At 36.6% G+C, this 72,089-nt stretch overlaps 2 protein-coding genes across 5 annotated transcripts; both read left to right on the forward strand.

Moving 5' to 3' along the window:
• Positions 1-17,398: 17,398 nt before the first annotated feature.
• LOC140874852 (uncharacterized) lies at positions 17,399-32,402 on the forward strand. 4 transcript variants are annotated; one of them, XM_073278298.1, is made up of 17 exons: positions 17,399-19,677; positions 20,166-20,225; positions 20,606-20,694; positions 21,739-21,788; positions 21,994-22,104; positions 22,334-22,422; positions 27,026-27,413; positions 27,487-27,696; positions 27,788-27,880; positions 27,952-28,068; positions 28,151-28,609; positions 28,700-28,951; positions 29,041-29,285; positions 29,394-29,597; positions 30,134-30,220; positions 30,317-30,392; positions 32,117-32,402. In XM_073278298.1, the coding sequence occupies exons 7-15, from the start codon at positions 27,090-27,092 to the stop codon at positions 30,138-30,140; spliced, it is 1,911 nt and encodes a 636-aa protein (XP_073134399.1). In that variant the 5' UTR covers positions 17,399-19,677; positions 20,166-20,225; positions 20,606-20,694; positions 21,739-21,788; positions 21,994-22,104; positions 22,334-22,422; positions 27,026-27,089; the 3' UTR covers positions 30,141-30,220; positions 30,317-30,392; positions 32,117-32,402. The 4 variants fall into 4 exon arrangements, with proteins under 4 accessions (XP_073134399.1, XP_073134400.1, XP_073134398.1 ...); XM_073278299.1 differs by lacking the exon at positions 21,739-21,788 and having other exon boundaries at positions 20,163-20,225; positions 21,856-22,104; XM_073278297.1 differs by lacking the exon at positions 21,739-21,788 and having other exon boundaries at positions 21,856-22,104.
• Positions 23,528-27,055, forward strand: LOC140861638 (uncharacterized). The gene is made up of 4 exons (XM_073264662.1): positions 23,528-25,989; positions 26,072-26,177; positions 26,248-26,889; positions 27,026-27,055. Exons 1-4 carry the CDS (start codon positions 23,528-23,530, stop codon positions 27,053-27,055), a joined length of 3,240 nt encoding a protein of 1,079 aa, XP_073120763.1.
• Positions 32,403-72,089: the final 39,687 nt, after the last annotated feature.

The raw sequence follows: 72,089 nt of genomic DNA on the forward strand, positions 1-72,089 counted from the left end.
TTTCTCGTTATTTAGTAGCAGGATGTGTTTCCCTGCTTAGGAACAATTGGTTCGCTTTACTTTTGGGTTGGTTGCCCGGTGTGGCACCTTACTATCATGTTGCTAGTTTTGATACTTGTTGAATGTTGGGAGTCGTTATTTAAAATATTTTGAACTGCTGTCTGTGTTTGTTGGTTTGTTCTAAAAACAGACGGGTCATGCCAAAATTTTTAGAAAATTTTAATTATTTATAAAACCCGCGTATTACTTTCTTATATTTACTTGAGTATTAGTAGCTAGTCTTTACAGTTGGTATCAGAGCCTCGGTCTTGGTTGGGTCTGTGCCTACTACCGGTTGCCGAAACTCAAAGGGATCTCGCCTCAAAGTCTGTAAGATTTAAGTGCATTTAATTACTATTTGTTTAAGTTCATTTCCGCTTATCCTTTTAATTTTTGAGCTTGTAAAAGTTTAAAGAAAGGGTTAATTGTCAATCACTCCCTAAACCACTTTATAACTTATTTATAAATCCCTACATAAATAAAACTTACTTTCAACTCCCTGGAGAGAGAAACTTTTGTTTCTAAATACCAATTTTACCTTTATCTTTTAAAAAAAAAGTAAAAAAAAAAAATGAGAGAATGGATAATAAAAACAAAACTAATCCAAATAGTATATATATAAAAATTCAAATTAAAATCAAGGAACATAAACCATATCATATACATGCTTATGTTGATACAGGAGCAAGTATGTGTTTAGGAAGCAAGCCTATACTTTCAAATCATTATTGAAAGAAATATGATAAAGGATTAAAAGTTCGAATAGGAGACGGATCAATAATCATGCTTAATACAGTACCAGAAAAATTAAAAATAGAAATAGAAGAAACAAAATTTGTAATACCCATTATATATCAAATAGAATCAGGAATGGACATTATAATAGGAAATAACTTTTTAAGAGAATATCTTCCCTTTACACAATTTGAAGATCACATAACTTTAAACAAAGGATCATCAATGATTTACATTCCCAAAATACGAACAGCATTTCGCGTAGGAAATGAAGGATTTACAAAGAATTTTCATAAACGAAATACAAATCCAATAGAACTAAAAATAGAAAATATTTTAACGATTAATCCTGAAAAAGAAATCATGAGGAAATTTCATGATATATGTTCTGAAAATCCTTAGGACAAAATTAAGAAAAGAAAACAATTCATTGCTTCAATAAAACTCAAAGACCCTAATATCACAATCCGTGAAGCACCAAGAAGATGTAACATGGATGATGTAAAAATATTTGAAAAAGAAATTCAAGAATTATTAAAACTTAAGATAATCATCCCTAGTAAAAGTCCACACTCTTCACCAGCCTTTTATGTCAGTAAGAAAGATACTGATAAGAAAAGAATGGTAATTGATTATCGAAAGCTGAATAAAGCAACAATTATGGATGGATATTATATCCCAAATAAGAATGATTTACTATCTTATATAGGAGAAATGAAATATTTTTCCAGTTTAGATTGTAAATCAGGATTCTAGCAAATTCAACTAGAACCACAAACACAATTACTTACAGCATTCAGTTGTCCAAAAGGATAGTATCAGTGGACTGTATTACCTTTCGGACTTAAACAAGAACCAGGTATCTTTCAAAGATATATGGATGAATCTTTTAAATCAAATATAGATTTTTGTTGTGTTTATATAGATAACATATTAATTTATTCAAAACACTAGATCAATATTATAAAGATCTCATGACAGTTTTAGATATTTGTCATAAAGATGGAATTATACTTTCTGAAAATAAAGCACAATTATTCAAAACAAAAATAAATTATTTAGGATTACAAATAGAAGATGGAAAACATTGTTTACAACCGCATATACTTAAGAAAATTCATGATTTTCCTATTGAAATCAAGGATAAAGATCAATTAAGAAGATTTTTAGGATTATTAACTTATTCTGGAAATTACATTAAGAAACTTGCAGAAATCAGAAAACCTCTTCAGGTAAAACTTAAACAGGACTATAAGTGGAAATGGTCGAAAGAAGATACTAATTACATAGACACTATTAAAAAAAAATTAATTAGTAATCTTCCTGAATTATATTTTCCTTCAAATAAAGATATAATAATAATTGAAACAGACGCTTCAGATGAATACTGGGGAGCATGTTTAAAAGTTTATACTGGAGAAAGAAATTTAGAAGAACTTACTAAAACAGCTACTAGAAATAATGAAGAATTATGCAACTATACATCAGGAACTTTTCAAAGTGCACAATTAAATTATCATTCGAATGAAAAAAAATTATTAGCTTTAATATTCACAATTAGAACTTATGAAATTTATCTTATTTTTAAACCGTTTTTAGTAAGAACAGATAATATGAATTTAACATATTTCAAGACAAGTAAAATATCAAGAAATGCAGGGAGAAATGCAGCAAGGCTAATTAGATGGCAATTGGAATTGAACCATTATCAGTTCGAGATCCAACATGTCAAAGGAACGGATAATTCATTACCCGAAGCATTAACCAGAGAACTTCATCCAAACTATACTATCCGTAGTAACGGAATAACAAAGGAGATCCTAAGTGATCCAGAAAATGACTGTGAGTCATCCGAACATGCCTCAGAAAGCATGGGAAATATAAATTGATGAAATGAGATTTATATTCAGAAACATGAATTATTTTATGACTTTCAGTCATCCGAACATGCCTCAGAAAGCATGAGGAATATAAATTAATGAAATGAGATTTATATTCAAAAACATAAATTACTCTTTGAGTAAAATAATCAATTTAAGATTGATTCAATTCTTTCAAAAGAATTTATAAATGCAATGATACGCATAATAAAACTATTCGAATTACTCACGAAAAGAGTTATTTTACTAACCATTATATATATAAATATGTTTTCTTGTGCAGAGTATAATCAAGATGGATCAATTAAGTCAATTAAAAAAACAATTGATTGAATTGCTGGAAGAAATTCAAATTCTTCAACTAAAAGAAAGGAATTTGAGTAGAAAAATTCAAAGCACAGAAGAAAAGATGATAACTTCATCATCATTATCCTCATCCTCACCAAGAACATCAATCAAAATGGCAACTCCATTTGACAAAATAATGGAGATAAAAGAGAAACAGTCAGTGGTCACAGCCAACACTGACAAAGAAAAAAAAAAGAAAAAAGAACCGGTGGACACAGCCAGCACCGAGAAAAATAAAAAAGAAGAAAGGATGTTTAAAAGTGCCCTTGAAAAGAATGAAAGAAAGAAAGAAAGATGGTCAATCTGCGACCATAAAAACCAATTTTTGAAAAAACAAATTTTCCAGAAAAACTCAAGACTGAATTCTTTGAAACACTAAACTATTTGAGAATAGCCAAACCATCTGCAGAATCTTGGCTACAAATTTGTGACACACAAAGCATATCAAGAGAAAGAACACTGCAAGGTGCTCCAGCGCATGAAGTCGCAAGATTCTTTTCAAATGGATTATTAAGTGGATTGGAAGTCAGTCCCAACAATCAAGAAATAGAACTATTTCCATATCAGTTGAGAAATAGTATCATCTAGTTCAAGAAAGCAGTCTTTAAGGACGATCCAGTATTAACATTGAGTATTCACTCAACCCTTCCAGATTGGGATGATAACAAATTCTATCAACCAATGGTATATATTCAATGTCGAAAACAAAAATACAAGTTCTTATTCGAAGGATCAAATGAAGAGAAACCAGTAATGGATATCTCAACACTTCCTGAGATAAGAATAAATACATTGATTGATATGATCTCAAAGACAGGAAAGATTGATGGAAAATCAAAGGTTAAAATAAATTTTGCAATCAGTAAAATTTTATTAACCACTGGACACAAGGAGACAATCCAAAAGAAAGAACAAGCCATGTTAGCTCAATTCGAAGCTCCAATCTATGAAGCAAGAGTTGACATGACCCGAGAAACCCAACAAATGTTATTTCAAAGACTAAGAACAATGATTTCCACACACAAATGTGGACATTGACAACCCATTCAGACAGAAGAAGTAGATGTCAAAGAGGACAAACCAACTGTCAAAGAAGACAACAATAAAGAAATGGTCTGAATGCACCAGTGATTCAGAGAGTGACACAATGTAAAAACAAATGAAATCGTGGACCACACCACATGTTAAAGGCATCCACTCAGATGTAAAATGAGCTGTTTCCATTATGTAGTGTCGGGTGGTCCCCCTATTTTCTTTTATTTTTAATTATGTATGCGTTTCTCCACGCCTATAAAAGGAGATGTTTTGTGCTGTAAAAAAAGAAGTAAAGTTTGAGTATCTCTCTTGTGATGACCCGAGTTCTAATCTCTCATTTAATCAAATCATCATATGTAATAGTCAAGGAATCAAAGACTAAACAAAGTAAAAAAAAAATTTTTTTTTTTTTTTGACAAGTGAGCACCTCGCTCGATCGGTGAAAATCCACCGATCGAGCGAGCCCCTCCGCTCAACTCTTGGTTGCAACAAAATGGTGGCCTCGCTCGATCTGCAACAATTCACCGATCAAGCGAGCCACAATCTTCAAGTTTTATGTCCCTGCAATAATGGCCTCGCTCGATCCGTGATAATTCACCGATCGAGCGAGAGCATTTTCCAAAAAAAGAACAGAAGAACTTTTGCTGTCAAAAACGAGTTCCTTCATGCATTTTTCATCCAATATCAACTCATACAAAACCTATTCAAATATCATAAGCCAACATGCATTCTCACATGATAAAGTTGATAGAATTGAATCATCACAATGCCTTAAAATCATCTCAATATAAACACATGAACCATAGAAGATTCATTATGATAGTAAAAACATTAAGCTACAACAACATGTTGTCTCAAGGATTTACACATCTTTCCAAATCCTATATACATAAATGACCGGCTAAATCGGTTTGATAAAAATCTACTGGCAAGCGCATCAGGTCAAGTAATAGTAAAGTGGGCAGAGAGTCCAAGTATCGATCCCACAGGAACTGCAGTCAATTCTCAAGAATTAATTATGTTACTTAATCTAGACAAAATAATAGAAAATATTTTGAATTAAATAAAATAAGAATATAAAATAAAAACTGCTTAAGAAATACGAAAAAAAATAACTAAAGATAAAAATAATTAAGACAAAGACAACCAAGACACACGTAGGTACCGAACAAATTTTGTAACATGTAGTCGATTCAGGACTCAGATTTAATCTTAATTCATGGGAATTCTCCTAATTTGTTCAAAGGTCTATTTCTAAAACAATCAAACCTATTCAAATATTGATGAACTAATCTTTCGTAATTCTAATCAAATTTGAATGCATTAAATATTTGTGAAAATTCAGTTTACACCTAAACCGCACACTGAAACCGAATTCTATTTCTAGTCGGTTTTACAATATGTTAATTATCAGAGTGATCAAAATCAAAACCTCCTCTGTCGATTTGGAATTGATTAACATGCAAGCAAACAGTTGATCAGACTATTCACAAGATAAATATAAATCTGACAATCAATAAAATAAAATCAACTCTAAAAAATCCCAAACAAACATCCAAGTTTTCTACATGAATTTGTTCGGCCCAATCACGCCGTCTTGGTTGAAAATAAACTACTCAATAATTAAAAACAATAATTCAAAAATAAAAATAAAAAGAAGAAAAGAAAGAAGAAATCTTCTCTCCCAAGCCTTGTAGCCGCCTCCTCTTGCGTTGTCTGCGCTCTGGAGCTTCCGAAACCCTCAAAAATATGTTATATCTTCTATATATATGGTCCGGGACGCCTACCAGTTAATTTCCTCTCAAAATAAGGATTTTTCGGAACACATATGACCTCCGAACATGCGTGCGCGCGCGGAATAGGCCTCGCACGCGCCCAGCACATAAAAACAGAAGGCTGTACGTCGGACTCGCGCGCGCGCGAGCTTGATTCTCGCGCGCGCGCAGTACAAAAAATCTGCACCGAGCGACAATTTTCAAAAATTCATACCTCGAGATCTAGCCGTCGGATTGAGCTGAAATTTGGACAGAAGCTTCAAAACATCTTTAACTGTAATCTGAACAGTGGAGATTGGATTTCAATGTATCTAAAATTAAATATGATTTTTCGATCAAGGCTGCTCCGTAATTCACTCTTCAAAAATCTATTTTCCTACAAAATTAACCCAAGGAGTGAAATACACACACATGCACTAAAACACATAAAAACACATAAAAATAATATTAATGCACACAAAATAGACATAAAAATAACATGAAATAATGCATACAAATTGCACTTATCAACACCCTCATACTTAAACCTTGCTCGCCCTCGAGCAAGACATGCAAAAACAAAATGCAAACAAAAACATAAGTAAGGACGATTCATAAATGTGCAAAGCCTCTGAGAAGTTTAATCACAAAACAAAAAACACAGACATGCTCTCAACTTTTCATAATACACCTTCGGTTTAACGTGAACGTGTGTGTGTGAAATGTCATTCCAGTTTCATACAACTTAGACCGAATTCGTTTCAAAACTGCTTAGCGACCTATGACAAATTAGTGCAAGTTTAACTCTTCAAGTGCTCATTCCTTCCAACGACCTCTAGACAAACCCACCTCCCTTGAGATAATGAATTACACACCTCCGGATTTTGCACCCGCTATTGCATTAGCCCCAATAATTACCCGCTGACTTAGCTATAACTGGCTAGGATACGAAAAATCATTCTATTTTTTCTTTCTAATCCCCTCGTCTATAGCCCGGATGGAGCATCAATCCCATTGAATCCGCATACTTAGCCTTAAATTTGATTTTTTTTTTTTTAGGATTTTAATCCTTTCAAGGCCCGGATGGAATTGTATATAAATTTTTCTAGGTGCGCCCAAGATCATAAGTGTAAACTAGAGCCTCATCAAAATTCATAGAACACAATCAAGATCCACAAACCACCTATTTTCGTTCAATGGTCAAACAGACAGAAACTTCATCAAATCTTTTGCTACAATTCATTGGTCTAACATTAGTGCTTAAAAATATTCACGGTTCAACCTACAGTTTCTCATGTCCAGTCAAGAGCAAAATTTTTTCAAAAATCCATTTTTTTCAAACTTCATCATCATAGGCTACCATGACTTATCCTACCCATGCAGGACAACACAAACAACAACAAAAACACACTATATGCAAACAGACATGAAACGAACTTTATGCAACACAAACACAAAACATAATGAAATAAACTAGTCTACCCCCCTATACTTATCCAAAGCATTGCCCTCAATGCTTCAGACAATGAACAGAATTCAAAACGAACAAAAACACAATGAAAACAAAAATAACACTCCCCTGGTTTTTGTTTCATTCTCTTCCTTCTTGATGGCATCAGCTGGGACAGTAGCATCAGTCTAGATATATCGGCAGGCATGACCAACTGGCATGGGAAAGAAAACAAAATCAAATAAAAACAAAATATAAAAAAAAAACAAAATAAAAACAAAAGCAAAAACACTGGGTTGCCTCCCAGTCAGCGCTAATAGTCTATAGCCCGACTATGCAGAAGCCACCATCAAAGAGCGGCTGCCGCCCATAGTAAAAATCATACGATTCTACGTATGGGTTTTGAATTTCTTCGCCCTCAAGCTTGGCGTGATATTTGCAGTTTAATCTTGTCGGTCCAACAGTACTCGGCATGAAATTTTTCCTTTGGAAAGAGACTCTGATTCTAGGCTGAAGCTCAAAGAGGATGTAATACTGTGGAGGTGGCGTCAATGGCAAAAAAGTATCTTCTAACGGTGTACATAAAACGACCACTGACGAGGTAAAATCTCTCTCCTTGTATGGTTCTTCCTCCTCCACTATCATGTTTGGCTCATCCTCACAAGAAGATTCCTCAAAAATGATTTCTTCATGCTCTGGCTCAGTTACTTCACTCAATTGGCAGATATCCAAAATTGGTTCTCTAATAAGCGCAATCTGTTCATCCAAAAGACTTATGCGGCTTTCTAAAAATTGATTTGACTCTGTCTGCTGTCGCACAAGATTTTCCAACTGAGCCACATAATCTTCGGAACGCCCTATGCAGTCTTCTTGATGCTCCGGTGGCTGGTTCGCAAAATTTTTAGAGTTGATATCTAGAGGATATTGGTGACTCCAACCCTGCAGTGAAGGATCACAATGCCAATGGTAGTCAAAATCTGCCATATCATTTAACAAGTGCATCGCACTGTCTTCATCTCTTCTAAACAATTGACTGCCAGTGGCCAACGCTCCATAATCCACCCAACTTCTTGTAATCTCATCCAAACCACCATAAAAAAATTGAGTGAGGGTGTAGCTCGAAAATTTATGGCATCGAAATCTGTTCGCCAAATCATTGAATCTCCCCCAAACAGCATAGAATGGCTCCAAGTATTGCTGGCCAAATCTTGTGAACACCTGATGATGATCCATCTCCAAGTACCTCACAAGCAAAAGAAAAGAAAAAAAATCAAAATTAAAATAAAATAAAAAAAACAAAAAGATAGAAATAAAAAAAAATGTCTAGCCTCAAGAAAATAATCTATCATAATATCAACTAAACAGTCCCCGGCAACGGCGCCAAAAACTTGACCGGCTAAATCGGTTTGATAAAAATCTACTGGCAAGCGCACCAGGTCAAGTAATAGTAAAGTGGGCAGAGAGTCCAAGTATCGATCCCGCAGGAACTGGAGTCAATTCTCAAGAATTAATTATTTTACTTAATCTAGGCAAAATAATAGAAAATATTTTGAATTAAATAAAATAAGAATATAAAATAAAAACTGCTTAAGAAATACGAAAAAAAATAACTAAAGATAAAAATAATTAAGACAAAGACAACCAAGACACACGTAGGTACCGAACAAATTTGTAACATGTAGTCGATTCAGGACTCAGATTTAATCTTAATTCACGGGAATTCTCCTAATTTGTTCAAAGGTCTATTTCTAGAACAATCAAACCTATTCAAATATTGATGAACTAATCTTTCGTAATTCTAATCAAATTTGAATGCATTAAATATTTGTGAAAATTCAGTTTACACCTAAACCACACACTGAAACCGAATTCTATTTCTAGTCGGTTTTACAATATGTTAATTATCAGAGTGATCAAAATTAAAACCTCCTCTGTCGATTTGGAATTGATTAACATGCAAGCAAACAGTTGATCAGACTATTCACAAGATAAATATAAATCTGACAATCAATAAAATAAAATCAACTCTAAAAAATCCCAAACAAACATCCAAGTTTTCTACATGAGTTTGTTCGGCCCAATCACGCCGTCTTGGTTGAAAATAAACTACTCAATAATTAAAAACAATAATTCAAAAATAAAAATAAAAAGAAGAAAAGAAAGAAGAAATCTTCTCTCCCAAGCCTTGTAGCCGCCTCCTCTTGCGTTGTCTGCGCTCTGGAGCTTCCGAAACCCTCAAAAATATGTTATATCTTCTATATATATGGTCCGGGACGCCTATCAGTTAATTTCCTCTCAAAATAAGGATTTTTCGGAACACATATGACCCCCGAACACGCGCGCGCGCGCGGCATAGGCCTCGCACGCGCGCAGCACATAAAAACAGAAGGCTGTACGTTGAACTCGCGCGCGCGCAGTACAAAAAATCTGCACCGAGCGACAATTTTCAAAAATTCATATCTCGAGATCTAGCCGTCGGATTGAGCTGAAATTTGGACAGAATCTTCAAAACATCTTTAACTTTAATCTGAATGGTGAAGATTGGATTTCAATGTATCTAAAATTAAATATGATTTTTCGATCAAGGCTGCTCCGTAATTCACTCTTCAAAAATCTATTTTCCTACAAAATTAACCCAAGGAGTGAAATACACACACATGCACTAAAACACATAAAAACACATAAAAATAATATTAATGCACACAAAATAGACATAAAAATAACATGAAATAATGCATACAAAATGCACTTATCAATAAACAAGACAACAACTTATTATCAGCAAATCTTGGTACAAGTAGCTATAACATAATCATGTTTATGACATTCAACACTTTCATTGACAGCACACTCAAACCATCTAAACTTGGATCATCACGCTATTCTTCTTATCCCTTATTCTTCAAGTTCGCTTTTGCCCGGTTCCACTCCCGCCTATTGCCATGACACATACAACACAACAATAGCCGGATAACTCCGGTGAGAAATAGATTTCCCAGTAAAAGCAACTAAACATGCATATAAAACATATATCAAACTCATGATATAAATAAAGACAATGAATGTTTTAAAACAAGGTTCATCTCTTATCTCGTCGGTTGGGATCCCGAGAAGAAGATATCATAGCTAAACCACCGACACACCCAATCGAGGTGAGGCTACTTATCTTACTTCTCTAGACTTTGAAGCCACTACATATGCATTTCAGACGCTAGGCTATGTCAACCACCCAGGCCATACATATATAATCCCTCAAATCGTCTATTCGAACGTTTCCGTTCATTTCAAAATCAAAGAATAAGTCTTTCAAGATGAATGCAATATATATCATCACAAGAGCATTCATTAACATCTAATACTTATTCAATAAATCATAGAAGAGCATAGAAAAGCAATTAAGAAAATAAGTATGTGATTTAGGGAACTCGATACAAACTATCTCGAGTTATAATCCCATTCAAGTAGTAGTCTACTTTTACCTTTCAAATGTGAGGGTTATGGTGTCTTCAAGCTTGTCAAAATCTGTACAAGTATAACCATAAGCCTAATCCAAAATCTACTCAATTTTCAACTCAAACGTCAAGGCAAAACGCTACCAACCTTGTGCTTTCTTCTATCGGTTTTGAAGTCAAGATTATCAAGTCGATGCGTCTTGTTTATAAGATGAAACCACAACATAATTGCCAAAGAACATCAGCTTAAGCTCATCTCAATATCAGCCCAAACATAAGATAGCAAAACACTTCAAATCAAAAGTTCGTCGGCATATCGGTATAAACTCGGCAATCCCGAATGCAACTATAACAATATCAGTTGTATAAGCTTCAAAACCAACATAATCCTCAACATATCAGCAGGTATATAAATCAAATCATAGCTGGAAAATCATAAGAACATGATACAACAATCATTCCTCAACCCAACTTCAATAAAACAAGTTTAGAAGCTCATCAACCTCAACTCACAACACAAATCTGATAACTACCATTTCCGAATTCTCAAACCCTGATGAATTAAGAGAAAACTTACATCAAATCGAAGGTCTTCTTGCAAGGATTCCAGAACATCTTTCGGAATAAAAAACGGATACCCGGATCAAAAGATATCTCAATTTGAAGATGAAGAAAATGGTGAAGCTATTCCTTGATCGTTCTCTCGGTTTCTTTTTTTTTTCTGATGAAATATGTGAATCACACGTCCATGCTGAGTATTCACTTCCAAATTCTGATAACTTCAATAATAATTGCACTTTAGCCCCTCAACTATTCAAAAATTGCAATTTCGTCCTTAGCTTCTCATTTCATTCAATTTCAATCCTAATCAATTTAAGAATATTAGAATTTAAATCAAAACTCCAAATATTCCCAAATTAATTATTCTCGAATTAAAATTAAATAATTCCGGGCGTTACAATTCTCCCCCACTAAGACACGATTTCGTCCTCGAAATCTCAAGTAGTATCAACAGATCATATAATAGAAAGAACAGAAAGACTAAAGGAGACTCACATCATTGAAACATCTCTGGAAATCGTTGTCGCATATCTGATTCTGTCTCCCAAGTAGCTTCTTCAATACCATGATGACTCCACTGAACTTTCACAAGCGGAATAGTCTTCGTTCGAAGTTGCTTCTCCTTACGATCAAGAATCTGAATTGGCTTTTCGAAATAACTCAAAGTCTCGTCGAGTTCAGCCTCATCAGATTGAAGTACATGAGATTCATCAGCAAGATATTTTTGAAGCATCGATACATGAAATACATCATGTATTCCAGATAAAGCCGGAGGAAGAGCTATTCGATAGGCAAGATTGCCTATTTTCTCCAGAATTTCATACGGACCAATGTAGCGTGGAGACAATTTCCCTCGCTTGCCAAATCGTACGGTGCCTCTGAATGGAGAAATCTTCAGAAATACATGATCCCCCTGTTCAAAAGACAAAGGTCGACGTCGAATATTGGCATACTTCGCTTGTCTGTCCTGAGCTGTATTCATTCTTTTCTGAATAAGCTTCACCTGTTCTGTCATATCTCAAATCATGTCAGGTCCAACCTCAGGTACTTCAGAGATAAATGTATGGGATGCACCTGTATCTATCAATACATAGGCAGGATAACCATAAAGAGAGCAGTTACCTGCAATAACATCATCCGGTGCTCCTTGTGCCTGTTCCTCTGTCAATGCAAAGACATGAGCCTGTTGTCTCGAAGGCTGGCTACCTGTCTGACTTCCTCCTGGCCTTGGTTGTTGCTGTTGGTGTGGTGGTTGGAAGGAATGGACAGATGAGGCTTGCCTGCCAGGTTGAGCCACTGATCGTGATGACTCTGTACCTCGTGACTGTCCGGAACCTCTCTGAGGACACACTCTCGCAAAATCTCCTGGCTGATGGCATATATGGCAATTCCCAAATACGCCTCGGCACTGATCAGTCGGATGACTTCCACCACAACTATTACAAACCATGCCAGACTTCGGTTTTGACCCACTCAAACTCGAAGAACTGCTCCCAGATATCTTAAAGTGCTTTCCTCGAGCTTGCCAAAATTTCTTCTTGCCACTGCTACTGCCACCACTTTCAAACCGAGGAGGTTGTTGTGAGATTGAAGCTGCAGATTGTGGTTGTCTCGGAGGTTGAACAGAATACAAAGCTCCTCGCTGTTGTATCAAACCAGCTTCTGCTCCTTTGGCACTGTTCAAGGCATCAGCAAATGTATTTGGTCGCCTTGTGTTCACCAAAGTAAATACCTCTGGATTCAGTCCATTAATGAACTGATCAGCCATAGCCTCATCACTGTCAACAACGTGTGGAGCAAAACGTAGCAATGTAGAGAATTTTGCAACATAATCTTCAATATTCAAATTTCCCTGCTTCAAATTATCAAACTCTGCACCCTTATCTTTGCGGTAAGACACCAGAAAGAATCGTTGATAGAATTCAGTTTTGAAGACTGTCCAGGTGAGTACTGTTCCTCTACGCTCCAGAGCCTTCTTAGTCGTGAACCACCAGCTCTTCGCAACCTCATGCAGTTGGTGCCCAATCAGTCTGACTCTCCGCTCATCACCATAGTCAAGTGAATCAAACACCATCTCCATATCATCAAGCCATCCTTCACATTCGACTGCATTCTCAGTACTTTTCAGTGTAGGCGGATGGTATGATTGAAAACGTTTGAGCAGTGTTTCTATCGGAGTAGCTGACATATCAGTCATATCTCGAGAAGTACTTCCCTGTTCATTACTCGGAATTGCAGTAACTTGAGGCACTGTCGGAGGTACCACTGTTTGTTCAGGAAGAGGATGCACTGTCTTCTCTGGCCTAGGAGTAAGAACCTGTGGTCTGAGAGGAGGTCGGCCTGGTCATCGAGACATATCTGATTATCAACAGGGTTAGGATACCAGAATCATCAAATCTATTTCAGTCCTCCTCTGATCATCTTACCTCTGATCAAGACTCGGTTCTGATTCACTCGTAAATAAATAATCGAGGTATTCAGATAGCACATGCTTCCAATCAACTCAGATAATCAGGTAGCATGTCGTAAACAACAGATCACATGCTTGTATCATGTCAGATAGTGCAATAAGCATGCATCTTTAATCATTATCAATCAGACTTTCAAATAAAATAAATACAACATCATGTAATAAAATACTTGAAAGTAAAATATGCTAGCATTTATACCATGTAAGTCAAGCATGTAATAAATCATAGCATAATAAACAAGTAAGGAAGAAGACTCGATCTACCCCACTCGCTATCTATCTTAGTCCAGAACTTTCTTGCTCTGATACCACCTGTTGTGACGACCCGAGTTCTAATCTCTCATTTAATCAAATCATCATAAGTAATAGTCAAGGAATCAAAGACTAAACAAAGTAAAAAAAAAAAATTTTTTTTTTTTTTTGACAAATGAGCACCTCGCTCGATCGGTGAAAATCCACCGATCGAGCGAGCCCCTCCGCTCAACTCTCGGGTGCAAAAAAATGGTGGCCTCGCTCAATCTGCAACAATTCACCGATCGAGCGAGCCACAATCTTCAAGTTTTCTGTCCCTAAAATAATGGCCTCGCTCGATCCTGATAATTCACCGATCGAGCGAGAGCATTTTCCAGAAAAATAACAGAAGAACTTTTGCTGTCAAAAATGAGTTCCTTCATGCATTTTTCATCCAATATCAACTCATACAAAACCTATTCAAATATCATAAGCCAACATGCATTCTCACATGATAAAGTTGATAGAATTGAATCATCACAATGCCTTAAAATCATCTCAATATAAACACATGAACCATAGAAGATTCATTATGATAGTAAAAACATTAAGCTACAACAACATGTTGTCTCAAGGATTTACACATCTTTCCAAATCCTATATACATAAACAAGACAACAACTTATTATCAGCAAATCTTGGTACAAGTAGCTATAACATAATCATGTTTATGACATTCAACACTTTCATTGACAGCTCACTCAAACCATCTAAACTCGGATCATCACGCTATTCTTCTTATCCCTTATTCTTCAAGTTCGCTTTTGCCCGGTTCCACTCCCGCCTATTGCCATGACACATACAACACAACAATAGGCGGATAACTCCGGTGAGAAATAGATTTCCCAGTAAAAGAAACTAAACATGCATATAAAACATATATCAAACTCATGATATAAATAAAGACAATGCATGTTTTAAAACAAGGTTCATCTCTTATCTCGTCGATTGGGATCCCGAGAAGAAGATATCATAGCTAAACCACCGACACACCCAATCGAGGTGAGGCTACTTATCTTACTTCTCTAGACTTTGAAGCCACTACATATGCATTTCAGACGCTAGGCTACGTCAACCACCCAGGTCATACATATATTATCCCTCAAATCGTCTATTCGAACGTTTCCGTTCATTTCAAAATCAAAGAATAATTATTTCAAGATGAATGCAATATATATCATCACAAGAGCATTCATTAACATCTAATACTTATTCAATACATCATAGAAGAGCATAGAAAAGCAATTAAGCAAATAAGTATGTGATTTAGGAAACTCGATACAAACCATCTCGAGTTATAATCCCATTCAAGTAGTAGTCAACTTTTACCTTTCAAATGTGAGGGTTATGGTGTCTTCAAGCTTGTCAAAATCTGTACAAGTATCAACCATAAGCCTAATCCAAAATCTGCTCAATTTTCAACTCAAACGTCAAGGCTACCAACCTTGTGCTTTCTTCTATCGGTTTCGAAATCAAGATTATCAAGTCGATGTGTCCTGTTTATAAGCTGAAACCACAACATAATTGCCAAAGAACATCATCTTAAGCTCATCTCAATATCAGCCCAAACATAAGATAGCAAAAAAATTCAAATCAAAAGTTCGTCGGCATATCGGTATAAACTCGGCAATCCCAAATGCAACTATAACAATATCAGTTGTATAAGCTTCAAAACCAACATAATCCTCAACATATCAGCAGGTATATAAATCAAATCATAGCTGGGAAATCATAAGAACATGATACAACAATCATTCCTCAACCCAACTTCAATAAAACAAGTTTAGAAGCTCATCAACCTCAACTCACAACACAAATTTGATAACTACCATTTCCGAATTCTCAAACCCTGATGAATTAAGAGAAAACTTACATCAAATTGAAGGTCTTCTTGCAAGAATTCCAGAACATCTTTTGGAATCAAAAACGGATACCCGGATCAAAAGATATCTCAATTTGAAGATGAAGAAAATGGTGAAGCTATTCCTTGATCCTTCTCTCGGTTTCTTTTTTTTTTTGATGAAATTTGTGAATCACACGTGCATGCTGAGTATTCACTTCCAAATTTTGATAACTTCAATAATAATTGCACTTTAGCCCCTCAACTATTCAAAAATTGCAATTTAGTCCTCAGCTTCTCATTTCATTCATTTTCAATCCTAATCAATTTAAGAATATTAGAATTTAAATCAAAACTCCAAATATTCCAAAATTAATTATTCTCGGATTAAAATTAAATAATTCCGGGCGTTACATCTCTCTTCTTAAAGTTTCTTACAATCTAGTTCATACAAGACGTATGAAAACTATCAGAAACTAAGAAACATAAAATCAGAAACAAAATAATCCTTATGGCTAATAACTAAACAAGCAAGGCGTAAGGAGGATAAGGTTGGAAACCAACCATTGAATATTCATGGCTAGAGTAAACCTGGAGATCCATAGAGCAAGTACCAGTTGATCAAGTGATCGTTAAGGGAAAGCAAGGATTTTTCCTCTGCTCAAAACCAAGATTCATTCAAACAAGGTAACCTTCCTAAACCTCCTGCAGCCCTTAATTCAAAGAAATAGTCAAAATACATTAATCATGTCATCATCCTTTATAAGAAATGGTAGATTAATAATAAAAAACTGGTTCCAAATAGAAGATGATCATGAATATGATACATTTCATGAATATCGTTTAAATACTTCTGATTTAACCATATTTGAATCAATTTATCAACTAAAGTTTGTATTAATAACCCATGAATGGAACCAAACTAATATGAAAACATTTATCTGTTATAAATGAATCAGATCTGTAAATCAATGAATCAGATCTGTAAATCCATGAATAAGAAAATTCATAAGAATTTTAAGAATTTAATCAGATCTGTAAATCCATGAATAAGAGAATTCATAAGAATTTTAAGAATTCCGCAACCTGGTATCAGAGCTTAAATAAAGCAGATTATTAATGCCTAGATTAACTTTAGATATTGAGATTAAAAATTTATTTGATAAAATAATCTTACTAAAAGATTTACGTCAAATAGATCAATTATGGAATAAAATAAAAGATCTCCAAACCTTTTATTTCAAAAATCATAAAAAAGAACATTTTTCAAGCAACTGGAAAATGATAATTCAAATTTCTGAAAACGATGAAATTGAAGACATAACAATATGTTATGAATAAGAACAAACTTTGTTATCGAAATTCGATCAACAAAAACAAAATAATAAAAATAACAATTTTTACTAAATGGAAAATGTATGAAAATACAAAAATGAATATCTTTAATTTATATTCTCAAAATATAAATTTTGATATAAAAAATTGTGAAAACAATTTGAAACATCTTAAAAATTATCAATCTTCAATTGATAATTTCGAAGATTTTCAGAATTTATTAGAACAGATAGATTTAACAAAAAGGCTTTTAATAGCCTTAAGAAAATTAAGAAGTTCTATCATCTGTTAAAATGACAGAAGTAACAATTCCAAATCAAAACAGTCAGATCGATGAATCTGAAGAAAACCAAGAGTATAATTTGAATATTATATTCAATCAAAGTAAGTTTGCTGAAATACAGAAAACAGGGTTTTCTAATTCAAAAACAAATCTAATAGACCAACCAGGAATACCAAGTAAGAATTCAAATTTTATTAATCCCAGAAAAAAATTAATTTATTATTCGATTCGTACAAAAGAACGATCTTATAAAATAAATAACGAATCAAGGTCTAATACTCTGAAGTTATTAACAACTCAAGATATTAATACCATCATGGCAAAAGACAGTGAAAAAGAACGATCTGAACTGAAATATGTTCATATCGGAGGAATTGAAATAATAATATCAGCTCACTACCAAGAAGGAATAGATACACCAATTGAAATAACAGTTCGTGACAAAAGAATACGTAATTTCGAGGATTCTATCCTTGGAAAAATTGAAGGAAATTTATGTTACAAAAAGATGAAATTTTGTATTTATCCACAATACAATATATCTCTTTTTGATAAAAACATAAATGACGTTTTAACATTAGATTATTACTTTTATAGAAATAATCTTATGTTAACAGAAAACCATCCGATCAATATAAACTATGTTGTCGGTTTAGCAATAAGTAATAATTCTCAAACAGGAATAATTTCAACAAAACCAACTATATATTTCTGTTGAAAGAATGTTACAAGAATTGAACACCCTCGAAAAGCATTTATTGAAGAAATAAATCCCTATAAAAGATGGAGTTTAGATGACCTCCAAATCACAAAACAGTCTGTACCAAGAAGATCATTATCATTTTCTAGAAATGATGAAGATATTCTTGATAAGATTGGAACCATGAATCAAAATACTCTTAAAATTAAACAAGCTATTGTTAATGAGTCAACCTCATCGCAATGACGCCCTTAATAAAATTAAAAAAAGATCTAAGAGATTTAGAAAATAATATTAATAAGATCAATCTATCAATACAAGAATTAGAGAAGAATTTCAAAGAATATATTGATTTAGCAACGACTAGATTAATAATTGAACAAGAAAGACATAGTAATGAAATATTAAACTATCTTAAGGAAGTTCTTCCAATAGATAAAGGAAAAAGAAAAAATGGAAGAAGAACCACCATTCAAAATTGAATCATGGTATAAAAATCCCCTTAGTTATGGCAAACATAAGTATGGAGATGTTTATTGAAACCGACTCATCTGATTTTGAACAAATAGGAGTAAATACAGAAGAATTATATCATTCACATCAGGACTAAGAACAATACAGAAATATGGATATTTCAGAATCAGAATCTGAAGATGATTCTAGACCACGATTAAATCTACGAACGAATGTAGAAGGTAGTGGTGGAAGAGATGATGAAGAATTTAAATATAACATAGACCAATACTCTGGATCTTATAAAGATGTTAGAGATATTCTTAGAGAATCAAAAACATCAGGATTTGTGAAATAGAATATCTTAGATTTAGGTTTTTCAACAGCCAAAGAAAGAAAATCAAAGATAGATCATTGGGCAAATGAACTATCAGTACAAATTCAATTAACACTACAACAAATATGCTAATTAACAACACTAAAAAGACAACGGTTTTATACACAAACTGTTGTCTTTTGGCCTTTAACAATGGTTTTTACAAAAACCGTTGTCGTTGACCGTATTTTTAATAAAAATGACAACGGTTTTTAAAAATCCGTTGTCTTATATTGTTCAAAGACAACGGTTTTTAAAAACCGTTGTCAATGAGCGGGTTTTTTATGATCTACGACAACGGTTTTAATTAACCATTGTCTATGAGAGTTTTTTTGAAGGTCTAAGACAACAGATTTTGTAATCTGTTGTCGTTGTTATTTATTTATTTATTTATTTATTTTTAATATTTTAAAAAATATAATACTATTTTAAAAAATATAATACATATAATAACCCATAGTACTACACGTCTGCCTTAAGAAGAAACGAGAGAAACCCAATCCCTAGCCAAACCCTTCGCCCCCTTCAACCCAGCTCACCTCTGGCGCCGATCGATCGCCGAAAAATGGTTGTCCGACCTCTTTGCATCTAGCCCAAGCCTTGGCAACGCTAATCGTGACTTCAATCGTGAGTTTAAAGCTTGGATCGGAGCTTCATTGTCGCGACTTTCACTGTGTAAGTTTCGTTGCTTTCTTCTCTTGCTTCGGGCTCATGCTTCATGGTATTTTTAGTAGATGTTGAGGGTCTAGATTTATTTTTGTTTGGGTTTTCGGTGAATGTCGAGAAAAGGGTGAAAAACAAGACTGTGTTTTGTGTTTTTTTTTTCGGGTTCTTTCATTAGCTCATCTGTTTGGGATTTTTTATTTTTTTTTGGTTCCTTCTTGTTTGGGCACCTCCGAATGTCGAAATGTTCGTAGCATAGACGAAGCACATAATATTTGTTCTTTACTCTCATTGAAAATAAGCCAAAAAACTCAGATAAAGAAGCGACACTGAGAATGAGATGTAGTTGTCGTTTATGATTCTCTAGGGTTTCCAAATATTTCCCCGAGGCAGTCACGATTTCAATCTACCGTGAGCATTTTCTGAATTTTGTGTGATGAAATGAAATAATTTTAATACGGATTTCTTGCATAACTGTTTTTGATTTGTTTTGTTAGCAGGAATTTACAGCGAATCGAGCTACCTCGTTGAGTATATCTACGATAAAGCTGAATCTTTATGTAAGTATGAATATGCCTATTTGTAAAAGGTTTAAATAGAGCTACCACCCAACTACCAATTTCAGAGATTCATTGCCTTATCTACAATAATAATTGATCAAGTTTTATAGAATCTGGCATTCTACACAGCAGTTAATGCTTGTACTGCATTTGCAAAAGAAATTTTACCTTCTGGAGTTGCAATTTGATTCTTAGAAATATGTCGTTGGGTGTTTATAGGCAATAAGAATCTTTCTTCTTGTTGTAACTCTATTTAATCTTTTGCAAATAGGCATACTCATAACTTATAGTGACTTAAAGCAATGGTAGTTCTATTTATACCTTTTTCAAGGGAGTTTCTTCTCTTCGTGGATGAGTTTGTAGAGAATTCTGTCACGCAGGTGATGCACACCGTCTTCCACAATTGGTTCCTGATCAAGTCCTAAAGCTGAAGCAGCTGACTGTGCTTACTTTGGCTGAGTTAAACAAGGTAGGATCCATGAAATTTTTTTGGGTGTGCTTGAGTGACCATAAACGATGCTGGAGATTTTGTTGTCATTTGATATGTCCATTGTTTTGTCATGGTGGAGACTTTACTCTTTAAGTTGATAAGACTGTACGAAATAAAGGTGGCTTATTGGTTTTTATTTTGGTATATTAAATTAAAAAGTTTTTGCTGTCAAATTTAAATAATATTCTCTTTTATATATTAAATTTAGAATTTTTTGCTGTCAAATTTAAACAATATACTCTTTTATATTTAGATTTTGGCAAGTCTTGTTTGAATTCGTTTAATTTGATTTTTTTTCCTTTTTGTTAAATATCTATGCTAGTGAGGATATATGTATGTGCATGGGCCTCTGTATGCCTTTCCTTGGTTAGAAAATCCTGTTTTCTTGATGAATCCATGGCCAAAGGCTTGTAATTTTCCGATGACTTGAATCCTTTGTCTTTTTCCCCATTCTTATTTATATGATATTTTTTTAATTCTGTTGTGTGACATTGGATGTGTTTTTGTGTTCATAAATGATTCTTTTGATTCCTGCCAAAGTTTAGAAAGAATCCAGACTGCTTAATGGAGAACCTATTTGGAAAAATTCCCTTTTCTTCTTTTGGTAGTACCCTGGAATTTATACGTGTTTAGGTTATGGTCATGGACATATACATTTTCTGCTGTTTTTATTGATGACTATCGGGTTTCAACTGATCTGGTTTGACCCTATTTATTTTACTTTATCTTGTTTGGATACTTTTTTTTTTAAACATAATATCGAGAATTTTTATATTAGCTGGCAGTGTTTAGGGGGTATCTTATGACATTGCCATTCCTTTATGGAGGAGACAGTTTGGTCTATAGCAAGTATTCTGTCTGTTGAATGGTGTACTAGTGGATTTTGTTACGAGAATGAAGTATTTTTTTTTAATGATGTGAGTTTTGTAAGAAAATGGATGTGTGGGAAAAACTAAATTTTAAAATGAGTTTATTGTGTGAACACTCCAGTGATGTTTATTTTCCATTTGTTGTAAATGTTAGAGCTTAGAGGAAAACCCACTGAAGCTATACGAGGTGGAAGGTATTTATCAGTGCCTAGATTTTAATACTGTTGTGACTTCTTTGGCCTGAGCCTGATATCATTGCACATGGTTCAAGTGTCAAACAGGTTAGCTTTTACGATGATGATGTTTGCTATTGGCAAAATTGGCGTAATCGTTCTGCTGCTGCTGAAGCTCCATCAGCTATCAATAATCTAACTTCAGCTTTCAATTCCCCTGCACCATCCACAAAAAGACGTCATTTTCTTGTCATATGCTGTGAGAACAAAGCTATTTTTCTAGATTTGGTGACAATGCGTGGCCGTGATGTGCCAAAGCAAGATTTAGATAACAGATCTCTTCTATGGTATGTGTTGAATCTTTATGTTTCTAAGATATGTTCTGATTTTTACATTTGATGGTTTGCTAGCTGTCATTAACAAATCATTTATATTTTGAATGCAACAGTACTCAAGGTATCCATGAAAGAAAAAGGTGGAAATATTTGCATAAAATAGCGATTATTTCCAGCTGTGTTAGATAACTTCTCTGTGTGTTTTCTTGGCCATAATGGTGCGTGTTCTAAATTGATACAGGATTATTTCCAGCTGTGTTAGATAACTTCAGTGCCAATGTCTCTGTGGATGGGAACTGATCTGTGAATCTTGCCTGTGGTATACTGCTGGTAAGACAATCCTCTTCTTTATTTCTTATTTTTGATTTTTGAAATATGATGATGTTAGATAAAAAAATTGTATCTGAAAACTAAGAAGACGAGAGAATTGAGCTATAACGTGGCATTAGAACCTTGATGGCTGTGGTCTTATTTTGTGGGACAAGTTTGGAAACATGATTTGAATGAAAATGAAAGAGGCGTAGGGACATGAATTGAAATGGTGTTTCAAGAATCTTTAATGCTTTTCGTCGCTCCAACACATGCAAGATATATAAAACCCAAAAAGTGACAGCGAAGATTCATTTGTCCAGAGCTTTTTTGCAACTGATAATTTATTCACCCCGGCCCGATAATTGTCCTCCCAATTATATATTCCAGATCAGAGTTGTACGAATCTCATAAATCTTGAAAGCAATTTTCCTATGGTTTCACAGTGAGACTGGGTTAATTACATTGTATGGGATATTTTTTATTTTTTTGAATCACATATTAAAAAATTAAATTAAATTAAATTGAAACTTAATTGTTAAATTAAATTTATGTATTTTTAATTAATTAAAATACGCCTAAACTGAAAAAAACAAAATTATTATTATATTAGCATCATCAAATAAAATATAACTAAAATAAAGTGATTTTTAATGTCCAGAAATGATATTTTCATAGAAATATTTAAGCTGAATGTTCCTATTTTGTTCATTAAATTGACAAATAGCATTCCTCATCTCAAAATAACAATCTTCTCAACCAAATAAGAAGTAATGATAAATTTTTATGAGAATTAATGTTTTGTACTGTTTTCTTTGCCATTGAATTCTTTTCACAATTTTTCATTATGTTTCTGGTTGAATATCAAATCATAAAATTTATTTTTCTGAGAAATTCGCTCCTTTTCACTCAAATATTGCAGCTTAGTAGAATCAGTTCTTTCCTTAATTTTCCAGACTCCGTTGATTGGTGGATTAGATCAATATTTAAGGATTTTATTATAAAGATTAGAAAATTAGTGTTAACTGGTATATTTCTTCAACAAACTAGAATGATAAAACATTGATTAATTTTTTTTAAGTTTTGAAGGATTAGACTCAGTGCTGGTTGCTTATTTGTATGAGTAATGGACAAAGCTTGGATGTCAAAGAACAGATTATCACATGAATATGAGGCTGGGGTAGAATCTTTTATGCAATTTGCAATGCAAAATGCCAACGATCCAAATGAAATACCTTGCCCCTGCACAAGATGTGGTAATCTACAGATGAAAGATGTTCGCACTATAAGGGCACATTTGTGTTGTAATGGCATGGATTTAACATATCATACATGGATTTGGCACGGGGAAAGATCTACGGTCAAGAACCCAATGAATGATAGTGATCAAGTAGGACCAGATGAACACAAATATTTTACCAAGGAAACTATAGATATGGTACATGATGCATATGATAGCTATGCTGAGAATCCAAGCCAATTTCATAAGATACTTGAAGATGCCGAGAAACCTTTATACTCTGGATGCACAAAATTTACAAAGTTAACAGCACTTGTGAAATTATTTAATTTGAAAGCAAAATATAGTTGGAGCGATAAAAGTTTCACTGACTTGCTTAGTTTGTTAGGAGAAATGCTTCCTGATCACAATGAATTGCCTTTATCCTACTATGATGCAAAGAAAAGCTTCAGTGCATTAGGAATGAATTATGTGAAAATACATGCTTGCCCTAATGATTGTATCTTGTACCGAAAAGAGTTTGAGGACTTGTCCAATTGTCCTATTTGCGGTATGCTTAGGTGGAAGTTGGGTAATAATTCTGTGGTGAATGAAGGTATTCCTGCAAAGGTTCTTTGGTACTTCCCACCTATTCCAAGATTTCAAAGATTATTTCGGAACAAAGAGGTGTCTAAAGAGTTAACTTGGCATGCTGATAAAAGAATTTGTGATGGATACTTGCGTCATCCAGCTGATTCGCCGGCTTGGAAAGTAGTGGATCACAAATGGCCGGATTTTGCATCGGAGTCAAGAAATCTTAGATTGGCCATATCAGCAGATGGGATCAATCCCCATAGTTTGATGAGTTCTGCATATAGCTGTTGGCCAGTTGTGATGATCACTTACAACCTTCCTCCATGGTTGTGTATGAATAGAAAATTTATGATGCTGACTTTATTGATTTCTGGACCCAAACAACCTGGAAATGATATTGAAGTTTATTTAGCACCTCTAGTTGATGACTTAAAATGCTTATGGGATATAGGTGTTGATGCATATGATGCATATCGGAAAGAATATTTCTCGCTCAGAGCTGTCTTACTATGGACAATCAATGATTTTCCTGCTTATGGGAACATGTCAGGTTGTGTTGTGAAAGGATATCAAGCATGCCCTATCTGTGGGGAAGAAACATATTCGACCAGGTTGAAGCATAGTAGAAAAATGTCATATACAGGTCATCGAAGGTTTCTTCCTAGAAATCATCCTAATCGAAGGCAAAAAAAAGCTTTTAATGGGAAACAAGAGTTTAACCCCGCACCAAAACCATTAACTGGGCTTGAAGTGTTGGAAAGAGTTGATAAGATTAACTATCGTTCGGGAAAAATGAGTGGGAAGCTTAAGCGCAAGGAGTTGGAAACAAAATCATGCTGGAAAAGAAAATCTATATTCTTTGAACTAGAGTATTGGAAACTTCTACATGTTCGACATGTGCTTGATGTGATGCACATTGAAAAAAATGTTTGTGAAATTCTTATTGGTACGATACTTAATGTTCCAGGAAAAACAAAGGATGGGGTAGCCGCTAGACTAGACCTTGTGGAGATGAATGTGAGGACTGATTTGGCACCAAAGATGGAGGAGAATAGAACTTTTTTGCCAGCAGCTTGTTATACACTAAGTAGGGCTGAGAAAAAAAAACTTTGCAATTCTTTGTTTGGAATGAAAGTCCCGACAGGTTACTCCTCTAATGTTAAAAATCTGGTGTCAATGAAGGACTTGAAACTTGTTGGCCTCAAGTCACATGACTACCACACTTTGATGCAACAATTGTTTCCAATCGCCATCCGCGATGTCTTGCCTAAACATGTTAGAGATACTATCATCCGGTTGTGTGGGTTCTTCAATGTTTTATGCAATAAAGTGATAGATGTCTCAAATTTGGATGGTCTGCAAAGAGAGATTGTTACCCTATTGTGTATGCTTGAAAAATATTTTCCACCATCGTTTTTCGATATAATGGTTCATTTAACTGTCCATCTTGTGCGGGAGGTAAAATTGTGTGGACCTGTTTGGTATAGGCAGATGTACCCATTTGAAAGATTCATGAAGATCTTGAAAGGCTATGTGCGAAATCGCAATCGACCTGAAGGGTGTATAGCCGAATGTTACGTTGCTGAAGAGGCTGTGGAATTTTGCTCCGACTACATGTCTAATGTTCATACAATTAGGATCCCAACAAGGCATCGCCAATTACAACTTACTAGGCCTTTATCTGGTGCCGTAGTGCACTCCACTAGCCTTGATGAGTTGCATCAAGTGCATCGCTATGTGTTGGAAAATGATGTTGACGTTGATCCATATATCGAGTAATTTCTCTAACTTATTAGTAATTTCTTTCAACTTTTTTGATCTATTGGTTAACATAAACACAATTATTTTTTTTATTAGGGAACACATGACATTTCTGAATGAAAAATTTCCCAATAAAGCTAATTCCAAAAAGTGGTTACAAGATGAGCACAACCGCGCATTTGCTAACTGGTTACGTGACCGTGTAAGTGTCATAAGCATTGAAATATAAGTTTTGAAGTTCGTGATAAAATTTATCACATTGTGAAATGTAGGTTGGAAGTGTTGTTGGTCATTCCACCTGTCAAATATCAGAAAGATTGAAGTGGATAGCCCGTGGACCTAGCAATCAAGTGTTAAAGTACTCTAGCTATCTGATTGATGGGGTAACTTATCATACAAAAGAGTGTGATGATACACGAGTTGTTCAAAACTCTGGAGTAAGCTTAATTGCAAAAACAATGCAAGTTGCCAGTGCAAAGGACAAACATCCAGTTGTGTCAGACATGATTTTTTTTGGAGTCATTCAAGAGATATGGGTACTCGATTACCACAAATATCAAGTTCCAATGTTTAAATGTAATTGGGTTGAGAATAATAACGGCATTAAAGTTGATGATCTTGGTTTTACGTTGGCGAACTTGAAAAGAGTTGGATTCAAATCTGACTCTTTTATCTTAGCCAGTCAAGCAAAGCAGGTGTTTTATATTGAAGATCCTCAAGATCCTACATGGCATGTTGTACTTACTACTCCTACCAAGGAGTACATTGAATTCATATCTGAGGATGTGTTGGAAAACTCTGTAATTCATTATCAATCTTTTACTAGAGGATTTCTACCAATGGAACCATTGGATGTTGATGAAAAAGATGAAAATGAACCACCATGCATTCGTGAAGATTGTGATGGAACTTGGGTTGACAATGCATAATGTAACCCACTGAAATCCTTTTTTTACTGTTTAGTATATAAATCTCGTTAATCTATTTTCTTTGTATTTTATCTTGAAATTTATAGTTCGTTTTCATTATCACTCTTTTTTTCGTTTGCAGGAACTGTCATTGGGGAAACTTGAGGTTTGATTTGGAATTGAATAATCTTCTAATTTCTGGCACTATGGAAGCTCGTGAACAGTTTCGTAAGGGTTATCACAATGGTAAAGCTGCTGAAAACAATGAGGCAGAACCAGTGGAATCTACTGAGACCGAGATGACAAGAAGTTCTAGAGGACGTACACGTTTGGATAAGGTCGTTAGGCAAAGGGTGCAGGGAGTTAGAAAGGATGTAATGTTCAATAAAATTGGACAGCCAATAGGAGAGTTTGCGGCTGAAATGCAGAGTTATATAGGAGTTCTCGCTCGAGAAAAGATTAAGATCAGTTACAAGACTTGGAAGCAAGTTCCAAGTGATGTTAAAGAATTAATATGGGAATCAGTTAATGTAAGTAAGAAGTATTTCACAGTTTAAATAAATTAAATGTTATGTATGGGTTGATATATATTTTTCTTTACAGCTAACATACAATATTAGCCCAAGCTGGAGGAAGGGCTGTTTGCATTCAGCGAATAGTAAGTGGCGGCAATACAAGGCGCATCTAACTGAGAAGTTCATTTTCTCGAAGCTTGATAAACCAGAGGAGTTGAAAGAACCGCCAAGTGGCTACGGTATTCCACGGGATGATTGGAGTTCCTTTGTAATCACTCGCATGTCCGTTGACTTCATTGTAAGATCGATTATTAATTAGTTCTTAAATACAATTTAACATGTCATTATTATATATACCGATACATTAACACATGTGGAGAATTATCTAGAACTTAAGTGCTGAGCAAAAGAAGAGAAGAATGCAGAACATATACCCACATCGGCTATCCCGTAAAGGTTATGCACAATTTGCTGATGAAATAGTAAGTATTTTTTTCCTAACCTATCTTCTATAACAATGTCAATCATTTGATATTTTTTATCTTGTTTGAAGGCAAGTGAATTATGTGATGATGATGATGTCAATCGGGCTCTTATTTGGAAGAAAGGACTGGTGAATAAGGAGGGTGAAGTTGAAGGAGATGATCTGAAAATGAAAATAGAAAAGATTGTATGTAATAAGTACATGATTCCAATAGTATTTATTCAACTAAACTGGTTTTTGGTAAAAAAAAATTTCTTGTGCTTGACAGGATGAATATGTGCAAAAAAAACGGGATGGTAAGTTGCACTTTGAAGGGTCAAAAAAGGATATCCTTTCAAATGTACTTGATTCAGAAGAGCATGGTGGACGTGTCAGGGGTGTTGGAGGTCATATAACTCCAACTTTCTACTTTAATGTTGGTACATTATGGAAGAGTCCTACTGGTGATGGCCACTTATTGATGCAACATAAAAAGGAGTTGTCAGAGGCAAAACTATTGATTTCAGAACAATCTACTCGCCTTGCAGATCAAGACGAATGCATAAAAAAGTTGGAAGAAATGTTCAAAAATGGTGCATGCGCCTCTGAGATTGAAGAGAAAGGTAGTTGCTCCGTAAAGTTACATCTCAGGAATGAAGACAAAATCAAAACAGAAAAGAGTGCCCCATATTATGAAACTTTCATTGATGATGACATTCAAATTCTGAGCAAAGGCGATTTCTTGCAGGTATTGCCTACGCTACTATTATTATGTAATTGAATGAATGTCACCCGGGAGTTGAATCATTTTATAACATGATGAAACTTTGTTTTATAGGGCAAGTTGGTTACGTTGACACTGGAATCTAATATTATAGTTGCATACGGTACAATTGTTCATGTCAATGGAGGTGGTAACTTACTTCATGGAGTTCCATTGCCCGTAAATTGTATGTGCATCGCCATTGATGAGGCTGTGGAGAAATCAGCACAGCTTCCATTCCCAATTCCAAATGAATGTGATACTATTGGTGATGCTGTAGGTTCTCACGTGGCTTGGCCTGTGCACTTGGTATTGATGCGGGATGAGGTAAATATGATATTATAGTTGGACTTAACTTGTCCAAAAAAATTTAGTGCACTGTACCTAACATATACATCTACATTTGCAATTTTTAGAAGCATGGAAAGAAGAAAAATGTGAAGAAAACAAGTAGTTCTGTTTTGGCATCGCATGTACTGAAGTCCTTGAATATGTTGCATTTTTTCTGCAAGCATGCTCTTGATGAGGAAAATAATATATCAATCAATTTAGATCATGATTTGTTTGACGAAGAATACGAACTACTTGTGCACCTTGAAGACATCATTCCCTTTTATGAGTTGGAGCCAGTATCTGCCAATTGTATGGTTGTTTACATTTGGTAGGTGTTCAATTAACATGAACTTTTATACCTTAATTTTTTTAGCATATACGTTGTACATACTTTAATTAATTCAGCATAATAACATTTTTCTGTTGATAATGGCAGGCATCTTTACAGAAAGATGAAAAGTGATAACAAGGTTGAGAAATATAGGTTCATGAATCCACACACCATCCAATTCATTCCATTTGTGACCAACCTTGACAGAAATGGTAAAATTGAACACTTCAATGAAAGAGCGACTGTTTTGGCAGATAGGTTGAGTGGTTCATCGAGAAATCAACTAGTTTTGGTGCTAGTTAATGTTGGGTAAGCAAATGTTATAATATCATATGAAATTGATTTTTGGAAAGTGTTTAGGGAAATGTATGCACTAATAATATATTGTTACGCATAGGTTTCATTGGATTCTCACTGTTATTGATCCTTACATAGAGATGGTTTATTTTTTGGATCCACTGAGTCATCGTAATCGTTATGAAGACTGGAAATATGTAGTGAATATGTGAGTACATATTTTTGTCTTTATCGAGGAGTTAATTATGTGATTCAACATTGATGTGTTAATATTATGTATGAAAGAGCTTGAAATTGTTTAATTCAAACAAAGAAAGGAAAGGCAGAAAACAGGCAATATGGGAAAACAGGGTCCTCGACAACCAGATGCAAAACAATGTGGTTATTATCTGATGAGATTTATGAAAGATATTATTGAAGGAAATGTTAACAGTGAAAAGCATTCACTGTTCGCTATAGTAAATCTTCTCAAATAATTGTCTTGTTATTTTTTTCCAAAGTCATTTACATTTATTTGTGTAATAATATAATTTATTTGTGGTTTGAAGTTCGTGAAAACAGAGTACTCAATGGAAGAAATTAATGAAGTTCGTTCCGAATGGGCGGAATGCGTACAAGATTATATTCATTACTAGGTACGTATATTTATGGACGAACAACGGAAATTTTACAGATAAGGTACTCTACCTATGACTGTCAGTGTGAATTAAGTATTCTTTTATGCTTATCAGATTTAAATCTCCAGCTGCATGTTTATGCCAAGACCTACAGGACCTGATGATTTTGTCGTTTGCATGTAGAATATTGGTGAGTCCACTTAGTTGCTATTTCTACTGGCCACTTAGTTGCTATTAGTCGTTTGTGCTCACATAATAAATATTGGTGAGTCCACTTAGTTGCTATTTCTACTGGCCAAGTCAAGGCTCCTTGTAGAATATTTTCCATTTGCATGCTGGGCATTATAGGTTTGTTGAATTATGAAGTGGTATAACAAGACGGTTGGCAGAGTATTCTTGTTTGTATGTCCAAGATTTCTTGGTTTAATATTTAAGTGTTTTGTTTAATTTGGTTATATGCAAGATTAATTTGGTTCAAATCTTGCATTTTTAAACAAAGTTTTGTTCAAAACTGGCCCTCTCAATGGAGGCCAGAGCTGTGGCTCTCTAACTGACAGTCCCCCTGTCTCCCCCTCTGAAATTGATGAATCCAAGGTCTTAAAAATTCTTTAATATTTTTTTTTATCTGTTTGTTCATTATAAAGTCATGGTTTGCATTTATTTACTCATCCCGTTGTAGTTTCTCTCTGTTTTCTGTGGGAGTTGAGATTCTTTTCCTTAAAAAGAAAAACAAAATTGTTTATTTTCTGGTATGGTCACAAAACAAAAGTTTCTGATGCTTCTGAGACAAAGGGACAGCATATTTCAGCTTTCTTTTTAATCAAAAAACATACTCCGAATATGTGAAAAGATCAACTCGTTCCAATATTTTCCTTATTATATACTCACCAAGAGTCCAAGACAGAAGAAGATTTTGCCATTTTGGGTCGCCTGTTTGGTAATTTGTGATCTCCTTGGATTTTTCGTTTCGTGTATTGTAAAAATATTGTTGAATTAACTGCAGATTAAAGGGTATTTCGGGAAAAAAAAATCTACATTTGGAAAATATTTTTAGCTACCATGTTACACAACTTAATTTTTTACTGTCTATTTGATTATCATGATAAGAAAAATAAAGCGTGTATGTTCTTCTTAAATGGTTCTCCAAATGATGATGTCTGAATGAGGATATCATTGCATTTGGTTTGTGATATATAATTCCTTGTGCTTGATCGTAACCGAAAATGTTTTGTTAGATAATAGTTGAGATAGGTTAAACTTTGCTATGAACGGCTTAAGAGCGCAATCAAACCAGCTGATTGAGAAAGGTTGCAGGGGATGGTAATGGTGGTTTCTTTTCTTCATTCAGGCCTGTGAGCTAAGCTAGTTTGTTGTTTTTTTTGCATTTACTGATTGGAAAGAAAATCTTGAGGTGGGCTATGGAATTTTGGCCTGTTTCTTTGAGCTGTTTACTGTTCAGAAATATTCAGTCTTTTTTAAGCTGTTTTTGGGAATTGTAATGGGGAGTTGCTTGAGTAGCCAAGTTAAATCTGAGAGCCTTTTTCATTCTGACACAGGTAATTTGTTCTTCTAACCCTTCTTTGTTTGGGGATCTTATGTAATTTTTGTTTTCGACATTATTGATAATTTAAGAAATTGAGAAATTAGAAGCTTTACCCATAGGGAGTCGCCTCAAATTGATGTTTTACCCGAGTCTGGATCTTTTGGAGCCAGAACGGGGTTGTGTTGCCAAGATGCTCAAATTCTGTAGGGAACTCTAAGATATTTTATGCAGTGTTGACGTCTGAAAATGTATGCAAATGAATTGAATATGACAATACGTAAAGTATTAAAATGTGCCTGTTATAGGACACTAATGTGCCCTAATTTCGTAATTGGCTTGTAACATTATTTGGTATTTGCTGTTACTTTTAGTTTTGGCTGTCGGGTGACTGGAAGTCATGTCAGGCATGGGCATGAAGCCGTGGAATGAACTAGCTATTTTGGGAATGTGGAATGAACTAGCTGTTTTGGGAAATTGAGGAGAAGCGCTTTGTTTCAAGATCGAACTCTTAACAATTGAGGAGAAGCTGTTTTTGAAAATCGTGATCGAAAATACTTGTAAATTCGGTCAGATAAGTAGATCTATATTTTTTGTACAACTTCCATGACATGTTGGGTTCGAAATTACTAGCGCTACAATTTCTTCAAAAGTATTTAGATGTATGTCACAGCTTTTGAGACTTGAAGATATATATTATTTCACATATTTTATGTATGTAGTAAATATTTTATTTTGCATGGGTATATACCACTAATTAAAATAGACAATGGTTTTTGAATTCATTGTGAATAATAACTGTTGTGAAAAGAAAATTTAAGACAATGGTTATAAATTGTTGTTAAAAATAACATACGACAACGGTTTTAAAACGTGGTTGAATAATAAGCAAACGACAACGGATATAAGAAGTTGCATATGTGTTGTCGTACACGTAGATAATACATCATTTTTAAAACGTGGTTATTTCTAAACATACGACAACGGATATAAAGGGTTGCAAATATGTTGTCGTATGCCAACATAGACAACGGTTTATAACTGTCGTAAAAGACAACGTACGACAACGGATATTTAATGTTGCATATCTGTTGTCATATGTTGGAATCCACAACGGATATAAACCGTTGTCGTATGTTATACTTACGACAACACATAAAAGTACAACGGTTTTTCGACCCTTACGACAACGGATAATATCCGTTGTCGTTTCCGGTTTTTCTTGTAGTGTAACACCATTATTAGACAAAAGTGAGAATATTCAAGTTTTAACTCATGGGATGATAAAAATGACACTGGTAGAAGCAGTAAGAACTTGGGCTGAAAACCTAGTAATTACTAATCTACCACAAGGAATGACAGAACATCGATATTTCGAACTATTTGTTGATGTCTTGTACCAAGAATTTTTAGGAGTTTCTAATAATGATGCTAATTTGGTAGCTAAGAATATAGAACAAAATAGAGCAATCTTTATATTAGATAATATTAAATTATGCAATTTATGTTACTTAGAAGAATTTATTTGTGATTATAAAACAAACTATTATCAATTAATAGATGCTGATAAAAAGGAACATTATAAACTAAGTATCTTTAATAAGATACCTAATATACCTATACACAGTAAAGATGAATTTTTAACTAGTCCTTATGCTAAAACTTTAGGAGGAGCTATTAAATTCATCAAAGACATAATAACAAAGAAATGTCATAAAGTAACACTAAATAAAAGAATCTCTAAATCCTACAAACAAAACAATAAACTTTGTTGTGACAAAATGAAATTCACAGTAAAAGAATACGGTTGCAAAACAAACATGTCACACAAATATTTAAAATGACAGAAACAGAATAAATTTAATAAACCTTATAAATCTTTTAATAAAAAATTTATTCCCTATAAGAAAAAGAAATTTAAAAAGAATTTCTTCAGAAAACTTTATAAAAAAAAATTTTATAAAAAGTTTGATAACAAAAAACCACCTTGCCCAAAGGGTAAAGGAAAGAATTGCACATGTTGGTTGTGCAACGAAGAAGGACATTATGCGAATGAATATCCAAAACGAAACGAAAAGAAAAATAAAATTAAACTTCTTGAAGAAATATATACTATTAGATTCTATCCCGTAGAAACAATTGAATTTTCATCCGACGATGAAAATATTTATTATCTTGATGAATCAAGTGAATCAGATTTTGAATCCGATTCCACATTTGATAATTCAAGAAATAATAATGATTAAAATAACGACAAGGGCATTTTTGGAAAGACAAATATAGGGAGTAAATTGAAAGTTATGTTTGATTTAAGGAGTTATCTACAAGTTGCCCTTAAAGAAAACCTTTTCTAAGGCATGAAACTGGATTGTGGGAATTTGAACTTGCATACAGATGGCCGCTCGTCGTGGACGTCCCCCACATCCATAGCCGCCACCTCCTCCTCCGCCACCTCCACCAGCTGGAGATGTTGGGACGCAGGTACTAGCGGGCTTAGCCCGTATCCTGGAGAGACATGTGGACGCTCCGAGGCCTGGACTGGGGACTGTTTATGAGCAGTTCAGGAAGATGAATCCGAAAGACTTTGCTAGCACCACTGACCCACTGGTAGCGAAGGGATGGATTCGTTCGGTTGAGGTGATATTCCGTTATATGCAGTTGGGAGATCCGGATCGAGTCCGATGTGCTGTCTTTCATCTCTAGGATGATGCTGCTCTCTGGTGGGAGGGAGTGGAGAAGACAATAGACATAGCTACCCTGCCCTGGGCTGAGTTTAGGAGACTCTTCTTTGAGAAGTATTTCACTGCTGATGTGAGAGCCCGTTTGAAGATGGATTTTTTGAGTCTGCGATAGGGAGACTTATTGGTGGCTGAGTTTGTGGTGAAATTAGCGAGGTTGCCACTTTTTGCCTCTGATTGGGGACGATGAGGCGGAGAAGCTCCAGCACTTCATTGTGGGGCTACGACCCACTATCCGGCGAGATGTACTCATGGCGGAGCCAGCTGACTATGCTTCAGCGCTCAGACGATCTTTGAGGTCTGAGCAGACATTGAGGGACATAAGTGCTGAGGCGCAGAGTAAGAGGCCGCTCACATCTCATGGCCCGCAGCAGAATCATGGGAAGAGGTCATTCACTGGGCTGCAGTGTCAGCAGGGACACTTCAAGCCCCAGGGACATCATGTTAATCGACCCCAGGGTCAGCCAGCACCGAGACCCGCTCCTCCCAAGACTGGGGAGAAGCCATTTTGCCCAAAGTGCAAATGTGCCCATTATGGGAAGTGTTTGGCAGGCGCTGGAGTTTGTTATCGGTGCAAGAAGCCGGGCACGTGGTCACAGATTGTCCTTGGCGTGAGACGCCGACTCAGGGGAGAGTGTTTGTGATGCAGGCCAAGGAGGCCGATCCTGATACCACGCTCGTCACAGGTAATATTTAGAGCTTTTGGATTAAGGGTGATTTTATTGATTCATAGATGCAATCTTTGATTTTGAGCTTTTCTTTTGGGGAATAAAAACTTGTTATAGGTTGCATGCTTCTGGCTAATTGGTCATGTTGAAATAGATAATTATGAGTGTGGAATTTTTTGGCTTAGAATGTGCCTAAGACTTGACTTTTTTGTTTTCAATCTTTTGTGGTTGTAATCACCTTTAATGCAGGTAGAATTTTAGTAGCCGGTGTGGCCACTAGAGCCTTGTTAGACTCAGGGGCTACCCATTCTTTCATATCGGAAGCTTTTACTCGCAAGCGGAGCATTGAGTGCGAGGATCTGACTGGTGGATTCACAGTGACCATCCCATCAGGGGAAGAACTGTCCACTAGGAGGATGGTGAGGAATCTTGAACTCCTATTGCAAGGGCAACCAGTAGTTGCAGATTTGATAGTATTGCCATGCCTGAGTTCGACTTGATTCTTGGGATGGATTGGATGTCGAAGAATCCAGTGGTGATCGACTTCCAGCTGAGGTCAGTATTGGTCAGACCAGAGGGAGTAGAGCCGTTTTAGTTTGAGGCTACTAGGGGTTCGAGGAAGACACAAATCATATCTTTTATGCAAGCTAGGCAGATGGTGCATGAAGGATGTGAGGCGTTCTTAGCCAGTATATCTTTGACAGAGTTGCCACCACGTCCAGATATTTCAGATGTGGACATTGTCAGGGATTTTGAGGACGTTTTTCCAGACGATGTTTCAGGCATTCCGCCTGTTAGGGAGGTGGAGTTCTCTATCGGCTTAGTACCCGGTACTGTGCCAATTTCTAAGGCACCGTACAGATTGGCTCCTACGAAAATGAGGGAGTTAAAAGTGCAGATTCAAGAGTTGCTTGACAAGGGTTTCATACGCCCTAGTTTTTCTCCATGGGGTGCACCGGTCCTTTTTGTGAAGAAGAAGGACGGAAGCTTGTGCATAGACTATCAAGAGTTGAATGGAGTGACGGTGAAGAACAAGTACCCACTACCCAGGATTGAGGACCTCTTTGATCAGTTGCCAGGAGCCTCAGTATTTTCTAAGATTGACCTTCGATCCGGTTATCATCAGCTGAGGGTGAAAGAATCGGATGTGTTTAAGACAACTTTTAGGACTCGTTACGGTCACTACGAGTTTCTTGTGATGCCGTTCGGGTTGACGAACGCGCCAGCGGTCTTCATGAATCTTATGAACCGTGTATTCCAGCCGTTCTTGAACCAATTTGTCATCGTCTTCATTGACGATATCCTTATGTATTCCAAGGATAGAGAGGAGCATTCGCAGCATTTGAGGACTGTTCCAGAAGTACTCCGGGAACGGAAGCTATTTGCTAAGTTCGACAAATGCGAGTTTTGGTTGGAGAGAGTAGCATTCTTGGGCCATGTCATTTCCGAGAGAGGTGTTGAGGTAGACCCCTCCAAAGTTCAAGCAGTGAAGGAGTGATCAGTACCTAGAAATGCATCAGAGATTCGCAGTTTTCTCGGATTGGCCAGTTATTACAGGAAGTTTATCAAGGGCTTTTTATCCATTGCAGTGCCCTTGACAGCATTAACCAAGAAGAGTGCTAGGTTTGTTTGGAGTTTCGAGTGTCAAAGCAGCTTTGATGTATTGAAGGAAGCTCTTACGACAACGCCAGTATTGGCTATGCCATCAGGGCAAGGTGATTTCGTGGTTTACACTGATGCTTCCAAGTTGGGATTGGGAGCAGTTCTTATGCAGCGTGATAGGGTTATTACTTATGCTTCTAGACAGCTGAAGGAGCATGAGAAGAATTACCCTACACATGATCTGGAGTTAGCGGCAATCGTGTTCGCTCTCAAGATTTGGAGACACTATCTCTATTGTAAGGCCCGGGATTATTTAATTTTAATCCGAGAATATTTAATTTGGGAATATTTAGAGTTTAGAATTAAATTCTAATATTCTTAAATGAATAAGGATTGAAATTGAATTAAATCTCTTTTCCAGGGACTGAATTGTAAATAGTCAAAAGTTCAGGGACTAAACTGCAAAATAGCTTATATATATCTATATGACTCCTCTTCCATCAGATTACACGATCAAAAAGGCAGAGGGATTAGATTTCTTTCTTCACTCCACTTTCAGCCTACAAAAGCTTCGATAATTTGTGATCCGGCTGTCAGAAATTCCAGATAAATATATATCTGCGGTCACTGCTCCGAGACCTTCGTTTTGGTACAACTTTTATTGAGATTTCTCATACTTTATTTTTATGTTGAAGATGGGTTGATATTATTTTTGAATATATATGTGATGGAGCTAGTATCGGTTATGTATTCGCAGAGAGGTTCGGAAAAAGACTGTCGTCCGGATTTTATATGAATTTGGAAAGAACAATTCAAACACTACCATGTCTGAATGTTACTGATTTTTATGTTATTGAGATGATATGTTAGAGATTATGAGTTATATTGCTTGTTGGATTGATTGTGATATTGATTCGGTTGCCGGTTTTTAGCCGTTACGCCGTCGATTTGCAAAATGTCAAGACTTTGCTATTATGGTTTGACAGAAGCATGGTTTGAGTTGCATCTGATAATGTTAGTTATTTGATATGTAATTTCTTAGCTTTATATCAAAGTTTCCGAATTCAAGATCTTCGATTCGAACCGAGAAGGATTTGAAGCAAGGTTTGCTAGCATTTGCACTTGAGATTGAGTTGAGAAGTTGAGAAGCCTTTTGATATGATTTATCATTAATGTCATTGCAGATTTGAAGTACTTTTAGAAGTGCTATTTAAAGGTATAAATGACAGCTAATCCAGATGGGATAGAACGCTCGAAATAGCTATTGTTTCGAGTATTCCCTTGTTAATCACATACTTGGTTGATTATGTGTTTTATGTGATTAAATGATTTGATTGTTTTGCTTGCTTATTTAAGTACATGTTCAAGGTGTTTTATAGTATTTAATGCATACAGACCATGTTGCATTCATCTTGAACTCCAACCTGATAAGCACAGAGGGTTGAAAAGCCTAGAGTGCATATGACGTTTGGCGGATTGTAGTTGAGTGGCACAGAATGTAGACTTACTTCCAGAGCCAGAAGACTCACTATAGTTGCACCAAAGTCGGAGGAAATAAAGTATTTAACTTCACCTCAATTGGGTGAGTTGGTGTTTGTTGACGATTTTATTTCCTCGGGATCCCAAGAACTTATATCATATTGATATCAGCTTGATAGCCTCTTTTGTCATATGCATTGCATTCACGTTTATTATCTCGCGCATTATGTTGTTTATACTGGGATTTTATTCTCACCGAAGGTATCCGGCTATTGCTTTGTTTTGTATGTGTGCATGTCAATAGGTGGGGCAGGAGCTGGTCAGAAGCAACAGGGATAGCTCGAGAGAGAGTCTTAGCATGTGAGGACTCGGGTTTTAGCAGAACAACTAGTACTTTGAGTTGTTGAAACATGGTAGAATGATACAAGAACTTTGTATGATGTTGTCAAGTACTTGTTAGCCTTCATATTATGTTTGTAAAGAGCAATTCTTTGATTGTGTAACTTGTCAAAGATTAGATATACATGCTGGGTTATGTTTTGATGTTATCATCTTCTCTTATTCATGTATGGTGTTGTTAGAAGAGCTGAGGCATCCCAAACTTCTATTTGACAGCAAAAAGTCAGATTTTGAGCAGCCGGACAGAGCGCAGCTCGCTCGAGCGAGCCAAGGGGTCCTAGACCCGAGCGGCGCTCGCTCGAGCGAGAGGTAAGGCTCGCTCGAGCGAGCCACTTTGGTTCTAAAAAAAATAATAATAAATATTTTGTTGATCTTTTTGCGATGTGCTTTTGCGTCGCCAAATGTTAGGTTTTGCGTTGCCAATTGTCCGGTTTTGCAAATTAACTATTTTTAGTTACAAATCGCCCTATAAGATTTGATTAGCAACCCGGGTCCCCACAACAGGTGGTATCAGAGCGTAAGGTTCTGGATTTAGATAAAAGGTGATGAGCGGGGTAGATTGAGTCTGTCTGATTGTTTGATATTACATGAGATTACATGTTGTATCTGATTATGTGCACTATTTGCTAGCATGCTTTATATTGCAATAATTATGTGATTGCGTGATTATGTGCTTTTATTGCTACTGCATGCTATATATGCAATTGTATTCCAGATTATCCTTAGTCAGAACCTGAATTCTCATGAGAATGCATGAGAATGCTTATCAGAGAAGGATGGAATAAATTGCTGCATATGATATTGTTTATGCACTAATCTGTTTGACAATCAGATATGCCTTCCCATAAAGCACCGGCCATTAGACATCCATTAGCGGTTCCTCAGACTGAACCAGCAATAGTACCACCGCCAGTTGCTGAACCTCATAATGCACAGGGTAGTACATCTGCTAATCCTATGGATCCTATTGCAACTCCAATGGAGACTTTGCTGAAGCGATTTCAGTCATTCAAACCGCCAAAACTGAAAGGAACAGAAAATTCAGTTGATTGTGAAAATTGGCTTGAAGATATAGAACAGCTGTTTGAATCACTTGATTATACCAATGATCGTCGTATCCGACTGGTAATACATCAACTCCATGAAGTTGCCAAAAGTTGGTGGATTGCAACAAAACGGGCATTGGAACAACGAGGTACGATTATCACCTGTACTGTCTTTAAAACTGAATTCTATCAAAGTTTCTTTCCAGTCTCCCACAGGAAGGATAAGGGTGCTGAATTTGCCAATATGAGGCAAGGCAACTTGAATATTGAGGAATATGTGGCCAAATTTTCAAGTCTTTTGAAGTTTGCTCCACATATAGCAGCGACTGATGAAGCAATGGCAGATCAGTTTATCAATGGCCTTAATCCAGATGTGTTTACTTTGGTGAATAGTGGGCGACCCAATACTTTTGCTGACGCCTTGAATAAAGCTAAGGGAGCAGAAGCGGGGTTATTGCGACAAATAAGAGCACCATTCATTCCACAATCAGCTCCACAGCCTGTATCAGCATCAGTTCCACAGAATCTGCCACAGTTTCAGCAACCATCTCTCAGATTTGAGGGAGGAAGCAGTGGCAGAAAGGATTCTAGATTCAGGCCGAAAGGGAAGCAATTCAAGAGGGCAGGCAGTAGTTCTTCCAGTTCTAGTAGACAAAGACAGTTTGGTACAGGGCAGAGAACTGGTGAGTCAGAAGCATTTTGTGGTAAGTGTGGTGGACGACATGCAATTGAACAGTGTAGAGGGTGTTAGGAAATTGTAATATCTGTTGCCAACCAGGTCATTATGCCAAGGTATGTCCTCAACGAGCTATTGGGGAAAGTTCTTCTCGACCAGCACCTCAGGCGGAAAGGCAATCAGTGCATTCATTCCAGCCTCAACAACAGACCAGAGCAGGAGGAAGCCAGGCTGTGACGCAACCTTCTAGACAACAGGCTCGAGTATTTGCACTTACTGAGGAACAGGCACAGGCAGCACCTGACAATGTCATAGCAGGTAACTGCTCTATTTATGGTTATCCTGCCTATGTTTTGATAGATACAGGTGCATCACATACATTCATCTCTAAAAAATTTGTTATGATGCATTCTTTATCGTCTGAGCCATTGCCTACTGTTGTTTCTATTTCTTCACCTTTGAGTGAAGGTATTATATCTGTACGAATGATTCGAAATTGTGCTTTGCAATATGACGGGAATGTGATTGATATAGATTGTATAGTCCTTGGATTATCAGATTTTGATTGTATTGTCGGTATAGACATGTTAACCAAGTACAGGACGACTGTAGATTGTTTCCAAAAAGTGGTCAGATTTAGACCATAAATGGCATCTGAATGGAAATTCTATGGTAAGGGTTCTCGAGCCAAGATCCCTTTGATATCTGTGTTATCTATGACCCATTTATTGCAGAGAGGGGCGGAAGGATTTCTGATTTATGCAGTCGATGTATTGAAATCCAGTCCAGCAGTAACAGATATTCCAGTTGTGCATGAATTTGCTGATGTATTTCCTGATGAAATTCCTGGTTGACCTCCAGTCCGAGAGATAGATTTCAGCATTGATTTAATGCCAGGTATGCAACCAATATCCAAAGCTCCTTACAGAATGGCACCTATTGAATTGAAGGAGTTGAAAGATCAGCTGGAAGATTTATTGGCCAAGGGGTACATTAGGCCGAGCGTTTCACCTTGGGGCACTCCGGTACTGTTTGTACGAAAGAAAGATGGTTCAATGCGCTTATGTATTGATTATCGTCAATTGAACAAGGTAACCATCAAGAATAAATATCCACTCCCTAGAATAGATGATTTGTTTGACCAGCTACAAGGTTCAGCTATCTATTCTAAGATTGATTTGCTATCCGGATATAATCAACTGAGAGTACGAGATGAAAATATTCCTAAAACTGCTTTCAGAACAAGGTATTGACATTATGAATTTATCGTCATGCCTTTTGGTTTAACCAATGCTCCTGCAGTATTTATGGGATTAATGAATCGGGTATTTCAGAAATACTTGGATGACTTTGTCACTATTTTTATCGATGATATCTTGATATATTCCAAGAATGTGGATGATCATGCTGAACATCTCAGAATCATTTTACAGACTTTGAGAAATGAGAAATTATATGCAAAGTTATCGAAATGTGAATTTTGGTTGCAGAAAGTTGTGTTTCTTGGGCATATTATTTCAGGTGATGGGATTTCAGTGGATCCAAGCAAGGTAGAGGCTGTGTTGAATTGGCCTAGACCTACATCAGTGCCAGAAATACGGAGTTTTATGGGCTTGGCAGGTTATTATCGACGCTTTATCAGAGATTTTTCCAGCATTGCGAAGCCTATTACGCAATTGACTCAGAAAAATATGCCGTATGTCTGGACTGAAGCGTGTGAAACTAGTTTCTTGGAATTGAAGAAAAGGCTTACAAGTGCACCTGTATTGACAATTCCATCAGGTACAGGTGATTTTGTTGTATATTATGATTCTTCTCACAGGGTTCTGGGTTGTGTGCTTATCCAGCGAGGACATGTTATCGCTTATGCATCGAGACAATTGAAGCCACATGAGACTCGGTATCCTATCCATGATTTGGAGCTTGCCGCTATTGTCTTTGCATTGAAAATATGGCGGCATTATCTTTATGGTGATAAGTTTGACATCTTTTCTGATCATAAAAGTTTGAAATATCTGTTTTCGCAATCAGAATTGAATATGAGACAGCGTAGATGGCTTGATTTACTGAAAAATTTTGATTGTGAGATCAAATATTATCCAAAAAAATCTAATGCAGCTGCAGACGCCTTGAGTAGAAAGGTATATTCCTTATCCTTGTCTACGATAGGTGTATCTCAATTGGTGGAAGATTGTTGTATTTCTGGACTAGTATTTGAAACAGATATGCAACCTATCCGTGTTTATGCTATGAAAGCTGAGCCAGAACTTTTGATAAGAATCAAAGAAGCACAGAGAAAGGATATGAATATTCAGAATTCGATTGCTATGGTCAGATCTGGACATCAATATGAATATCATCAGTGCTGATGATGTGTTATATGTGAATAACAGACTTGTTGTTCCAAATATTTCAGATTTGAAACAGCAGATATTGAAAGAGACTCACAGCAGTCGATTCAGTATTCATCCTGGTGGCAGAAAAATGTATAATGATCTGAAAATGCAGTATTGGTGGGAACAGATGAAGTCAGATGTGACTGAATTTGTATCTAGATGTTTGAATTGCCAACAGGTAAAAGCTGAACAAAAGAAGCCAGGTGGTCTATTACAGAGTTTATCAGTTTCAGAATGGAAATGGGATCACATTTCTATGGATTTCGTTACACAGCTACCACGTTCATCCAGAGGATGTGATGCCATTTGAGTGATTATTGATCGTCTGACGAAATCAGCATGTTTTATTCCGTACAGGATGACGTACAGACATGATCAGATGGCAGAAATTTACGTCAGAGAAGTGGTAAGATTACATGGTATGCCTAAATCTATCGTTTCAGATCAAGACCCTAGATTTACATCACACTTTTGGTATAGCTTGCAACAAGCTCCTGGTACTCAATTGCATCTAAGTACAGCTTATCATCCTCAAACAGACGGACAGTCAGAGCGGACTATCCAAACACTTGAGGATATGTTGAGAGCTATAGTACTAGATTTTGGTACTAGTTGGCAAGATTCATTACCACTTGCAGAATTTTCTTATAATAACAGTTATCAAACTAGCATTGAGATGGCTCCTTTTGAAGCACTATACGGAAATAAATGTAGATCACCGTTATATTGGGATGATATCTCAGATGTAACAGATGTTGGGCCGGATATGATCAGAGAAATGACTGAAAATGTAAAGCTTATACAGAAAAGAATGAAAACAGCTCAAGGAAGACAAGCAAAGAATGCAAATATCAGACGACGACCTCTATATTTTGATCAGGGAGACAGTGTTTTCTTGAAGATTTCTCCGTTTAGAGGTACAGTCAGATTTGGCAACAGAGGAAAATTATCTACGCGTTTTATTGGTTCGTATGAGATTATCGAGAAGATAGGCGATCTTGCTTATCGACTCGCTCTTCCTCCATATTTGTCTGGTATTCATGATGTATTTCATGTCTCTATGCTTCGGAAGTATCAGCCTGATCCTTCCCATATTTTTCAGCCTGATGAAGCTGAACTGGACGAGACTCTTTGTGACGACCCGAGTTCTAATCTCTTAAAATCAATTAATCAACAAGATTAGACAAGTATCAATGTCTAAACAAAAGAATAAAAAAAAAAATTTAAATGGATTGCCCTGCGCACGCGCGGGCATCACCCCTCGCGCGCGCGCATGCCAATGTGACCGAGGCCCCCTGGCTTGGCCTGCGCGCGCGAGCAGTAGCTCGCCCGTGCGCAGGCCAATCGGCCAGAACTTGGCTGCACTTTGCTGCTGTTCAAAAACTGTCCTAGCTTCACTATATCAACTCAACTCCATGTAAGAAACTCTAAACAAGTTCCAACAAGCATGAGGCAAGGTAAGTGAATGTATTAGCAAAATCATAATAATTTCTCATAAACATACAAGAAATAATCTTATTCATTCAAGATCAAGCTACTTTATCATATTGTGTCAAGGATTGACACCATATCTCAGATCCTATAATATCTACAAGACCGTATCTAAATCAACAACAAGTCTTGAATCAAGTAGCTAGAACAAGATCAAGATTAAGGCTCCAATCTACTACATGATAGCTCACTCAACTCGTCTAACTCGGATCATCACGCTATGTTCATCTCATCCCTTGTTCTTTAAATACGCCTTTGCCCGGCTCCACTCCCTCCTATTGCAATGACACATACAACAAAACAATATCCGGATAACTCCGGTGAGAAATAGATTTCCCAGTAAAAGCGACTAAACATGCATAACAAACATATATCAAGATCATGATATAAAGGTAAATATAATGCATGTTTTCAAAACAAGGTTCATTTTGTCATTCGTCGATTGGGATCCCGAGAAGTAGATATCATAACTAATCCACCGACTCTCCCGATCGAGGTGGGGTTACTTATCTTTCTTCTCTAGACTTTGAAGCAATCATATATGCAAATCAGACGCTAGGCTAAAACAACCACCCAGGCCATACATATACGATTCCACAAATCATCTATTCGAACGTTTCCGTTCATTTCAAAATCAAGGAATAAGTCTTCAAGATGAATGCAACATATATCATCATCAAGGCATTCATAACATCAAAAAATTATTCAACAACTCAAATGAAAACACATAAGAGCAATTAAACAAACAAGTATGTGATTTCGGGGAACTCGATACAAACCATCTCGAGTTGTAATCCCAATCAAATAGTAGTCCACTTTTACCTTTCAAATATGGTGTTTAGGATGTCTTCAAACTTGTCAAAGTCTGTACAAGATCAATCACCAAAAACTCATTTCAAAGTCTGCTCACTATCAACCCAAACTTCAACAAGAACTTCAAGGCAAACTGTACCAACCTTGTTCTATCTTCTATCGGTTTCGGAGTCGACTTCTTGAGTTTATATACTCTGTTTATGCACTGAAACAATAGCGTAACAATCAAGGAATCATCAGCTAATAGTTCAGCAACTTCTAAGTTCAAGAATAATAGCAAATCACTTCAAATCAAGAGTTCGACGGCATATCGGTACAAACTCGGTGATTCCGCACATATCTACAACATTTCTAACATGTATATTAGCTGGTGAAGCTTCAAACCCAACATAACAGTAGGTATATCAATCGAACCATAGTTGTAACATCACAAGAACATGATATAACAACCAATTCTCAACTCCACTTCAAGATTATCAAAGATAGAAGCTCAACAACATCAAGTCAATACCAGCTTCTGATCCCTGTCATTTTCGAACTATAAAACATTGATGAACAAATAAGAAACTTACATCAAATCGAAGGTCGTCTTGCGAGGATTCCAGAACATCTTTCGGAATCGAAATCGGATATCCGTAGCTCAAGATATGTGGATTGGACAAAGACGAAGAAGCTTTGGAAATTCTCTGTTCTTGTTCTCGGTTTCCTCTTTTTTTTTCTTTGCTGAGTAATCTGATGGAAGAAATGGTGTTTCACACGTGAGTGCTAGGAAAAATCACAAGTGTCCAGCCCAAATAAGGATTTTGCACTTTGGCCCCTCAACTATGCAATAATTGCAATTCAGTCCTCAATTTCTCAATTTATTCAATTTCAATCCTAAATAATTTAAGAATATTAGAATTTAAATCAAAACTCCAAATATTCCCAAATTAAATATTCTCGGATCAAAATTAAATAATTCTGGGCGTTACAATTCTCCCCCACTAAGACACAATTTCGTCCTCGAAATCTGAATTAATATCAACAGATCATATATCAAATATTAGATAACAGAAAATTAAAGAAGACTCACATCAATGAAACATCTCAGGAAATCTTTGCTTCATATCAGATTCAGTTTCCCACGTCGCTTCTTCAATACCATGACGACTCCACTGGACTTTCACAAGTGGAATAGTCTTCGTTCGTAGTTGCTTCTCTTTTCGATCAAGAATCTGAATTGGCTTTTCAAAATAATTCAAGGTCTCGTCGAGTTCAGTCTCATCAGATTGAAGCACATGAGATTCATCAGCAAGATATTTTCGAAGCATCGATACATGAAAGACATCATGTATTCCAGATAACGATGGAGGAAGAGCTAATCGATAGGCAAGATTGCCTATTTTCTCCAGAATTTCATAAGGACCGATGTAGCGTAGAGACAACTTTCCTCGTTTGCCAAATCTGACAGTGCCTCTGAACGGAGAAATCTTCAAAAATACACGATCCCCCTGTTCAAAAGACAACGGTCGACGTCGAATGTTGGCATATTTCGTCTGTCTATCTTGAGCTGTCTTCATTCGTTTCTGAATAAGCTTCACCTGGTCATTTATATCACGTAACATATCAGGACCAGTATCAGGTACTTCAGAAATATCATCCCAGTACAAAGGAGATCGACATTTTCTTCCGTATAAAGCTTCAAAAGGAGCCATTCCTATACTCGATTGATAGTTGTTGTTGTACGAGAATTCACAAAGAGGTAGTGATTCTTGCCAACTAGTGCCAAAATCAAGCACTACAGCTCTCAACATGTCCTCCAATGTCTGAATAGTATGCTCTGACTGTCCGTCAGTCTGTGGATGATAAGCTGTGCTCAAGTGTAACTGAGTACCCAAAGCACTCTGTAAGCTGTGCCAAAAATGTGATGTGAATCGAGGATCACGATCTGATACAATAGATTTCGGCACTCCGTGCAATCTGACAACTTCACGGACATAAATCTCTGCCATCTGTTCATGTCTATACGTTATACGATAAGGAATAAAACACGCTGATTTCTTCAATCTGTCAATAATCACCCAGATAGCATCACAACCTCTAGAAGATCGAGGTAATCTAGTCACAAAGTCCATGGAAATATGATCCCATTTCCATTCCGGTACAGGCAAACTCTGTAACAAACCAGGCGGTCTCTTCCTCTCAGCCTTCACCTTTTGGCAATTCAAACATCGAGCTACGAAATCAGTGATATCAGTCTTCATTTGCTTCCACCAATACTGAGCTTTCAGATTGTTATACATCTTCCTACCACCAGGATGAATACTGTAACGACTACAATGCGCCTCTTTCAGTAGTTGTTGACGTACATCAGAAATATCAGGCACTACTAGGCGATTGTGAATGTAAAGAAGATCATCTCGAACCCGGTATTCAGATAAATGCCCTGATCTAACTTTCTCAATCGAGTTCTTCACATTCTGATCAAGTTTCTGTGCATTTCGAATTCTTACCAATAAAGCTGGTTCAACTTGCATTTTATAGAGTCGTAATGGCTGATAGTTTGTATCAAATACTAATCCAGATAAACAACAATTTTCAATCAAATTCGATACACCAATCGTCGATAAGGATAAAGAACATACCTTTCGACTCAATGCATCTGCTGCTGCATTCGATTTTCCTGGATAATATTTAATCTCGCAGTCAAAGTCTTTCAGCAAATCCAGCCATCTCCGCTGTCTCATATTCAGTTCTGACTGAGAAAACAGATATTTTAGACTCTTGTGATCAGAATAGATTTCAAACTGTTCCCCGTACAGATAATGTCGCCAAATCTTCAAAGAAAATACAATGGCGGCCAATTCAAGATCATGAATCGGATATCTGGTCTCATGAGGCTTCAATTGTCTCGAGGCATAAGCAATCACATGACCTCGTTGCATTAAAACACAACCTAAACCTCGGTGAGATGCATCACAATAAACAGTGAAATCACCAGTACCTGAAGGAATCGTCAAGACTGGTGCACTGGTCAATCGTTTCCTCAACTCCAGAAAACTGGATTCACAAGCATCAGACCAGAAAAATGGAGTATTCTTCTGAGTCAACTGAGTAATCGGCTTCGCAATACTGGAAAAATCTTTAATGAATCGACGATAATACCCAGCCAAACCCATAAAACTACGAATCTCAGGAACAGATGTCGGTCTCGACCAACTGATCAATGCTTCGACTTTACTTGGATCCACAGAAATACCATTTCCAGATATAATATGTCCAAGAAAGACAACCTGTTTCAGCCAAAACTCGCATTTCGACATTTTAGCATACAGTTTCTCGGCTCTTAAAGTCTTCAATACTGTTCTCAGATGTTCAGAATGATCAATTAAATTCTTTGAATATATCATAATATCATCAATAAAGATAATCACAAAAGCATCGAGATACTTCTAAAATACACGGTTCATCAAAGCCATAAACACAGCTGGAGCATTCGTCAAACCAAACGGCATAACTATGAACTCATAATGGCCATACCTGGTTCTGAACGCAGTCTTAGGAATATCAGAATCCCTAACTCTCAGCTGATGGTATCCAGATCTCAGATCGATCTTGGAATACACAGAAGAACCCTGCAACTGATCAAATAAATCATCAATACGAGGCAAAGGGTATTTGTTCTTTACCGTAGCCTTGTTCAGTTGCCGGTAGTCGATACATAATCTCATTGAACCGTCTTTCTTTCTAACAAACAGTACTGGAGCTCCCCAAGGAGAAACACTGGGTCAAATGTATCCCTTGGCCAGTAAATCTTCTAACTGTTCCTTCAATTCTTTCAGTTCAACTGGTGCCATTCGATAAGGTGCTTTCAAAATCGGTGCAGTTCCTGGCATCGGTTCTATGCTGAAATCAATCTCTCGATACGGAGGTAATCCTGGAATCTCATCAGGGAAAACGTCTGCAAACTCACTAACCACTGGCAAATCAGCCAGGTTCGGGCTAGTTTTCAACACATCAACTGCATAAACAAGAAATTCCTCTGCTCCTTTCTGCAAAAGTCGGGTCATAGATAATACAGAAATAAGAGGAATCTTGGCACGTGAACCCTTACCATAGAACTTCCATTCTCCAGCCATTTCAGGTCTGAATCTCACTATCTTCTGGAAACAGTCTACGGTAGCTCTGTACTTATTCAGCATATCAATCCCCATAATACAATCAAAATCAGACATACCAAGTACGAAGCAATCTATCTCCATTTCATTACCCTCATACTGTAGTAAACAATTCTTAACTATCTGAATCGAGATAAGATCCCTCCCCAAAGGAGAAGAAACAGATACTACAATAGGTAATGTTTTAACAGGCAAAGCATGCAATGCAACAAATTTGGCAGATATAAACGTATGGGATGCACCTGTATCAATCAAGACATATGCGGGATAACCATAAAGAGAACAGTTACCTGCAATCACGTCATCTGGTGCTCCCTGTGCCTGTTCCTCCGTCAGTGCATACACATGAGCCTGCTGTCTCTGTGGCTGACTGCCTGCCTGACTTCCTCCTGGCCTCGACTGTTGCTGAGGTGGTGATGGTTGAAAGGAATGGACAGAGGAGGCTTGCCTCGTGGATTGAGCCACTGATCGTGATGACTCTGCACCTCGTGCCTGTCCAGCACCTCTCTGAGGACATACTCTCGCAAAATGGCCAGTCTGATGGCATATGTGGCATCTCCCAGATACACCTCGACACTGATCAGTTGGATGTCCTCCACCACAAGTGTTACAGAATACCCCAGACTTCTGTTTCGTACCACTGGAACTTGAAGAACTGCTTCCAGATTTCTTCAATTGTTTTCCTCTAGCTTGCAAATATCCCTTCTTGCCACTGCTACTGCCACCACTGTCAAATCGAGACGACTGTTGCTGAGTTGAAGCTGAAGGTTGTGACTGTCTCGGAGGCTGTGCAATATACGAAGCTCCTCGCTGATGTATCAAGCCAGCTTCTGCTCCTTTGGCACTGTTCAAGTCATCAGCAAAATTATTCGGTCGCCTTGTATTCACCAGTGTAAAAACATCAGGATTCAGTCCATTAATGAACTGATCAGCCATAGCCTCGTCACTATCTGCAACATGTGGAGCAAAACGTAGCAATGTAGTGAATTTTGCAACATAGTCTTCAATATTCAAGTTTCCCTGCCTCAGGTTAGCAAATTCGGCACCCTTGTATTTACGATAAGATACCGGAAAGAAACGTTGATAAAACTCTGTCTTGAAGACATTCCAGGTCAAAACAGTTCCTCTACGCTCCAGAGATTTCTTTGTTGTGAACCACCAGCTTTTAGCAACCTCATGCAACTGATGACCAACAAGTCTGACTCTTCGTTCATCACCGTAGTCAAGTGAATCAAATAACATCTCCATGTCATCAAGCCATCCTTCACATTCAACTGCATTATCAGTACCTTTCAGAGTTGGCGGCTTGTAGGATTGAAAACGTTTCAACAATGTTTCCATTGGAGTTGTAGTCATATCTGTCATATCTCGTGATGTACTGCCCTGTTCATTACTCGGGACTGCAGTTGCAGGCACTATCGGTGTCACAACTGTCGGTGGAGTATGAACTGTCTGTTCTGGTAGAGAAATAGGAACATGGGGTCTCAGAGGAGGTCGTCCTGGTCTTCGAGACATATCTGATTATCAAAATGGTTAGGATACCAAATCATCAAATTATCTCAGTCCTCCTCTGATCATCTTACCTCTGATCAAGACTCGGTTCTGATTCAATCTTAAATAAATAATCACAATCTTCAAATAAAACATGCTTCCAATCAATTCAGATAATCAGGTAGCACGTCATAATTCATCAGGATACATGCCTCTATCAGTTCAGATATTCCAATAAGCATGCATCTTTAATCATCGTAATCATACTTTCAAATAAAATAAATACAACATCTTGTAATAAAATACTTGAAAGTAAATCATGCTAGCATTTAAAACATGTAATTCAATCACGTAATTAAATCATAGCATGATAAAAAAAAAAAAACATAAATAAGTAAGGCAGAAGACTCGATCTACCCCACTCACTGTCTATCTAAGTCCAGAATTGTCTTGCTCTGATACCACCTGTTGTGACGACCCGAGTTCTAATCTCTTAAAATCAATTAATCAACAAGATTAGACAAGTATCAATGTCTAAACAAAAGAATAATTTTTTTTTAATGGATTGCCCTGCGCACGCGCGGGCATCACCCCTCGCGCGCGCGCAAGCCAATGAGACCGAGGCCCTCTGGCTTGGCCTGCGCGCGCGCGAGCAGTAGCTCGCCCGTGCGCAGGCCAATCGGCCAGAACTTGGCTGCACTTTGCTGTTGTTCAAAAACTGTCCTAGCTTCACTATATCAACTCAACTCCATGTAAGAAACTCTAAACAAGTTCCAACAAGCATGAGGCAAGGTAAGTGAATGTATTAGCAAAATCATAATAATTTCTCATAAACATACAAGAAATAATCTTATTCATTCAAGATCAAGCTACTTTATCATATTGTGTCAAGGATTGACACCATATCTCAGATCCTATAATATTAACAAGACCGTATCTAAATCAACAACAAGTATTGAATCAAGTAGCTAGAACAAGATCAAGATTAAGGCTCCAATCTACTACATGACAGCTCACTCGACTCGTCTAACTCGGATCATCACGCTATGTTCATCTCATCCCTTGTTTTTTAAATACGCCTTTGCCCGGTTCCACTCCCTCCTATTGCAATGACACATACAACAAAACAATAGCCGGATAACTCCGTTGAGAAATAGATTTCCCAGTGAAAGCGACTAAACATCCATAACAAACATATATCAAGATCATGATATAAAGGTAAATATAATGCATGTTTTCAAAACAAGGTTCATTTTGTCATTCGTCGATTGGGATCCCGAGAAGTAGATATCATAACTAATCCACCGACTCTCCCGATCGAGGTGGAGTTACTTATCTTTCTTCTCTAGACTTTGAAGCAATCATATATGCAAATCAGACGCTAGGCTAAAACAACCACCCAGGCCATACATATACGATTCCACAAATCATCTATTCGAACGTTTCCGTTCATATCAAAATCAAGGAATACGTCTTCAAGATGAATGCAACATATATCATCATCAAGGCATTCATAACATCAAAAATTTATTCAACAACTCAAATGAAAACACATAAGAGCAATTAAACAAACAAGTATGTGATTTAGGGGAACTCGATACAAACCATCTCGAGTTTTAATCCCAATAAAATAGTAGTCCACTTTTACCTTTCAAATATGGTGTTTAGGATGTCTTCGAACTTGTCAAATTCTGTACAAGATCAATCACCAAAAACTCATCTCAAAGTCTGCTCACTATCAACCCAAACTTCAACAAGAACTTCAAGGCAAACTGTACCAACCTTGTTCTATCTTCTATCGGTTTCGGAGTCGACTTCTTGAGTTTATATACTCTGTTTATGCACTGAAACAATAGCATAACAATCAAGGAATCATCAGCTAATAGTTCAGCAACTTCTAAGTTCAAGAATAATAGCAAATCACTTCAAATCAAGAGTTCGACGGCATATCGGTACAAACTCGGCGATTCCGCACATATCTACAACATTTCTAACATGTATATCAGCTGGTGAAGCTTCAAACCCAACATAACAGCATATATATCAATCGAACCATAGTTGTAACATCACAAGAACATGATATAACAACCAATTCTCAACTCCACTTCAAGATTATCAAAGATAGAAGCTCAACAACATCAAGTCAATACCAGCTTCTGATCCCTGTCATTTTAGAACTATCAAACATTGATGAACAAAGAAGAAACTTACATCAAATCGAAGGTCGTCTTGCGAGGATTCCAGAACATCTTTAGAAATCGAAATCGGATATCCGTAGCTCAAGATATGTGGATTGGACAAAGACGAAGAAGCTTTGGAAATTCTCTGCTCTTGTTCTCGGTTTCCTCTTTTTTTTTCTTTGCTGAGTAATCTGATGGAAGAAATGGTGTTTCACACGTGAGTGCTAGGAAAAATCACAAGTGTCCAGCCCAAATAAGGATTTTGCACTTTGGCCCCTCAACTATGCAATAATTGCAATTCAGTCCTCAATTTCTCAATTTATTCAATTTCAATCCTAAATAATTTAAGAATATTAGAATTTAAATCAAAACTCCAAATATTCCCAAATTAAATATTCTCGAATCAAAATTAAATAATTCTGGGCGTTACACTCTTAGTTATTTTGAGCAGCCTATTCAGATTCTGGATCATAAAGACAAACAGCTCAGAAACAAGATTATTCAGCTAGTCAAGGTTCATTGTAGTCGACATGGCACAGAAGAAGTGACTTGGGAGACTGAGTCAGACATGAGACAGAGATTTCAAGAGTTGTTTCATTGATGTGAGTTCTTATTCTGTTTTCTGTTATTTCATTATCTTATGTGTATACAGATTATCTATACAGCTTGCTTATGATTTCGAGGACGAACTCATGTCTTAGTGGGGAGAAATGTAAGGCCCGGAATTATTTAATTTTAATCCGAGAATATTTAATTTTGGAATATTTAGAGTTTAGAATTAAATTCTAATATTCTTAAATGAATAAGGATTGAAATTGAATTAAATCGCTTTTCCAGGGACTAAACTGCAAAATAGCTTATATATATCTATATGACTCCTCTTCCATCAGATTACACGATCAAAATGGCAGAGGGATCAGATTTCTTTCTTCACGCCATTTTTAGCCTACAAAAGCTTCGATAATTTGTGATCCGGCTGTCAGAAATTCCAGATAAATATATATCTGAGATCACTGCTCCGAGACCTTCGTTTTGGTACAACTTTTATTGAGCTTTATCATACTTTATTTTTATGTTGAAGATGGGTTGATATTCTTTTTGAATATATATGTGATGGATCTAGTACCGGTTATGTATTCGCAGACGGTTCGGAAAAAGACTGTCGTTCGGATTTTATATGAATTTGAAAAGAACAATTTGAACACTACTGTGAGGACCTCGGGTTGCTAATCTCGTTTTAGGGCAACTAATGATTAATTAAACAATTAATCAAATAATTAAAGAATAATAAATCAAGAGCATAAAAAAAAATTAAAATTTCCCGAGCCTCGCTCGATCGGGAAAAAGCTACCGATCGAGCGAGCATCAAATCAAAAGTCTCGGGTCTGCAGCACAAAAAGCCTCGCTCGATCGGGCAAAAGCAACCGATCGAGCGAGCAAGAAAATCAAATTCACTGCCCTTGAAAAACAGGCCTCGCTCGATCGGTAACTTTTACCCGATCGAGCGAGCCATTATTTGCTCGAATTCTGCTGCTGAGTTTTTTGCTGTCAAAACTAAATCCAAAGTATATTTCATCATTCAAATCAAGTCTAAGCATGTTATAAAATCTGAGAACATGCATATAATCATATAACAAGTTTCATGCATTATAACATAAGCTTATTACATACAATAAATAGCATAAAGATATGAAACAATAAGCTACACGTCATATTCAAAGGTGAGCTTCTAAACACAAGTTCATATCAAGTTCTATGCTATCAAAGTATCATTCGTTCAACCTACAACCCGAGTCCACACTTGCTACATCTCTCTCCCGAGCTATCAAGGTCGTCTCAACCATGCTCCTGCCCCTCCTGTTGCAATGCACACATACAAAACAAAACAACAGCCGGATAAACTCCGGTGAGAAAATATTCTCAGTATAATCGACATATAAATGCGTTAAATAAATTCATATCAACCCTAAACATATCAACTCAAGAATAGAGTAAAAATAACGCATATCTCGCTTCAGAATTGATTCATAAATCATCGTTGCCATCAAGATTCGTATCCGATCTTGACATGGATATCCATCTATCAAAATCATTCTGGATTCGAAAATAAAGTCGTCCTCCGGCCTTGGCATAGAATCAATTCGTATCATCATCATATCAAAATCATATCGACTCAAAATTAAAGATCCACTACCTGGGATGGATCGACAACATCAAAACAATAACAAGTTCTCAATAAAAAAAAAAAACATAATCAGTATGTGATTTGGCGGACTACTCAAGATTCATAAATCCTGAGTATCATAGTCCTGAATCTTGATATTGTCTTATACCTTTCATTCTCGAGTTGACGATGTTCCACATCGGGATAGGAAGTATGACAACTCCTATATGAATCTGATCATTCAACCATAATCAATCTTCAATCACATTCACTTCAATCTTTATCACTCCTTCTTTGGTTTCAAGTTGAGGTTCTTGAGTCATTAGTCTCCTATTAAACTCTGAAACATATCATCAAAATATGCATATCAAACCTCATTCTATTCAATCATTTCAGAATTGAATCAAAATCATCAATATAGATTCAATCAACATCATTTCAACTTCAACTTCTTCTTAGACGGTAAAACTCAGAGTCTTGTATCGTTCGTCCTTCAAACGTGATTAAAACTGAGAAATAAAAATGCTATATCATCACTAACATTTCACTAACATCTCAATTCAATCTTTGGTTATCAAAACTGATCCTAAAACGTCAACCGGTGGCGTAGCGATTGAAAATCGAGAACCGACTCGGTATCGAATTCATTATGAACTTCTTATCAACTTTCAATCCCTCCATATCATTCATACTTCACATATCAGCAGCTATAATCACATGTTAACAAATCAAAAACATGCTAAAATACTTATAAGTTCACTTCTTAATCCATATTCGACCCGGTTTCGAAATTTAAACGGTATAACACGTCAAGAACATGATCTTATACCAAAGTACTGATCTCTGCCATATATCGATCTTCAAAACATGCCAAAAGGATTAACATGTGATTATAGCCTCTGCCATATATCGATCTTCAAAACATGCCAAAAGGATTAAATACTTACATCAAATCGAAGTACTCGTCACAAGGATTCCAGAACATTTTTTGAAATCGAAATCGGATGATCGGATCAAAAGTTACGGCGATTTGAACAAATCAAATTCAAAGGAAAAAGGAAGGAACGAGCTCCTCTGTTCTCACTTCAACTTTTCTGAATAATTATGGTTATACACGTGCCTGTGCTGATAAATCTGATTAAATTGGATAGATATTGAATAAATTGCAATTTAGTCCCTCAAGTCTTCAGTAATTGAAATTCAGTCCTCGGCCTTCGTTTTAATTCAATTTCAATCAAAAATAATTTAAGAATATTAGAATTAAAATTGAAACTCTAAATATTTCCAAATTAAATATACTCGGATTAAAATAAATAAATTTGGATTAATTAAATAATCCTGGTCTTTTGCACTTTAACCCTTACAACTTCGATATTTGCAAATCAGTCTCTGATCGGGTTGTATCTTCAAAATTAATCTTCGTTAATTCCTAACACATGGAATTTAATCTTAAATCCCATAAATATTCAAATCGAATATTTATTCTTTTAATTTAATAATTCTCGGAATTAATTTTCAAAACCCGTAAATTCTCAAATTAAATATTTTCGGCTCGGAAATTAAATCTATCATTTCCATAACTTCTCAAATCAATATTAGCCCATAATATGGAATTTAATTCTCAAATCCCATAATTAATAATTTAATATTTTTGGGCCTTACAATTCCTTCCCTCTAAGAAATGATTTCGTCCTCGAAATCGTAGTCAATCCAAATATCAAGTCTGATAAACTGAATGATTATCTGTAGTGATTCCCACTTCAATCATCCAATTCTGCATTTCGTATCTCACTTCATCTTTCAATCTCTTGTCAGATTATTACTTCGAATCTGCTTCTATTCTCTTGTATTCGGTATATATTCAGTTGTACTTTAAGTCATTGAAAAGAATTCGTTCTGAGCTGTTTGTTTTTCTTCAATCAAGAATTTGTCGAATAATCGACTTAACTCAGAATCTTGTCAATATCTATCTCATCTCAATAAAGTACATACAAGGAATCTACTGATACTTCTTTCACTTAGATACTGAACTTATCAAGTTGAAGAGAATACTTTCGTTCAATGAAATTATCAATTCTGTCTGACATTTCATTCAGTGAAATTCAACTTTTGTGACGACTTGATTCTTTCTCTATTTCATTCTATACAAAGTATAGAACATAAATCAAGTCTACACTGGTATTCAGTTCATCGCTTCAAGATTAGTATTCAACTTCATATTCTGAATCTGTAAATTAACTCTTCTCTTTCTCTATTCTGAATTGAGTGATGTTTCAAGAACAACTTTTCCACTTAACTAATCAATTTCAGCTTCAAAAGTTATATCTATCATTCAATTACTAACTCTGTTTCATCATCTCTTCTTTCATTCCGTACAGATTAATATTCATTATCTTTGTATTCTTCAAATCACATCTGATCTGCTGTCAACAAATCATGTCCGATCTGATATCATATACTTTAGTAGTATCATTTCAACACAAGAAAATCAGATTTTCTTTCATCATATCATCATAATCTTATCTCAAAATCGATTCATTAGCTGTTACCGGAATTATAATCATCCAGTGGCAACACCTCAAGACAAGTAATGCTGAATCAGTTATCAAAGTTCTGAGAATATTCTCAATATTCGGAAAATCAACTCAGATAATCCATCAATCGACAAATGGTATAATGAAATCACATATAACTAACTCTCAGAACATCAATCAATCTATTGATGCCACATTTACCGAATAGATCTAATGTCTTAATCCTGACAATAGATTTTAATCATTCCTGTAATTTATCATATCTCTATCTTTTTCATAGATCTGAATCGATAGTTGTTATTCACATCTCATACAGTGTATACCACAATCTGATTAGTCTATTCAGATTATGTCGTAATCAGAGTTTATGTTGTATTCACAGATTTCAACGTATTCAGAACTGTTGATAATAGGTATCATATCAGATAAAATCTCATTCTCGAAATTCAATTCATCTTCTCTGATTATTCTTCCAATTCAAGGATAACATATTGTACCTTTACCGCAAAAAGTACTCAAAGTCTTCGAATCATCTGTATTACAATGTAATAGTAAACCCAATGTTTCAATCTGAAACATTATTTCTTGGCTTACTGTTCATCCTACAACGAATCTAATCACAATTCAGTGATTTGATCATATAGATAGATTATCGTATATAGTACTTCCAATCAATCTGTTAATAACTACCAACTGTTTACATCATATACACGGCTTCATCTTGGTAGTTTCACAAATTACTCTTTCAAATCATGATTTCATTTCAATCTCTGGAGTTTCTAAATTATCACCGAACTAATCTGGTCAATGATTTTCAACCTCATCAAAAACCCTCTGTATGTTTAACTTCGAAAACATACTAATTCTGTTACCTCTATTTGCTTTATCTTCTGATAAAACAATTATTGGATGAATCCCAAATTCATTGTTGTGCATTTTCTTCAAATTATGATATTTCTTGTCGGAAATATCAAGCACAATCAAATTATTAGTCACAATAAAATTCATCTATTCTGGTCTGAGGCTTCAATTCATATCTCATTCTGGCATTATATACTGAATTCTCATTGCTGCAGTTACTTTCTGTGTTTATTTCATCCTCTGAACAGTTCTGGCTTACTTCCAATCGAAAATCATTCTGATTGATGACATATTCATCTGAATATTCAAACCAAAATACACAGAAATCTAAAATCAATTTATCGGATGTCTATTTCATTCCTTATTTCTATCTCTAAATACAGATAATTCATATCATCTAACCCAAAAATTCAGGAATCAAATTCAAATTCTTCTATCAGTTACGAGCCAACAATCTTCAAATACGCTGAAATATCATCAAAGGATCAATAATTCTCAAAATCAAAAGAATAAATCAAGATTGAGAAAATCCCTCAATCAAGGTCATCTAAAAATCAAATCATCTGGATAACAAACTCTGCAAAGTGAAAACAACTTACTTGCATCGCATAACTCCGAATGAGTGAATCAGCACAGGCTCTAAACGAAAGCAATGTGCCATGAGAGCCAATCAATATTCAATCATTCAAGAATTATATCATAATCGATTCAGCATAATCAAAGAAAAGACTCGTCTGTAACTGATTTTCATATCATTCTCTATCTTCTAAACCTCAAAATCACTATTCAGTTCATAATCTCGTCACGTTGATAATTCACCAATTCATCAATTCACTATTGAATTCCAGTTCTCAATTTAATCTAAAGTCAAAAATATTACTGGAACATCTCCGTAATCTCTATTCATTGGCATACCTATCACTGCTGATTTAGATCTTGAACATATCTAGTGCATTGAATACACTGATTTCGGAATATTTCTGTAATCAAACATCATATATCAAACCGAAATCACAGAATCTTAATTCGTGATTCTATATCATACCAAACTTATTCATATGCACGTTATGTTCTTGCTGATCTAATTTTATCGCTTCTTATCACCAGTTCTTTTAATAATCTGTATTCGATTATTGCATCATCATTTATCATGCAACATAAACAGATATTTCAGTCTGAACACAATCATCTTCAGTTTCAGTTCATTGAAGCAATATCATTTTCAGTCTCATTTCATCAAATCAGTAGTTCTATTCTTCAGTTCAATTCACACAATCTCTTTTCTGATACAGAGGTGATCATATAATAAGCTTTCAGCTATCATGAATCTATTACACCAATAATAAACAGGTCAAACCAAAATAAATCTATTACCTGAAATTTCATTTTCAGGTGCAAGTTCATTCTAATTCTCTGTATGCTTCTGGAATAGAAATTGTAGCTAAATATGTGTTTCTCTCACACACTGTAGCATCTTTACAATTTCAGTCTTTTTGCTTCATCATTCAGCTTCAGTTCTATTTAACAAGACTATGTCTTTCATAACATGTTTCAGTCGTCATCATTTATTCAGACATATTCTTCGAATTCAAGCCATAACTAAAAAACTCAATCTTGAGCTTCTGATCATTTACAATTCAAAGAATTATAATAGGCTTGAAAATCTAATAAGACATTCTTCAATACTCAAAATATTCAGCTTCTAGATGGTATATTTTTCCTTCTCATCATGTCTATCTGTTGTGGCAAAGAAACATCAATAAAACTCTGTTCTAAACACTTACCAACAAATAAATATACCTCTATTCTGTCAGAATTTCTTCATCAAAATCTATCAGCTAGTTGCTAGATCGTGAAGTTGGTAGACAGTCAATCTGATACATCATTCATATGTATCTTCCAGATATCTGAACATCAGTTCTTCAAAATAACTTCCACCTGTAATACATCTGTTCATTTTCTGATATACTGTTCTATTTCATCAGAGATATTTCATTCAGCTGAGCAATAAGACAGTTCTGTTCAATCTGACCATACCATTCTGCTCAATCAGGCCATACAACTCTGTCAGCCTGGGGTGCTTACGTCACCCGAAGAACAATGTTCTCTTCAATTCTGGGTGCTTACATCACCAAGGGAAATTCTTAGAATAACATCAATAAGAATTTAAAAATTTACAAATCAGTAAATTAATCAATTCAATTTCAAAAGTATATCAAGAGTACATGCAATTTATTAACTCATCGAATCAAATACTGCATAATCATGCCATACTATAAATGCATGTGACTCACTCTACCCCACTCAGCTTCTATCTCAGTCCAGAACCTACGCTCTGATACCACCTGTTGTGAGGACCTCGGGTTGCTAATCTCGCTTTAGGGCAAATAATGATTAATTAAAAAATTAATCAAACAATTAAAGAATAATAAATCAAGAGCATAAAAAAAAATTTGAAATTTCCCGAGCCTCGCTCGATCGGGAAAAATCTACCGATCGAGCGAGCATCAAATCAAAAGTCTCGGGTCTGCAGCACAAAAAGCCTCGCTCGATCGGGCAAAAGCAACCGATCGAGCGAGCAAGAAAATCAAATTCACTGCCCTTGAAAAACAGGCCTCGCTCGATCGGTAACTTTTACCCGATCGAGCGAGCCATTATTTGCTCGAATTCTGCTGCTGAGTTTTTTGCTGTCAAAACTAAATCCAAAGTATATTTCATCATTCAAATCAAGTCTAAGCATGTTATAAAATCTGAGAACATGCATATAATCATATAACAAGTTTCATGCATTATAACATAAGCTTATTACATACAATAAATAGCATAAAGATATGAAACAATAAGCTACACGTCATCTTCAAAGGTGGGCTTCTAAACACAAGTTCATATCAAGTTCTATGCTATCAAAGTATCATTCGTTCAACCTACAACCCGAGTTCACACTTGCTACATCTCTCTCCCGAGCTATCAAGGTCGTCTCAACCATGCTCCTGCCCCTCCTGTTGCAATGCACACATACAAAACAAAACAACAGCCGGATAAACTCCGGTGAGAAATTATTCTCAGCATAATCGACATATAAATGCGTTAAATAAATTCATATCAACCCTAAACATATCAACTCAAGAATAGAGTAAAAATAATGCATATCTCGCTTCAGAATTGATTCATAAATCATCGTTGCCATCAAGATTTGTATCCGATCTTGACATGGATATCCATCTATCAAAATCATTCTGGATTCGAAAATAAAGTCGTCCTCCGACCTTGGCATAGAATCAATTCGTATCATCATCATATCAAAATCATATCGACTCGAAATTAAAGATCCACTACCTGGGATGGATCGACAACATCAAAACAATAACAAGTTCTCAATCAAAAGAAAACATAATCAGTATGTAATTTGGCGGACTACTCAAGATTCATAAATCCTGAGTATCATAGTCCTGAATCTCGATATCGTCTTATACCTTTCATTCTCGAGTTGATGATGTTCCACATCGGGATAGGAAGTATGACAACTCCTATATGAATCTGATCATTCAACCATAATCAATCTTCAATCACATTCACTTCAATCTTGATCACTCCTTCTTTGGTTTCAAGTTGAGGTTCTTGAGTCATTAGTCTCCTATTAAACTATGAAACATATCATCAAAATATGCATATCAAATCTCATTCTATTCAATCATTTCAGAATTGAATCAAAATCATCAATATAGATTCAATCAACATCATTTCAACTTCAACTTCTTCTTAGACGGTATAACTCGGAGTCTTGTATCGTTCGTCCTTCAAACTTGATTAAAACTGAGAAATAAAAATGATATATCATCACTAACATTTCACTAACATCTCAATTCAATCTTTGGTTATCAAAACTGATCCTAAAACGTCAACCGGCGGCATAGCGATTGAAAATCGGGAACCGACTCGGTATCGAATTCATTATGAACTTCTTATCAACTTTCAATCCCTCCATATCATTCATACTTCACATATCAGCAGCTATAATCACATGTTAACAAATCAAAAACATGCTGAAATACTTATAAGTTCACTTCTTAATCCATATTTGACCCGGTTTCGAAATTTAAACGGTATAACACGTCAAGAACATGATCTTATACCAAAGTACTGATCTCTGCCATATATCGATCTTCAAAACATGCCGAAAGGATTAAATACATACATCAAATCGAAGTACTCATCACAAGGATTCCAGAACATTTTTCGGAATCGAAATCGGACGATCGGATCAAAAGTTACGGCGATTTTAACAAATCAAATTCAAAGGAAAAGGAAGGAACGAGCTCCTTTGTTCTCACTTCAAATTTTCTGAAGAATTCTGGTTATACATGTGCCTATGCTGATAAATCTGATTAAATCGGATAGATATTGAATAAATTGCAATTTAGTCCCTCAAGTCTTCAGTAATTGAAATTCAGTCCTCGGCCTTCGTTTTAATTCAATTTCAATCAAAAATAATTTAAGAATATTAGAATTAAAATCGAAACTCTAAATATTCCCAAATTAAATATACTCGGATTAAAATAAATAAATTCGGATTAATTAAATAATCCTGGCCTTTTGCACTTTAACCCTTGCAACTTCGATATTTGCAAATCAGTCTCTGATCGGGTTGTATCTTCAAAATTAATCTTCGTTAATTCCCGACACATGGAATTTAATCTTAAATCCCATAAATATTCAAATCGAATATTTATTCTTTTAATTTAAGAATTCTCGGAATTAATTTCCAAAACCCGTAAATTCTCAAATTAAATATTTTCGGCTCGAAAATTAAATCTATCATTTCCATAACTTCTCAAATCAATATTATCCCATAATATGGAATTTAATTATCAAATCTCATAATTAATAATTTAATATTTTCGGACCTTACAACTACCATGTCTGATGTTACTGATTTTGATGTTATTGAGATGATATGTTAGAGATTATGAGTTATATTGCTTGTTGGATTGATTGTGATATTGATTTGGTTGCCGGTTTTTAGCCGTTACGCCGTCGATTTGCAAAATGTCAAGACTTTGCTATTATGGTTTGACAGAAGCATGGTTTGAGTTGCATCTGATCTTGTTAGTTATTTGATATGTCATTTCTCAGCTTTATATCAAAGTTGCCGAATTCGAGATCTCCGATTAGAACCGAGAAGGATTTGAAGCAAGGTTTGCTAGAATTTTCACTTGAGATTGAGTTGAGAAGTTGAGCAGCCTTTTGATATGATTTATCATTAATGTCTTTGCAAATTTGAAGTACTTTCAGAAGTGCTATTGAAAGGTATAAATGACAGCTAATCCAGATGGGATAGAACGCTCGAAATAGCTATTGTTTCGAGTATTCCCTTGTTAATCACATACTTGGTTGATTATGTGTTTTATGTGATTAAATGATTTGATTATTTTGCTTGCTTATTTAAGTACATGTTCAAGGTGTTTTATAGCATTTAATGCATACAGACCATGTTGCATTCATCTTGAACTCCAACCTGATAAGCACAGAGGGTTGAAAAGCCTAGAGTGCATATGACGTTTGGCGGATTGTAGTTGAGTGGCACGGAATGTAGACTTACTTCCAGAGCCAGAAGACTCACTATAGTTGCACCAAAGTCAGAGGAAATAAAGTATTTAACTTCACCTCGATTGGGTGAGTTGGTTTTTGTTGACGATTTTATTTTCTCGGGATCCCAAGAACTTATATCCTATTGATATCAGCTTGATAGCCTCTTTTGTCATATGCATTGCATTCACGTTTATTATCTCGCGCATTATGTTGTTTATACTGGGATTTTATTCTCACCGGAGGTATCCGGCTATTGCTTTGTTTTGTATGTGTGCATGGCAATAGGTGGGGCAGGAGTTGGTCAGAAGCGACAGGGATAGCTCGAGAGAGAGTCTTAGCATGTGAGGACTCAGGTTTTAGCAGAACAACTTGTATTTTAGCAGAACAACTAGTACTTTGAGTTGTTGAAACATGGTAGAATGATACAAGAACTTTGTATGATGTTGTCAAGTACTTGTTAGCCTTCATATTATGTTTGTAAAGAGCAAGTCTTTTATTGTGTAACTTGTCAAAGATTAGATATACATGTTGGGTTGTGTTTTGATGTTATCATCTTCTCTTATTCATGTATGGTGTTGTTAGAGGAGCTGGGGCATCCCAAACTTCTATTTGACAGCAAAAAGTCAGATTTTGAGCAGCCGGACAGAGCACAGCTCGCTCGAGCGGAGCCCGAGGCTCGCTCGCTCGAGCGAGCCAAGGGGTCCTAGACCCAAGCGGCGCTCGCTCGAGCGAGAGGTGAGGCTCGCTCGAGCGAGCCACTTTGGTTCTAAAAATAAAAAATAAAAAAAATAATTTTGTTTATCTTTTTGCGACGTGCTTTTGCGTCGCCAAATGTTAGGTTTTACGTTTCCAATTTTCCGGTTTTGCAAATTAACTATTTTTAGTTACAAATCGCCCTATAAGATTTGATTAGCAACCCGGGTCCCCACATCTATGAAGAGAAGTGTAAGATATTCACCAACCATAAGAGCCTCAAGTACTTCTTCACCCAGAAAAAGTTGAATATGAGGCAACGGTGATGGCTAGAGTTGGTGAAGGACTACAATTGTGAGATCAGTTACCACCCGGGTAAGGCTAACGTGGTCGTAGATGCATTGAGCCAGAAGACGGCAGTGATTGCTTCCATGTCAGTGGCTAGACCGTTGCAGGATGAGATTCAGAGGTTTTGATTGGAGTTCTATGCTAAGGGTAGGGCTCCTAGGTTGTCAGCCTTGTTAGTGCAGACCACATTGTTCGATCGTATCAGAGTTGCTCAAGCAGATGATGAGCAACTGAGAAAGTGGAGACAGAGAGCTGAGGAGAATGATAGTGGTTTGTGTTCTGTAGTAGATGGGATTTTGAAGTTCAGAGATCGATTTTGGGTTCCCGTAGGTGACTCTCTGCGAGCTACTATCATGGCAGAGGCACACGCATCACCGTACTCTATCCACCCAGGAAGTACGAAGATATATTGGGATCTTCAGCGATTGTATTGGTGGCCGGGCATGAAGAGTGACATTGCCCGATTCGTGTCAGAATTCCTGACATGCCAGCAGGTTAAGGCGGAGCATCAGAGGCCTGCAGGATTGCTTAAGCCCCTCCCTATTCCGGAGTGGAAATGGGAGAACATTACTATGGACTTCGTTGTTGGTTTGCCAAGGACAGTGAGGAATTCGAATGCTATTTGGGTTATAGTAGACCGACTCACAAAGTCGGCACACTTCTTGCCAGTGACGACGACCTTCACGATGACACAGTATGCAGAGTTGTATATCCGAGAGATAGTCAGACTACATGGTATTCCTGTTTCCATAGTGTCTGATAGAGATCCGTAGTTTACTTCAACTTTTTGGAAGAGTCTTCACGCAGCTTTAGGGACGAAGCTTTTATATAGCACGAACTTTCACCCGCAGACGGATGGACAGTCCGATAGAGTGATTCAGATTCTAGAAGATATTTTGAGAGCTTGTGCCATTGACTTTCAAGGCAGTTGGGAGTCGAGACTGGCATTGGTGGAATTTGCTTATAACAACTGTGACGCCCGGGGCTGAAGAGGCAGAGAGTGATCGCCGGTGCCAAGAGGTTGCACGGACAATGAGCGGCTCCTGGTAGGCTTCTAGGCGGAGGGAGACATGAATGAACCGATCCCGTGCCAGAATGAGAGGGATTCTGAGACTGTGTAGGTATGGGACTACATGGTTGAGGATGGCTTAAAAGATTTCATATGTAATATTCATATCAAGAAGGTGCATCTTCTTTTCAGGAGCTCATCACATAAGAACTCCAAAGTTAAGCGTGCTTGACTTGGGGCAATTATAGGATGGGTGACCCCCTGGGAAGTTTTCCAGGGTCCGTGTGAGTGAGGACATAAGCACGCTGAAAAGACCCGTCTTGATACAGTGGGGCGTTACAACAACAGCTTTCAAGCCACCATTGGTATGGCGCCTTACGAGGCACTCTATGGAAGATCATGTAGATCTCCGGTGTTGTGGACCGAGATTGGGGAGAAATCGGAGTTGGGACCAGAGATTGTTCAGCAGACTGCCGAAGTTGTAGCCAAGATCCGTGACAGGATGAGGACTTCACAGAGCCGGCAAAAGAGTTATGCTGATCACAGGAGGAGAGACTTGGATTTCTCGGTGGGAGATCATGTGTTCATCCGAGTAGCACCGCTGAAGGGAGTTATGAGGTTTGGGAAGAAGGGAAAACTGGCGCCGAGGTTCATAGGACCCTTCGAGATATTGGATAGGGTAGGGGCATTGGCTTATATGGTGGCCTTGCCGCCTAACCTTGATGGGGTCAAAAATGTCTTCCATGTGTCGATGCTGAGGAAGTACATCTCGAACCCATCCCATGTGCTCAGTTCGGAACCACTTCAGATATCTCCTCACATGACCTATAAGGAGAGGCCCATCCGGATTTTGGATAGACAGGAGAGAAGACTCTGTAAAAAGTCGATTCCAATGATCAAGGTGAGATGTCAGAACCATTCGGATGAAGAGGCCACTTGGGAAGCAGAAGCAGATATCAGAGATCGCTATCCGGAACTTTTTGGTGAGTCTCGAATTTCGAGGACGAAATTCTGTTTTAGGGAGGGAGGAACTGTGACGCCGAGAATTTTCATAATTTGTGTTTTATGCCTAAACCTGTTTTACTATTTATAATTTTTAATTTTTTGATATTTAATTGCTTGGCTCGATATTAAATTTTAAATTTTATATTATTTTATCATTTTTAAATTTTCAGTTACTGTCGCTTTTAAATTTAATTTTTCCCGCACTCTTGAACTTTCTCTTTTAAACCTCTGCGAGGATTAGTATTTTAATTTTCGGGCTATCGAATTCGATCTTTTATTTTATTTGAAAAATCCTAGTGTGTGTTTTGGATGCGGATTAATTTAGAAATGCGAATTTTCTATTTAGTTTAACATTTAAAATTTTAATTGACATTTTTACCTAAGGTTGGGTATAACCCTAGCTTTTAAAACACACACACACACTAACACTCTAAAACACACTCAACTCACGCACACCATTTCATGATACACACACACGTCGAGAGAAGAGCAGACTTCCCTCTGTTCTTCATTTTTTTTTCTTTCCTTCGATCCGCCTCCCATCTTCATCCAAGCTACCATTTTCTTCCCTTCTTGTGGCAAATCGATCCTAGAATGGTTGGAGACGATTCTTGAGCTCAATTTTTTTTAGTTTTTCCAGCTCCTCTTCCACGGCCTTGCTCTCGGCCGCGACTTCGGATTTCTGGGCGATCGATTCCTTTTTTTTCTCTCTTGCATTAGCTAGGCAGGATTATGGTTTCGTTTCTCGCATTTATATACGATTATTGTGTGTTGCATCTCGGTGTTAGCTATTGTTTTCCCCATTTTCAATTTTTTCAGAAAATATGTGTGCCCTGTGCTCTTCTTTCGCTCGACCTATGGCTCTTACGGGAAAATTTGGTTTGTAGCCGATTGTATGATGATCGTATGTATAGATTAATCGATTTAAGGCATTGAAAGGAACGTTTATCATGCTCGTGTATTTTTTTTTGAAATTTCAGAAATCTATTGGCTTTCATGTTTAATTTATGTCGTGTATTGATGGTGAATGTTGGTGTGATGATGTAGGGGCTACCACGGGTGATATGAAGTTCAAGTGGTAGCAATAGAATGAGACGGATTTGTAGTAGGGGACTGTTTGAACTTGGAAATACTAAGGGCTGTTTCGGGGCTGTCCGGGTGTGAGCATTAGCAAGGGAGATTGGCGTCTGTTAAGGGGATTGCTAAATGAGCTTAGATGATGGTTTATGGTAGTGGATAAAGGATTTGGTGGTAGTGCTTAGGATGTGTTGCGATTAGCTAACGAATTTGGTGAAGGGGGCATCGAATTTGTTGGGGAACTCGGTCAAGGGGTGCTGTTAGGGACTGCCATTTTGAGTTAAGATAGGCTGGAGAGGGGTACGTTCTTATGGGTTGAGAAGAGTCTAAGTATTGGTCATGATCCTAGTATATTGGCTTTGACCTTGGGAGGCCTGCGACTAAGTTTTGGAAGGTTATATAAGGAGACTTGATCAGAATTGTAGCGACCTATCCCGGATCCACTACCTAATCAGAGTTAAGAGCATAATTAAGCATGCATTAAATAAAATCGCTGCGGAAGACTTAAATACAAGCAGACCGGCAAAATAAAACCGGCTAACAAACTCGATTTATACAACCCAATCGAATTTCTTAGATAAAAACCTACAGCTAAATATTGTTGTCTTCAAGGTCGCTGGCTCCTCCAGGCTCCTGGTGCTCAATCCTGCACCTACACCTGCCCCGTCGAAATAGGGTATCCAGATACACAAAAAATACTGGACGTGAACTCTAAGCTCAATACAAAAGCACGGATAAACATACAAATATGATGCATGCAAATGACCGGGTATCCATATCTGGGATAACTGTATACGAACTGCTCAGACTGGCGCCTGGGATATAAGCTCGTCATATCGGGGTAGCTAACCACTGTGTGCGACCACTCATTCCCAAATCACGGATGCGGACCACGGAGTCCTTCAGGTATCAGTACCTAAGGGTACTCGATATCAAACGTCGTAACAGGGCTGAGCAACTATAACTGGCTCATCTCGAAAGATATACAGATGTATAGGCACAAGATGATATGCACATGCCGCATAACAATAATAACATGCAAACACATAAATGCAACATATAAGCATGCATATCCGCTGGCAATCTCAGTCAGTACTTACGTACCTTTCTAAGCCAGTCCTAGTAGTCCCACTCTAGGTTCCAAGCCTATCATCAAGTCTACAATGCAAATACCCATGCATCATTCAATAAGCTCTAAAAGCCTTAACTAAGCTATTGCATACTCCTAAATAATTTAAGAAGACCATAGCTATACCTGCGTTCGTCGTCAGCCCACTGATGGCGACTATCCCGCAACTAGGGCACTCCCCTGCTGCGAATTCACAGCCTCGAACACGGCTCTACAACACGAGCACTGCTCTGCTACTATGTCAGACACTGTCTGACTATACTAAAACAAATATCCTACTCCAACTCTAGAATAAGAGTACCCAAAGCCCTAAAATAGGACCTCGAGGGCGAAGGAGAGAATTCGGAATTGGTAAGAAATGAATGCCTCGGACCTTATATTTATAGGCATCGATCGGAACCTCCGATCCTCGATCGGAACTTTCGATCCTTGATCGGAACGTCCGATCTTGCCATCGGAGCTTCCGAACATCCTCATCTGCCACGTGTCAAAATCTCACTGGTTGACTTCGGATAGGGGTGATCGGAGCTTCCGATCCTGTTCGGAGCTTCCGATCAACCACACGTCATGGATGACGTAATTCGATGGGAGCTTCCGATCACCTTCGGAGCATCCGATCCTAACTTCGGAGCTTCCGATCTCTCTGACCCTCCGGACCATTTCTGATCATTTTGGGTCTATTTCCGGGCTCCGTTAATCCTTTTAGAAGTCTCCTTAATCACGTTTTACTTAATCTAACATGATCACACGATAACTACTCATTATCGTTAATTCTGGATATGGGCCACTACAAGAATATTATCGGTGTGAGAGCTGTCCAAAAACTGATCTTTGGAACGGTTCTAAGCTCCGGATTTGGCTAAGGGCTCGGGTTGGGAAATATCTTAGAATGATAGGAAAGGGCTGGTTTGAGTGAAATCAAATTCGGTTAAGTCTAGATGGAGTTTTAGTCCATTGATTGGAAAGGTGCAGGATAATTGGTGTTAAACAAGGTTGCTGTCCGAAAACAAAATCTTGGTAAAATGATGGTATAGGAATAATACTCGGAGAATGGTTTTCTTACTTGGTCCTAAGTGCAAATCATGGTTTAGATTCCTATCTTTGGTTTTCTTCCTAAATCACCATTCCACTCATTCACCATCGAGTCTCTTGCATGTACATTGATTGTGACTATAGAAATGACGTGTATGTGTGGGGTTGGGAGACGTTCTGACCTACCTTACCAATGGACGTGTATGTGTGGGGTTGAGAGACGTCTTGGCCTACCTTACCAAATTTAGACGTGTAAGCGTGGGGTTGAGAGAAATCTTGGCCTCCCTTACCTATCACAAGGCAAGACGAGTTTAGGAGACATCCTAACTTCCTTGCGGCATAGTGCACTGCAGCCATGATCATGATCGAAACCACAGGGTCACAAATCAAGGATCTAAGTTCGCTATTTATATGATTATTTTCAGAACCATGTTACGCAATTTATTGAGTTATTTGATTTAGCCTTGCACTTGTCATATTCATGTACTCACATCTTTTACATGTTCATTATTTTTAAGTTCAGGGGCACTAACAATTATTTTATTACGCACTATTTTGAATTCTGTGTGTGCTTGTAGTTATTTAGTACTCATTATCCCCCCATGATCTTGCTGGGTCTTTTAGACTCACCCCACTTCTTTCTTTCTTCCAGGTGAGGATGAGTATCAGTGGACTGAGGGGCAGGATCCCATGGGCAAGGTTCCCGGAGGCGCAGGCCTGTGACCGTGGCTCCATTTATTTTTCCGCTGTGTCCTTTTAGTCCTAGAGTCTGAAATAAATATACAATTCGTAATTTCACGTTATTTAGTAGTAGGATGTGTTTCCCTGCTTAGGAACAGTTGGTTCGCTTTACTTTTGGGTTGGTTGCCCGGTGTGGCACCTTACTATCATGTTGCTAGTTTTGATACTTGTTGAATGTTGGGAGTCGTTATTTAAGATATTTTGAACTGCTGTCTGTGTTTGTTGGTTTGTTCTAAAAACAACGGGTCATGCCGAAATTTTTTGAAAATTTTAATTATTTAGAAAACCCGCGTATTACTTTCTTATATTTTCTTGAGTATTAGTAGCTAGTCTTTAAAGCATAATTATACATTAATTAATTAAACTTACATTATGTAGGGAGATACTTCTTTCATATTTTCTAGCACAGTCAAAAGTGCTTGTATCAATTTGTGGCACTGTAATTGGTGGTTTGCATGCTAAGAAGCCTGAAACATTTGATTTGGTGTTTCGGTTTGATTGAGGAACCCCAACAGGATCAAGTCCGTCGAGGTATTCAGAAAAAAAACTCAATTACTTATTTTGTTGAATATCTCTTAACAATGCAACCTTCGGGATGTTTTTGACTTCCTACATAACTCTTAAGCACCTTCATGCATTTTTCGAATGGATACATGCACCGGAAGTAAAGAGGTCCACATAATCGAAATTCTCGAACAAGATGGACTATTAAGTGAATCATAACAACGAAGAAAGAATGAGAAATACTGCTCCAATAAAAAGAGCGTAACAACCAAGCCAGATTGCAACTCATCTAACTTGATTGCATCTATAACCTTGCAACAAATTTCGTTGAAACAGAAGCATAATATTATGATGGCATATCTAACATGTTTTGGCAGTGCATCACGTTTGAGTATTGGCAGGAAATGCTGCATTAGAACATGAAAATCATGGGATTTTAAGCCAGTCAACTTCAGCTCAGAAATGCACACAAGATTCTTCATGTTGGATGAGTAACCTTTTGGAACTATTATATACATTAACGAC

This window comes from Henckelia pumila, chromosome 1 (assembly GCF_033568475.1).
Source record: "Henckelia pumila isolate YLH828 chromosome 1, ASM3356847v2, whole genome shotgun sequence".
Taxonomy (NCBI): Eukaryota; Viridiplantae; Streptophyta; class Magnoliopsida; order Lamiales; family Gesneriaceae; genus Henckelia; species Henckelia pumila.

Excerpts from the sequence above, each read along its gene's own strand:
- LOC140874852 (XM_073278299.1), top strand. The coding sequence starts at position 27,090 with ATGGAAGCTCGTGAACAGTTTCGTAAGGGTTATCACAATGGTAAAGCT. Across the intron at positions 27,697-27,787 it reads GCATGTCCGTTGACTTCATT|AACTTAAGTGCTGAGCAAAA; the intron begins GTAAGATCGATT and ends AGAATTATCTAG. Across the intron at positions 28,069-28,150 it reads AAATGAAAATAGAAAAGATT|GATGAATATGTGCAAAAAAA; the intron begins GTATGTAATAAG and ends TGTGCTTGACAG.
- LOC140861638 (XM_073264662.1), top strand. The coding sequence starts at position 23,528 with ATGGACAAAGCTTGGATGTCAAAGAACAGATTATCACATGAATATGAG. Across the intron at positions 25,990-26,071 it reads GACGTTGATCCATATATCGA|GGAACACATGACATTTCTGA; the intron begins GTAATTTCTCTA and ends TTTTTTTATTAG. Across the intron at positions 26,178-26,247 it reads CTAACTGGTTACGTGACCGT|GTTGGAAGTGTTGTTGGTCA; the intron begins GTAAGTGTCATA and ends TGTGAAATGTAG.